This window comes from Nothobranchius furzeri, chromosome 1 (genome assembly GCF_043380555.1).
Source record: "Nothobranchius furzeri strain GRZ-AD chromosome 1, NfurGRZ-RIMD1, whole genome shotgun sequence".
In the NCBI taxonomy this organism is placed as follows: Eukaryota; Metazoa; Chordata; class Actinopteri; order Cyprinodontiformes; family Nothobranchiidae; genus Nothobranchius; species Nothobranchius furzeri.
The window spans coordinates 107,718,314-107,790,402 of NC_091741.1; the positions used below are offsets into that span (position 1 = coordinate 107,718,314).

Here is a 72,089-nt window from a genome sequence, read left to right on the forward strand (position 1 = left end):
GGTGAATGAATTTATATCTATTATATATATATATATATATATGAAGGTAAATTTCATTCGTCAATATGTTTGATCTCCTTAGGAATTAAAGCAGAAGCTGATAGCATCATCCTTTCATTCCTAGATGTGCAGTTCTTTAACACTACAGTACCATGAACGCACAAATCAGTCAGGCGAGAAAAAGAGTCACAAAAGGATTTTTGTACTTGCAAACTAATCTGTGTGTAATGTAGTTTTGTCCGTGTTTACCAGGTGATTTCTGTGTGTGAATTCAATGATTTGTATGTGTAGGAGCTGAAGTTACACATGAAAATGTAAACACAAGTTGCTAATCTTTAGTTACACACACACAAATCTTTAGTTACACACACACAAATCTGGATGCACACGCACAGATCTTTTGAAACTTTTTTCTCCCCATACTGGAATGATATCCCTGTCATAGAGGTGTCTTCACACGGATCCGTATGCATGTTGAAACTCCACTTCTGTGATCTTCCAGTTCTTGAAATCCCTCAGGCAGTTTCAAACCTCCCAGCTCAACCAGCCTAAGGTGACATTGGGGCAACAGTCCAGATAAGTTAAATGCTTGCCCCATAACTAGAGGGCTACAGGTTAGCACTGCACTCAGTTTACCGCAGAAACTGTGTCCTTGGGCAAGGCACTTCACTACCTTGACTGCTGGTGGTGGTTAGAGAGAACCGACTGTGCCTAGTGTGTATGCATCCTGTTGCACATAGCCATTTGAAGGCAAGCACTGGAGAATGTTCCCCGATTTGTGTCTTTGCTTGGTATGCCTTTGAGCAATGTTGATGGTTTTAGAGTCCTCACAGATCTAAACTGGGGAACAGAGTGGAAAACTCCTGTAAATATTAGGGTTGCACATCTCTCTGTGATAAACAATTCAATATGAATTCACAGGTTACCATTCGATTTAAAATGCTATCCTTTTATTACAGACCAATTCGATTAGCAATGATTTAATTCAAAACGATTCTATTCAAAAGCACTGCAAGAACAAAACAATTTCATTCTACACTTAATATTTTTTGAAGATATTTTATAAAATAATGAGGCTAATTCTGTTAAAGTCCTATATTTTCTTTTCAAATATGTAAAAGACCGCATATCCCAAAGCATTGTGGCTTTAACAAAATTCCATTTTAATGTGTTTGTTTTTAGACATGAACCCACAAAAGCAGCTGAATCTTTGGATGGGAACTCCATAGGTAAACAGCGCAGAATAAGCATAAAGAACAACATTTCAGCCTGAGCATAGTGTTTTAAACACTAGATGATGTAAACAAGTTACACACTTGTAAACACACCAAGTAACAATAACCTTATAATGGTGGTGGTCCTTCATTTCAAAACGTAGCCTCAGGCCTGGGGAGCCAGGAGAAGAACAAAGCAGCAACCACATTCTTATCTCAGTACTTAACACAAGTGCTTCATGTGAAATGATAGAAAATAAATAAATATGTATAAAATAAATCAAACTGCGTCTTTTTGACCTGTGAAAGGTACTCACCATACTCTTGTTTCCTCACATGCTGGTCTAGATTTGTAGTGCTGCCAGTGTAAGTCAATGATGCTCTACGTAGTTTACAAATAGCTTAATACTTAATACTTAAACAAGTTAAACACACGTGATAGACCTAATAATGGAGGCTCAGGTACTTTTATTCATCAGTTTCATGCTGAATGATGGAGCTGCAAATGACGTTCCAGCTGGATCACAGCGAGCTAACAAGAAACCTTTAATTTCAAGAGTCAACCTTATAAGCAGAGGAGGCTGTGTGCATGAGGCTCGCTGGAGCAAGAGCCAGAGCAGCGTGGGAACAACAGAGGCTCTGCAGAATAAAACAGCTGGCTCGGGGTTTCATCCGTCTCTTCTCCATTCCGATCCGTTTGTTTCATGTTGCGCTGTCTTTTAATAGTTGACAGAGTTTGCAACACTATTGGGGTAAATCACGTTAGAGCATAAACAGAATGAACGTGAGAAAAGTGCCTTGTGTGCCCTCATGATTTTGTTGTTGTTTTACCACCTGACCAGAAAACGGTTGAAGTGAGGCGAAAAAGGATGTTTTGCATGAAGACTCTTTTGACAGCAGCCAGTAGATCAAGCCAGAGCAGTTACTGTTGTTTTATCTATAACGAGTCTCATTGTGACTGAATCACCGTAAACCTTCTGCATAAATGCAGTTTTTGTCTTCTGTAGAGCCTGTGATGCTGTTTTTCAGCAGAAACCTGCAGGCGGACAGAGTTCCAGCTGAGTGTTCCCTCTCTGTGTGAACACCCTGATGGATGCAGAGGGCCGCGCTCCAAACCGCTGAGCATGTTTTAGGAGAACGTTTGCTTTCAAACCATCATTCTGTGTGGAGCTGACGTGTCCTTGGTTTTTTTCAGGCTTCTCATTCTTCCTGAGTAGTAAGGAGGCTGTCAGACTGAAAGCCCCTTTCCCGTCAGAGCCTCTACGTCTTCCCTCCTTCCTTGTGTCTCTGACACACTTATCTTCTCGAGTGTGTTTAACAGGAATCTAGGAGACAGTCAACCCACACAGCAAGTAGAATGGACAGAAAAGCTTTTCAGCTCCGTCCTCTGTCACCTCTCAGCCGCTTTTCAGTTCAGAGAAAAACTCTGAAGTTCACAAAACATCTACTACCAACATCAAAGAAAGTATATTCCACCGTTAGGTGTCAAGCGGAGCTATCTGGTCATTTCTGGCTGCTGAAGGTGCTCCCTCTGCTGCAGCCTGCTCTCAGCTCCTCTTCTCTAACTGAAATCACCGACGTGAAGCTGAAGTTTCCTGTGTGAATTCTTCATTTTTAAAGAAACACACTCAGCTGTCACTTAGCAGGAATCCTCAGCAGATTCATGCTTGTTGTTTGTTTTGTAGAAAGAAGCTTTTAATTAGAAACGCTGCAACATTAGACTGATAACGATGAGCAGAGGTGTCAGACACAACCTTATGCAACTATTGATCCACCCGCTAATGAGAACCTGGCATCTCCGCACAAGATTTCCTGTTACTAATTAAATTGGTTATAAAGTTTTACTGTTAGCTTTAAAAGTTTCTGTCTTCTCCTGACATAAGCAGCTGATCTTATCTGGGAGTCATCTGGTCCGTTTCTCCCAGAAAACCAAGCATGAAGCCGAGCCTACAGGTGATTCGGCTGCTGCAGTTAGACCTTCTCACCATCAATCCAGCGACCACCAGCAGCTAAGGTTCTAAATCTGCAGCTGTGGCGATCAACACAGGTCTATGAAGGTTAGCACTCATCAGATACCATATAAGACTAGTTTGGAAACAACGTGACCCAACTGGGATCACCGTAGAGCTTTCTGTCACACAGAACGGGTCTATTGCTTTCTCACGAAAATATCACGCTCCAGCGCTCCCTGCTAGCTGGGTTTACCCCTACTGGACACTGGAAGCAAGAGTGGCGCGGAACGACAGCGAAAAGGCTCAAGAACCACAGATGTCCTTATCGTACAACATATATAAAAACTGGATAGAGCGGGTGTTTTCCCCCCGTGTCCTGTCTGGCTGTGAAGCAAACAGAATTAATGTCTGAATGCTGGTAACAAGCCTTACAGATTTACTCTCAGGTGGAGCATCAAAGCGTCTGCTTTTAATGTCACGTCTGATACTTAAAACTTTATTGTTATTGTTTTTTGAATGCTTGTAATTCCGACCAGACATGGAGTCAGAGGTGAAAGAGAAAGGAGGTGACTAAGGGGGGTCCACAAAAATAAACAATCGATGATGAACAAGAGTCTGCTTCAAGACCTGCAGAAAGAGAGAGAAAAAAAAGAAGAAAAACAACACACAACAATACAACAGGAGCAAACAATCACTGCGTCAACCTGATGAGGAAAAATTAAATCAACATTGTTTAACTGAACTATCTAAAGATAATAAATCACAGTGCATTTAGTGTCAACCACAGCCTTGAGACATGTGTTGAAAATGCCCAAGTCCATACTTATGAGAGCACCATGTGAGCACCTGTGTGTGTACACACGCTTTTATATGTAAGGTTTATCTATAGGAGCGTCAGAGCCACAGATCTGAGGAGCCACAGATCTGCCCCCAAAGATGTGTAGGAGATGGAGGGAGCTCCAAGTCCCAGAGATCCAGGAGCTGCCCCAGAGTGCAGGGACCCCAGGGAGACTGCACACAGAAAAGCCCCTGCCCCCCTCAAGAGGCACAGAGAAATACCCCCGGGGGCCACAACCAGCAGCCGGCAGAGTCCCCGGAGATATCAGCGGCAAGGATAGAGCAGTTTAAACACGGTACAATCCTCAGCTCCAAGTACACAAGGAGAATGTAACCAAATATGGCAAAATTAGAGTCATCATAGATCAGGAAAATGTGATAGGTTAAAGACAAAAGAATAAGCTAACTAAAAGTTTAACATTCAGTTGAAGGCAGAAGGCAATGTTTAACAGGAAGGATTCTACAGAGGGCCAAACTTTTCTACAGTCTGGGAGCCGGGTGAAAGTGATGGAACCGGGAGACGAAGTCGATGTGTGAACCAGAACCTACAGCAGATTTTAAAGAAACTCCTCAGTTCAGTATGCTAGGTTTGGCTAATGATGAATAATGAGCTAAAGACACCTGTTTGTCTTTTACTGTGGCCACACTAAGGCACACCTGCACAAAATGCATTCTGTCAAACCAGCACCTTGATAATCCACACCTGGGAGGTGGGACGGAGTATTTTGGCAAAGGAAAGTGCTCCTTCACAGATTTAGACAGATTAGTGAACAATATTCGAGAGTAATGGGTCTTCTGTGTTTCTAGAAACATTTTCAGTTGCTAAAACTCCAGAGGGTTGAGGGATTTAATTAAATTCCTTTCCTTAACGAGGACATAACTCAATATTTCACAAACAATCTTATGCGAGGTCTGAGACCGGGCTGTCATGCAGGACGATGTATGTGAGAATATAGCATGTATGCACAGAGGGCCGGCCTTCTTTGGGATGTCACGTCTGAGTAACTTAAAACCGTTCAAATGGCTTTTTGTTTGTTTTTGAAAATTTCTTGATATGTTTGTCAACCCAAGACATTTAAATTCTGATTGAATGTCTGATTTTGCAGCTTTGTTTCACTTTTTGGTTTCTGATCAAAAGGAAACTGAGACCATCTTGGTGAAGTTCCGAGTCCAACAGTCGTTGTGCCCTTGGGCAGGACACTTACCACACCTTAACCGATGGTGGTGGTTGGAGGAACAGGTGGTGTCTGTGTCAGCGCACCCCAGGCCAGCTGTGAATGTGTGTGTGAATAAGTAAATGACTAGATGTGTCGTAAAGCGCCTTGGGGGTTGAAGGCGTTTTGCAGTTAGAACCCATTTATCATTTAGGTGAGAAAAGGCGTTGCAGCTTCTGCTGAAGTTAAAGGCTCAGTGTCACGCGTGCTGATGAGTGAAGCGGAGGCAAGGATCCAAACGTGGGTGAAAAGGCAGACAGACAGACAGACAGGCAGGCAGACAGACAGACAGGCAGGCAGGCAGGCAGGCAGACAGGCAGGCAGGAACGGTTTACAAATGTTTTAACATAAAAACACGCTGGACAACTGAAACCATGAACCGACAAAAGACACAGAACTGAGTGGGTTTAAATACATGAGGGCTGGGAGCTTGGGGGATTGGAAAACGAGAGGCAGGTGGGAGCAATTAACAGAGACACATGGCTGAACAGAATGGGGAGACAGGACAGGATGAGCAATTTGAAACCATAAATAAACACTTCCAAATCATAAATTGCTTTTGGTTGGATTTGGTGACCCCCAGCACCAACAACAATGTCACGAGCTGGCTCACTTGAAAAATCTATAAAGACTTACGACTTGACTCAGACTTGAACGCCAATGACTTGCGACTTGAATCGACTTGCATCTGTTGACTTGATGATGACTTGAGCATATTTGATATTTTAGCACAAAATTGGAACGACGTGGACAAAAATCATAAATCATCCTTCGTTCTGGGTTTGATCTTGTACCACTGAATGCAACAGTACTTTGCTTATAATCAGTTTCACTTTCTGCTGTTTGAGCAAATGAATAAAGCTTTAAGAAGCTTTGTTTCTGGAATTTATTTATTATCATTGTCATTAAATTGACTTGAAAATTAAAAGTTAAAGACTTGGACTTGACTTTGAATTCCACAAAATTGACTTTGGATTTGACTTTGTTGTCTCTGACTTAGACTTGACTGGACAGACTTGTGACTTACTTGTGACTTGCAAAGTAGTGACTTTTGTCACATCTCTGCTAGCTACACCGTTGCTGTACTTGTTAGTTTGAATACTAAACAATGACATCAAAAGACACATGAAGTTTGTCGGGTCGTCATCATGTCCGGAATCCATAAATGTTAAGATTCCCTCCCACTATTAGTTGGACACCAGCCTCCGAGTGGTGTCCCCCCAACTCCCTAATTCACCTCATTCATCTTTTCTTTGTACCAGAACTCCTGATCCAGTTCCAACGTGTCCGTTCCAAAGTCCTTCTACTCATTTTTCCTCTCTTTTGTGTGTAGTTCTGTTCCTTCCTGCAGCCTGCCACCTCCCAACACTCTCCAGTGCTCGTCCGCTAGCCAGTGGCTAAACCAGCATTGTTTACATCTCAGACACTTTACTAATGGCGATGTAGTTCTCCACGCGTTACAGAGATGACGTGCTTCTCCAAGGGCTTCTTCTCAAATGTGAACTTTGGACGTGGGTCTCCTTGGGCTGGTGATCCGTGTTTACTTACTTTAATTAGCTGGTGGCTAAAGGTCAGCATTGTTTACTTGTGAAATGAATTGTTTGTTACTTCTTACGTAATGAACCATAAAATGTGAGATTCCATAGAAATATGAAATATCAATCTGATGGATCTTGAAATATTACTTTAACCAGAAGATCTGAACTTTTTATTGCAGGGATTAGATAACACTTCGTATTAACCCAGAGACAAGAGAGAGAGAGAGACACGAGTTTTAAAGTTTAAGAGGATTTATTTCTAAACAATTTAAAACAAGGCTAACTAACTCTAAATACTCTGTGTGATGAATGGATCTAGGTGTGAATGAGGCAAGATGGAGGGTGTAATGTGGAATGTTGTCATCAGAACTCTCGTTTCCGGAAAAGCATTAGTTCTGTGTGGGAGCGAATGTTTTGCTCTAAACCAGAGGTGGAAAGTAATTAATTACATTTACTCACGTTACTGTAATTGAGTAGCTTTTTTGTATATTTATACTTTTTAAGTCGTTTTTAAAATCTGTACTTTTACTGTTACTTGAGTACATTTTTTAAAAAGAATTGTAATTCGCTACATTTAAATCATATTTGTTACTGAGTAAAAATAAATTGTAGGGTGAATAAATTAAAAAATATTACGTGTAGCAGCATCGGAACAGAAAGAGACACCTGCATGAGCACCGCGTCTAAACCGTGCGGGTGGGGGGGTGGGGGGGGGGGGGGTGTTACACTTGATGATGAGGACAAACAGCCATTTTTACCACAGTTTTGCTCAAAAACATCAGTTGAGTCCCTGTGATCCACTCGCTGTTTACCTCCTCTCTCCCTCCTCTCCTGTGGGTTGGAACCCGCACCTTCGCGCACCGGTGTGACGTCATCAGAATTCTGCTCGGTTCGGTAGCCAGACTCGGTTCCGTGTTTGAAATATGTTTCTCTACCGCTCCGAACAGCAGCGGCAAAATAACGTTTAGCGCTCATTACAAGCGGATTATCAGCGCTTTGCTCATAAAACAGAAGACCTGCAGGCCTCTGTGAGTTAAAACATCCTGATACTGTTCAGGTGTAAACATTGTGCTCCATTCCTGTGTTTGAACTCAGAAGTTGCTTCTTGATGCCACAGATATGTGATGATTTAGCGTGTTTCTTTATTTTACTCCAGAATAAGAGATTAAATTATTACACAAGCAGTTCAGTGTTGTTAAATTAGTCATGACATGTGTGTGTGTGTGTGTGTGTGTGTGTGTGTGTGTGTGTGTGTGTGTGTGTGTGTGTGTGTGTGTGTGTGTGTGTGTGTGTGCATGCCAGACTTTCATTTAGCTTGTTATTTGACAGGTTAGAGCACAGTCTCATGTTAGAGTTTTGTCATGAGAACATTGAGATACTTCGCATGCTGATGGCATCTAAAAATTAACTCTTTTTTTTCAAAACAAAGAATATTTTTAATCACAATTGAAACGTACAATCCTAGAAAAACCTCGTCCAATCAATGTGCACGTCCTGTTCTCACTGACTGGATAGAAACCCTTCCATCAAACTGTGCGTGTGTCTGTGTGTGCGTGCACACACGAGCGTGTTGTGAACTGGTGTTGTGGTTTAGCACTGATGTAACCATCTTTACGCTGACAAAAATGTAACTAAGTAACTTTTACTTTGAGTACATTTTATTTACGGTACTTTTTACTTTTACTTGAGTAAAAATCTAGGCAAGTACTTTTACTTGTACTTGAGTAAAAAATTATCAAAGTACTGGTACTCGTACTTAAGTAGGACATTTTAGTACTCTTTCCACCTCTGCTCTAAACTACAGTCGGAGTTTCAAAAGCCACATTCAGACGCCATATTGCCACTCTACATACCCTTTGTGGAGACCTCCGTTTTAGATCCAGAATGCCAGGTCCTTAGACCCCCCCTCTTGGTACCGGAGCCGATGAAACAGCGTCCATCTGACACTGTGAACCAATTTGGAGACAATCCAAAGATTAGTCTGTTGTACTGCTGACGCTGTTTCACCGGCTCCAGTACCGAAAGGGGGGTCCGAGGACCTGGAATTCTGGATCTGTACGGAGGTCTCATCTCAAGGTATGTGTAGAGTGACAAATATGGCGTCTCATGTGTTTATGAAACTCCGATTAAACTCCGATCATAGCTAAAAGCAAAACATCACAACATCATTCAGACTTGCTTCTCCGGATACGAGAGTTCTGATTACATCACTCACACATACACCATTCATCTCACGTCTCATTACACCAGATCCATTCATCATTTAGAGTTAGAGTTAGTCTTGTTTAAAATTGTTTAAATTGTTTAGAAATAAATCTTTGTAAATGTTTTAAAGGCGACTCTCTTCTCTTGTCTCTGACTTAATACAAGTGTTACATAATCCCTGCAATAAAAAGTTCCAATCTTCTGGTTAAAATAACCCAAGGAAAGGTTGATTTCAGATTTACTGTGGAATCTTACGGGTCCTTAATTAGATGTAAATTAACTCTTTTACACACCTGACAACTCATCAATGCCACACACACACAAGTGGCTCCGCCACGTAGAAAAGGTGTACCTGGACACAGGAAGTGTATGCCACGTGTGAGCGAACACACGCGCAGATCCAGAACTAACCGGACGTGCGGCGCGTCCTCATGGAATGCGACGACAGGAGGCGTATGTAACCTGACATGAGTGTCGTCAACCTAGTTACCTACATTTACCACATCTCTTAATCTATAGATGCCATCTGGAGACACAATAGTGTTGATGATGAAGGCTAGCTCTCTAGCATCTGGATTGACACTTAACGGGATAGCACTGCCCAATGAGAAAGCCAAGTGAGTCTGAAGGGCCATCGGGTCCTTCGAGGTCACACGAGCAATCGCACACTGGACCATGGCCAGGGACACGAGGTATGGAGGCATCCTCCCCATGAGGAGGGTATCGATCGAGGCGCTCACGTCCCGACCATAGTCAGACAGGCAAGTAGTCAGCATCTGTGTATGAGCACAATCAACATTCACTAAAGAACGTAACTCATTCACAGCAGAAGTTGTTTTACGCAAAATGGTGCTATGAGTGTTGAGTACCACTGTAGTCTGTTGTTCAGACGTGCCCAGCTTTCTCAAGGCGCGCCGCTGCTGCAGTACCTGCTTACGCAGAGCCGGATATTCTCTGTTAAGCTCATCAACGTGCCGACGCACTGTGTTAATCTCAATCGAGTTGACTGAAGAGAATCCGAAATTTAAAAGATTGCAAATTGTAATAGCTACTGAGAAAAGTCCGTCCAGGAAACGCTTTGGCCTAATGCTGGTACCGGAAAGGTCACTGTTCGAAACAGTGAATTTAAGTACCTGGACCAGTATGTGACGGATGTCAGCTTCTGCATGCTGTGTCAGGGTTCTAGTCCATCGGGCTCCCGTTTCCGAGAGGTTGCTGAAGGCATTCGTCATATTATCAGTACACGCCATAGCGGGGTCGAATTTGATGAAAATCTTTTGTGTGAAAAGACAATAGTTGGTCATCAATAGACCTGGGCGGTCTCGGAGCGTGATACCCGAAGATGGCCCAGGTTCGTACAGACGCGTTTGAGGAGACTGAGAATGAATCTCAGCCGCGGTCGATATCAGACCGATACACGCGACTAACAAAACGTAGTTTGTCAGACCTGAAAATGGAAACCAGGAACGTTTTAGACTATAGACTGGCGCGGCCTTGCGAGAGTTCGACGCAGGTGGGCGCTCTGGAGGGCCCTTGGTCAATGCGCAGGTGCAGTCAGAGAGATCGGAGTCAGCCAGCAGTGGTACAGGGTACCATTCAAACCCCCCCCCCCCCCCCCCCCCTTTGGTAGGTGAGTCACCAACCTCAGGGCAAGAGGTCATTAGCGCCAGCTGTAGTGCAGTAGGGTCAGTGTTAAAAACGCCACTTAAATCTGCTCCACCGGAGTGGAGTTTAATCCCGTAGGAAACAGCGGATTTTGGAATCGCTGTGTCAGTCGGTTGACAATCGTCAGAGGTCGCGAGTCCCTGTTGTCGAAACCGAGACTAGTTAGCAGCTGAAAGCTGTGCTAAGCTAGCGGGCCTGATAGCTAGTCAGGGATTCTGGTCTAATTCTCGTAGAACTGACCCGCCCGAATAACCGAACCTTCGTGAGGTGTTCGTGTTAATTTTTCAGACAAGTAGCGTGTACTGTTTGTGCTGCAGTGCGTTCTTCCGTTTAACTTATGAAGACCGTCAGCACCTCGATGCTAAGTCAGCTAACGGGTTGGTTCCGGTGATCAATTCCGGCGACCGGGTAGCAAGCCTCTACCGTGGAGAAATTCTTTTTACATAACTTTCAAAAACGATAAATACGCTTGTAAAGAGTGAACAGGGATGTTTTAACTGTATATTTTTTATTGTTTTTAGGAGGAAATACAGATACAAAATCACAAGCATAACATTATTACATTATATTACATCATTTTACCGTAAAAGTTCATCACAAATGTTGTGAAAATAGCCTGAAGTGTGACGTCCCGACACGGGGCGACAGAATATTTCAGGGGAACACAATTTCTCACGACACCTGACCTCCCAGCTGACGTCACCCCTCCTCCGTGTGTGAATCGTGACAGCTTCAAGATCTAACAGAACTAGCTTGCTTCCTTCAGGACTGGTAGGTTGATAAAACAGTAATAATTATAAATGCTTTTTTAACTGGTTCAGTCATTATATCTTATGCTTTGTGGGTTAGGCTAGAGAGATTGGAAACTGATTATACAAACAAGCCGATGGATCAAGCTTGTGAGTGGGCCACCATAGCTGCAATACTTTCTTTGAACTGCACGGCGCTAAAGAGTCTCATTTTTAAGCACGATTTCAATGGATTTCACACACGGGGCCTTTAAGCAACTACAGGTTAGGAGTATTTAGTGATTGAAAATGGGTTCATTAATAAATATAAAGGTGAAACCAGACAACAGAAATGCTGAAAAGAGAAGTGGTCAGATGAGGTGACTTTAACAATGAGATGGTCACTTTGCACCAAATCACTGCAAAAGTTCATCTGTGGGAGGCACAGTTGGTTTTAGAGAGGAGGCATGTCTCTGAAGAGGGAGGAGGGAAGGACTCCATAAGTACTAGAATGGGATGGGGGGCAAACAGAGAGCAGTACAACGGGGACAACAGGAGCAAAGACAGAAAGTGGAAAAACAGGTATCTGCTGACTAAAAGTGACAGATTTATGAGCTGTATGATGACAGCTGTATGATGACAGCTGTAACTGGTTGTTTCTCTTCACACAGGAACAGCCAGAGAGAATCATATCCTGTTGGAAACCTATCCTACTGAGTTTAAATGAAGAGGTCTCTGGGACACAAATCGTCCCATAATGGGACCGAGCCTGTTGGGAAGCTGGAGCACAAAAATGGAAGGAAGGTGGAACTGGGTAAGAAAGTGACCCTTCTCAGAGGAATCAGCATCATTATTGGGACCATCGTTGGAGCCGGGATCTTTATCTCTCCGAAAGGAATTCTGAAGAACTCTGGCAGCATCGGGATGTCCCTGATGGTGTGGATCGCCTGTGGTGTCCTCTCGCTTTTTGGTGAGTGGCTAGGCAGTGTGTTTTTCACGGGAATGTGGTTGTTCTGTTCAGACATCCCACAGAATTTGGGACTTTGTTTGAATTCAACACACATCTGCAACACCTGTCCTAGCAAGAGGACACAGCTCTTAGTTTGACCTAGATCAGTGTTGGTCCTGTGTTTGTGAAGCCTGAGTAATGCAGCTGTGAGGAGCAACACAGGAGGGATGATTAGAAGTGACTTTAGGTCATTTAGGCCCGTGGAAACTGCCAGAAGATTATTTCTGTTGTTGACCCCTTTGTACCCTTAACTTCTTGTTTTAACCACTCGATAAACTTTAATCTAGGTGTTGATAAAAGACAGTGCAGCATTCTCCTCGGGGTCGACTGGAGAGCAGCAGAGAGCATGCATGTCAGCACAACGTGTGTTTGTTGAGAATGAGATTAAAGCATGTGTAGCTCATGTGAATCAGCAACCTTTGATTATCACTCAGATTAGAACAGATTCCAAGATGGCAGCCAATCTAGACCATTGTTTGTTTGTTTGTCCCTGGTTGAAAATTTATTTTCTTGTTTTTAGTGTCTTTACAGAGAACATTTGAGCTATCTTACACCTTAAATGGATGCTACTTTTAAAACTGCCTCAAAGCATTTTGGGAATTCTAAATGTTGCTTTCCTGGTCGGATGACTTTGGATCATTGCATTACTTCTGAGGCCACCTGACCATATTCCCAAAGCAACAGAGTTCTTGGTGATCTTTGGGGATACTCAGCCTAATGCAGACCCATGGTGTATACCCTCCTCCCTCAACCGTCACATTACTTTGTGAAATGAAGAAGATGACCTTTGATTGATTTGCAGTTTAAAAAAGTTGAAGCCTCTTCCCCAAGTTAAATGTTTGATTGGTCGGGTAACCCTGATATCTTAGTCCTCTCAGAGACTTGGCTGAAGGACCCAGTGTCTAACAACTGTGTGCATTTTTTATTTATTTATTTTTGCTAGCAACACCATTTAGGGTGGGAGGCTTGCTCTTTGCTGTGAGGACAACTTTTGACACTCGGTCATATTGTCTAGATCTCTGCTGCCACTCACCTTTATCTCTAATCTATTAATCAATTTAAGCAAACTCTTTTGCTGTTGCTTCCTGTTCCAGACCTCCACCTACCCCCAGGTGTGCCTCGACTGTTTTCTGTGAATGTACTGCCTCGTATGATGAGTGTGTGTGTGTGTGTGTGTGTGTGTGGGGGGGGGGGGGGGGGGGGGGGGGGGGGGCACATTAGGCTTGCACGCTTTAACGGTTAGGCCTCCGGCTCGAACCCAAGCGCCATCCATGGGGGTACTAGTGGGGCCTGCAGCCTCGCTTGCCAGTGTGCCCCAGCGCAGCCATGGTCACATAGTAGCGTACTATTACCGCCAATTAGATTATGCCAATGGCGCCCTCAAGGGGTGGCCAGTGTTAATAAATCATATTAATGTTCCCTCAAACCATAAATTGATCTTATTTATACAAGACATAATTGTAAAACAAAATAAAAATAATACAATGAATGAGTGAAGCAATAATCAGAATTTTAAAAATGCATATGTTTCTGCTGCTCACATGTTAAAAAAGTTTTTACCTCCTAGTTTTTTGTGAACACAGCAACAGGTGAATTAAACTGAAAAAATACATTTTAAAATATACATTGAAATAACATTTTAAATAACTGAAATGTACTTTTCTGAAATGTTTGCGTATGTAAAATTTAAGTTAAATGTTTTGGATACATGCTGTTTTTAAATAAAAACGTATAAAGGAGCAATGCAACGCATCGCCACAGGCTAAACTCTCCCAGGGTTACCAGAAGGACCAATTTGGTGTGCCACCCCAAAAATGTCTTTGGCCCCGTCTGGCCACCCCTATTAAAATTTTCTGGAAGCACCCCTGGATTATGCTGGGATAATTTACCAGTGTTCCATAGTTGCCTGTTTTAAATCTCTTGATATTCTTTATATTATAGTTTATGTAGTTTAGTTTTGTGCCGTCTCTTCAGAACCTGCCACTGCTACACATATGAATGCCTTAGCTGGCTCTCTTTAAAAGGCAGAAGAAAATGTCATTGTTGTCATTTGTTTTCCAATCCATTTTTTTGTACTTCCATCTTTTTAGAAAATATTTTTAGCACCAATCAGTTTTTTGTATAAAACTTGGTTTTCTTTTAAACTCCTCAATTAAAAAAAATCATAATTTATGTCTTGGACTTTCCCTGACTCAGTTATCTTCCTGTTTTTGTTGGAAGGTAGGCGGACTCACTTGAAAACAAGATGGCTCATTGTAGGTTGCTTTGCTCTCACGAAACACAAGTCAATAAATAAATAGATGAATAAATAAAAGGAAACAAAAAAACAAACATGCTGGATCCCCACCCCTGATTTTGAGGTTCAGCAACCTATTTTTAGGTGTTTTGGACTCATTAGCTCATTAGAGTGTGACACTTAGATTATTGAATTTATTTACATTATTCCAACCGTCATTGTGTCTGAGCTTTTCATTAGTTGTAAGCTATAATCATCACAACTATAACATATACTAAAATATCTGGCTTTTCATAGAATTAGTCCATCTCATAGATTAGTGAGACCTTTAAATTTGAATTACTGACACAATTGAACTTTTGCACCATATTTTCCCAGTTCCACCTGTAACTTTTGTCTGCAGGAGCTCTGTGCTACGCTGAGTTGGGGACCTGTATCAAGAAGTCTGGAGGACATTACACTTATTTAATGGAAGCTTTTGGACCTATGTTGGCTTTTGTTAAACTTTGGATCGAGCTCGTTGCAGTAAGGTAATGTACAATTTTAGTTCAGTCTTTTAACTGAAACTGCACAATCTTCCACTAACAATGATGTATAATGTTGGTAACAGTGATGTAGAGAGGAATACTTGAGTTTATTTTAATAAGAATATTCAAAAATCCTGTAAGTGCTCTAAAGTCTGGACTGCAGTTCAGTTGACTTTTATGTTTGAAAGGTTTAAAACCTCTATGAAGGCCAAACAGAAAATCCTAAGGTTGAGAGCAGAGATGAGTTGCGTCACAGGAAAAAAGATCTAATGCTGATTGCAGAGACATTTGTATCGTTGAACCACATTTCCAGGTGAAACCAGGCAACACAGACTCCAGAACCAAATATACTGTCTAGGGAAGCATCCATACCACTTTTTCCAAACCGATGCCATATCGATACTTGGATCTGAGTACTTGCTGATACCGATAACGATGCTTCTACCACTCAAAAAATGCAATGAATGCTATGAAGGTTTTATTTTCTTATCTGCTTTCAACAGGAAAAGACTGTGAGGTAGATAAAAAATAAAATATATTAAATGAAATGATCTCAAAGCTAAAATATTAGATGAACAGAAATGACAAGTTACAGTGAAGCCACATTCAGGCAACTGCACTGGTATTGGTTCACTTTTACCGACACAGATACTTGTATCAGTATTTGTGCATCCCTAACTGAGACTACATCGTATCTTTGACCTTGTGCAAAATCACATCAATATTAAAAATTGTCATTTTCTCAAACCAGAATGAAAAAAATCATATAAAATTAAAACAAACCAAATTTTAACCATCTGCCAATAGATCACGACTCATGTGTATTTTCCCATCCAAGTATCACTGCAGTATTTACTATATTTGAAACCAAATGTTTGACTAATTATTGATTGTCTTATCTGTGTCATGTGACCCACAGGCCAGCAGCAATGTCAGTTATATCGCTGGCCTTTGGACAGTACATCCTGGAGCCGCTCTTCATGCCCTGCAGTCCGCCGCCCATGGCTGTCAAAATGGCCACAGTTGTTGGATTAAGTATGTATGAAAACTCCTGTTTATTGTGTTCCTGAGAAATCTCAACAGATGTGAATGACAGCTCATGGCTAGTTACAGAGAGGAATGTGGCAGCATGAAAACAACTTGTCAGTGTTGGGAAAGTTCGTGTTAAAAACGAACTAGTTCATTTTTTAGTTCATCATTAAAATTCCTTTTACCTAAGGTCACTGTTCCAAAAACAAACTAGTTCATAGTTTTTTTTTCATATGAAAAAAAAGAACTATGAACTAGTTCATTTACAGTTTTAAAACCAAACTAGTTTAAAGTTCAACTCATACATTTTAAAACAAACTAGTTAATTTTTTAGTTCATCATGAAACTTTTTTGAACTAAATTCATTATTCCAAAAACGAACTAGCTCATAATTCTTTTTTTTGGTCATATGTACTCAATAACATGAGGAAAAACTGGTTGCATGGTTTTCATAAAAGGAGAATTATTAATCAACCAGAGGGAAGAACCAGGCTGAGATAGGAAACAAGGAATTACCTCAAATTGCAAAATTCAGAGTGCAAAATATTTAATTGTCTTCAAAGTGAAAAATTTCCTGGTGATAGGGGGCAGTAGATACCTAAATCTTTGCAAGCAAGCAAGCAGATTTTTGTGTTGGAGTAAGACCCTCCCTTGCTCATTATGGTCAAAAATCCCTGGGGAGTGCAAACTTTAGCAAAATAACAAGTGTAACGTCCAGAAAGGGTCAATTTTCACCTACAAATTGTCCTACATGCCACCGGTCATCTGCGGACATAATTCCATTCTCTAAATAGATTTTAAATTCTATCTTCCAACAAGCCAGAAGGATACTGCAGTGCTTGTTGACATTACAGGAACACAAGGTTGTCAGCAAGCCCCCACAATGCGTGTGAAAAATTGAGGCCAATGCGGAAGTACCAAAAATTGCAGTTCCACCCTCATCCACTGGGGGCTGGTGTCAGAAGCGAGCAAATCCTCATTGACTCCCATGTTAAAAATACCAATTTCACAGCAGAAATAAACATGTTTACAGCCTGGTACCAAAACATGTTTTTGTTTAAATTATCTAGTTTACACTCATGACAACTCTGAGGGGGGTGAATTTTTTTTCTCACTCTTCTGTTTAAGTGTATTAAAAGCCTAAAATTCTGTATAATTAATGAGCATCCGACTCACGTGACCACAGAGCTAGCTCAGTGGGAAGGCCTCAGTAGAGCCTCGGTCTGGCCTGGAAACTGTTCTGGGATTTTGAGTCTCTGTGTGTGTGTATTCTTTTTTGGATATTATTTGTGCAATGTTGGACAAAATGACTTGCTGTGGCATTAATTGCACTAATAGAGCGTCCAAGGAGTCTCCACTTCATTTTTTTCGGTAAGTAAAATGATATTTATGTATTTTAGGTCACTGTTCTGTGACCTGTGCCATCATTTCTGGACGCGTCTACCGGCACACATTTTTTCTCAGCCGAGTCACGCTGTTTGCTAGTCTGCTTCTGTTGGCATGACAGACACACTGATGAACCAATCAGAGCAAGTTCAAGGCAGCATTTGTTTAGCAGGGGTGCTGAGGTAAATAATCTAATAATGTATGCATTAGTTGAGGCATTAAGATAGGGACATAAACCATTATGAATCTTTGAAGAAGCACACTTTACTTGATTATAGCAGCTAGCTGCTGGCTTGCTCCATCTCTAAGCGGTAGTTACACATATTCCCACGCGTCTGCTCGATCAGGGAACCTCTGGGTCAATGCTCTGCTCTGAACTAGTGGCTTTTATTATTTGGAGATGTCCGTGTGTGTTTTAGTGAGCCTTTTCACTGTGGCTACCCACCAGAGCCTTTTTTATGCCAAACCCCTCCCCCGCGTAGTGAGGAAACAGCAGCTACAGCAAGCAGTGAGGCAAAAATAGAGTGCAATAGGGAGTGTAATCCTGACTAGAGAGTGCATGAGATAAGGATGCATCATGAATTTAACTTAATATGATAGATTTTTTTTCTCTGGACAAGAAATAATTGCTGGTAATATTGTGGATGATAGGATATGAGCCCCCTCTAGATAGACATTAAGTTATTTTACACTAATTATAAATATATGACTAAATGAAAGTGCCCATGGGACATTTGAGACACGTATCTCTAGCACTCAACTGGGATTGGATGGATGGATGGATTGATGGATGGATGGATGGATGGATGGATGGATGGATGGATGGTGTTAGACGTGTCAAACAGATGGAGGTCATGTTCGATTAGAATGAGTACAACCAGACACAGAAAATAATCTGAACCTGTTTCTCAGTATTCAGTGATTGGTCTTGAAAGGGACTCTAGACTGAAAACAAACTGCCCATTTACTGGAATATTAAAGGAAGTTCGACCTCACATAAACCGTATGTCTTTGCAGATACAGTTTTGTTCCTGAACAGTATGAGTGTCACCTGGACTGCCAGGCTTCAGGTCCTACTCACCTCTTGCAAGCTGCTGGTCATCATAATCATCATAATTCCTGGGGTCTATAAACTGTTTAAAGGTAAGTCAGGAACAAAGTCCCCCCTTTTAGCTCTTTGCCTCAGCAGCAAACATCCTTGTTCCAATGATCGGGGCTCCATCGATGTTTTGGCCTTACATAGACTGCTCAGCTGCAACAAATATCACGCTTTTAGGTGTCTCATGAGGACACAGGGTCAGTATATGACCTCTGAACCACACAGGCTGAGCTACACAGCTGCTCACAGCAAGCTTCAGTGTCAACATTGTCCTCTCAGCAGGGGTCCTTTGGTGCACATCCCTCTGCTATTGAGCTTGTTTTATATCAGACTTCATGATAGTATCGATTATTGATTTGCATCAGAGGAATTACTTAGACTCTCTCTCTCTCTCTCTCTCTCTCTCTCTCTCTCTCTCTCTCTCTCTCTCTCTCTTTGGTGTGTGTGTGTCTGTGTGTGTGTGTGTGCAGGAGAGACCAGTAACTTTGACAATGCCTTTGATCTGAGCCACTTGCATCTGTCAGAAATACCACTGGCCTTCTACTATGGGATGTATGCCTACTCTGGGTGGTAGGTACAGTCCAGACTTCATTAAGAGAAATGAAACTTTTATGGAATGCACAAGAAACAAAACGCGAAAATTACACTGATTTGTGAAATGATCTTGTGATGAACTTCAGAGACTGTGTAAATGAAAAGCTTTGGTCTAAATAATGCCAGGGGAAATAGATTGGTGCCTATCTCCAGCGGTCAACGGGCAATCAGACGGGGTACACCCTGGACAGAGAGCCAGTCCGTCGCAGGGCAACACAGAGACACACAGGACAAACAATCAAGCACACACACACACACACACACACACACACACACACACACACACACACACACACACACACACACACACACACACACACACACACACACACACACACACACACACACACACACACACACCTAGGGACAATTTAGACAGACCTATTTACCTAACAGTCATGTTTTTGGACTGTGGGAGGAAGCCGGAGTACCCGGAGAAAACCCACGCATGCACAGGGAGAACATGCTAACTCCATGCAGAAAGATCCCAGGCCGGGAAGCGAACCCAGGACCTTCTTACTGCAAGGCAACAACTCTAACCACTGCATCATTGCGCAGCCCATTGTATCAGGCCCATTGTATCATTGTATTGTATCAATTGTATACTTATTTCATTTGTAAAAATGCTAACTGATTCCTAACTTTTTAAAAATATTTTTTGATGATGTTTCAGTTTCCCTATTGCAGCAGTCCATTATTTTCTTGGGAGTTATTGGTTTTGGTAGCATTGTTCTTTCATTCCTAGGTAAGAAATCAATCACTATCTTGTTAGTGACTGTCATTTTGTTTTAGAACTAGAGGTATGCTTGAATGATTGACTGCTACCTTCAACTCAGTGTGTTTACATGCACATCTCAGTCTATCTAGGTCAATCTAAGTGTCACGAACTCCTCCAGCTGACTGCATTCCATTCATTCCTGCCACCAACGTGGCGACTGACGTCATCACGCCGGCACTACTTAAGGAAGTACCGGCGTTTCATTCATTGCTCAGTCATCGTTTCTCACCAGACTTTGTATCGAGTCTCCAGGCTTACCAGCCCTCAAAACACTCAAACTACACCTTCAGGAGTTAACCACGCCGGCTATCTCCGTCTCTCCGCGTCTGGGCAACAGAACTCTCAGTCACGCTTCAGATCTGCCAACGAACCTGACAGGATGACTGAGCCACAAGTTGACCCAGCGGAGTTCGCGCGTCTGCGTGCCGAAGTGGCTCAACAGCGCGCAATCTTGGATCAGCAGACGGCAGAAATGAACCAGCTCCGTGCCATAGCTGATCGCCAAGCCACCAAGATAGAGTCACTCACCGATCTAGTACTCCAGCTGACCACCGCTCTGCAACGTCAGACCGCAGCTGTTCCTGACAGAATGGAACCACGCCTCAGCCTTCCAGATAAGTGGGACGGAACCAGGGGGTCCCCGGAGGGCATGTTGGCGACCCTGGCCATGACTTTTGAGTGCCAGCCAGCACGCTACCCCACATCCTGCTCTCGCGTCGCCCTGCTGACCTCACTGCTGACAGGTCGAGCCGGTGAATGGGCGGCGGCTCTTTACAATCAAAAATCTCCTGCCTGCAATGACTATGAGACTTTTGTAAAGGAGATGAAAAAGACTTTTGTGCACCCCAGCAGCGAGGTCTCGGACGAGACGCGGCTGCTTCAGCTTCGCCAGGGCTCCCAGACGGCGGCTCAGTACACCTCTCGCTTCCGGACGACAGCAGCTCGGTTGAGGTGGGATGACGCCGCCCTAAAGGCCGTTTACCTGGAGGGACTGTCACAGAGAATCCGGGAGGGCATGATCGGGCATGAGGTCCCAACCTCCCTGGACCTGGCAGTGGATCTGGCTCTCCAACTGGACCGCTGCATCCTGAACCAGCCGAGCACCATGTCAGCCCCCGTACACACCAGGACGTCACCCCGCCGGCCGGCTCACCAACCGACGGAGGAGCCTATGCAGCTGGGACATCTTCCCCCTGAGGAACGGGCACGGCGCTACCAGGAGGGAAGATGCGCTTACTGTGGGGATTTGGGTCACCACCGTGGCACGTGCCCAAAACGACCGGGAAAAGGTCCCTCCGGGTCGGAGTAGGAGCTGTCCCGCCCGGAGTCTCCACTTTTCCGGCTCCACACCGAACTACTCTCCCGGTCTCCCTCCACCTGGACCAAGGCCCGACCAGACTGGAGGCACTTTTAGACACTGGGGCTGCGGAGTGTTTTATCGACCACGGACTGGTTACTCGGCTCAAGATACCCCTCACCGCCCTCGACCGACCCATTCCCGTGACCTCTGTGGACGGCCGGCCCATCATGCCGTACCCTCTCACCCACCGAACTCAGGGTCTCCACATGACTATTGACCAACACCGGGAGACCCTCCACTTCCTGGTCATCCAGGCTCCGGCTACGCCTCTCATCCTAGGTCATTCCTGGTTCTGCCGCCATGAGCCTCACATCTCCTGGTCCACCAGTAAAGTCCTGGCCTGGGGCACGGGTTGCCATAACCACCGGGACTCCCCTGCACCTCGGGCAGCAGCAGCTCCTCCCAAAGACGTAGACCTGACGCTCGTCCCTCCTCAATACCACGACCTCGCTCAGGTCTTCGCTAAAGAACCCACTACCAGGTTACCTCCTCACCGACCCTACGACCTGGAGATCAGGCTCCAGCCCGGCACCACCCCCCCTCGGGGTCGCCTGTTCTCCCTCTCTCCGGCGGAAACCCGGGCTATGGACAATTATATAACTGATGCCCTGCAGAAGGGATTCATCCGTCCCTCAACGTCCCCCGGGGCCGCGGGGTTTTTCTTTGTTAAAAAGAAGGAGGGGGATCTCCGGCCCTGCATAGACTATCGAGGGTTAAATTAAATAACGATCCGGGACCGCCACCCTCTCCCTCTCATGGGCACCGCTCTGGACGCCATCACACAAGCCGCAGTGTTCACTAAACTGGATCTGCGCAGCGCCTATAACCTCATCCGTATTAAGGAAGGTGAGGAGTGGAAGACCGCTTTTATCACGCCCACTGGCCACTATGAATATTTGGTGATGCCTTTTGGACTCTGCAACAGCCCCGCCGTCTTCCAGCGGTTCATTACAGATGTACTGAGAGACATGTTGGGTCGCTGGGTCTTTGTTTATCTAGATGACATCCTCATCTACTCCCGCACGGCCGAAGAGCACATCCGTCATGTTCGAGCTGTTCTGTCCCGCCTCCTGGACCATGGACTTTACTGCAAACTGGAGAAGTGTGCGTTTCACCAGGAGTCCACCTCCTTCCTGGGTTTTACCATCTCCTCCCGGGGCCTGAAGATGGACCCCCAGAAGGTTCAGGCCGTAGCTCAGTGGCCTCTACCCACGACCCTGAAGCAGCTGCAAAGCTTCCTGGGTTTCTCGAACTTTTACCGGAGGTTTATACGCAACTTCAGTTCCCTCGCAGCACCTCTGACCTCACTCACCAAAACCACCAATCAGCCTCGCCCTTTTCGCCTTACTCCAGAGGCTGTCAGTGCTTTCCATGAGCTGGTCGGACGTTTCACTAAGGAACCCATCCTCCTCCACCCGGACCAGACCCGACCCTTCGTCGTGGAGGTGGACGCCTCGGATGTGGGAGCGGGGGCCGTTCTCTCGCAACGGGGTCCAGACTCTAAGCTCCACCCATGTGCCTACTTCTCCCGGAAGTTTTCCCCCACACAGCAGAACTACGGGGTCGGCGACAGAGAGCTGCTGGCAATAAAGTGGGCGCTGGAGGAATGGAGGCAGTGGCTCCTGGGGACCACCGATCCCTTTCTGATCTGGACCGACCACCAGAATCTCATTCATCTACAGACTGCCCGCCAGCTCAACCCTCGTCAGGCTCGGTGGGCCCTCTTTTTCGAGCCGTACCACTTCCATATCGCCTACCGGCCCGGCTCCAAGAACCTCAAGGCGGACGCTCTCTCTCGGCGTTTCGCACCAGATGCCGGCCCCCCGGAGCCTCGGACCATTCTACCGGCTCAACGCTTCCTGGCCTCCCTCCAATGGCCGTTGGAGCAGTCCATACAGGCGGCACTTCCTGGCGATCCAGCGCCGCCGGAGACCCCACCGAACCGCCTCTACGTTCCCGCCTCCTGCCGGCAAGAGGCGCTCACGTGGGGGCACTGTTCACGGCTCGCGGGACATCAAGGGCAAGCCCGTACCCTCCAGTTCCTCCGTTGGGCTCTCTGGTCCATGAGGAGGGACGTCCGCGAGTTCACAGCTGCATGTGATGTGTGTGCTCGATCCAAGTCCTCCAACCGACCCGGCGCTGGAGAGTTGCAGCCTCTCCCTGTGCCCAAGCGGCCGTGGTCACACATCGGGCTGGACTTTGTCACGGGACTGCCGGCGGTCGACCACCTGGACACTATATTGACTATCACGGACCGTTTCTCCAAGGCCGTGCACTTAGTGGCCCTGGCCGGCCTCCCCACAGCCAAGAGGACGGCCGAACTGCTCCTGGAACAGGTGGTGCGGCTCCATGGGTTCCCTCAGGACGTGGTTTCCGACCGAGGACCCCAGTTCGTCTCACGCTTCTGGAAAGCGTTCTGTCGCCTGGTCGGTGCTTCCACCAGTCTGTCCTCTGGATACCATCCGCAGACAAACGGTCAAACAGAGAGAGCTAACCAGCAGCTTGGACGCTACCTGCGCTGCTTCGCTTCGTCCCAGCCGACCACCTGGCCCCGCTTCCTCCTGTGGGCGGAGCTGTCACACAACCTCCAGACCTCCTCAGCCACGAGTCTGTCTCCCTTCGAGACCTGTTACGGTTATCAGCCACCTCTGTTTGATCATCAGGTGCCCAAGGTGGAGGTCCCTGCTGCCCAGACGCTGGTCCGCCGCTGTCGGCTCGCCTGGATCCGGGCCCGTGCGGCCATCACCCGGGCCAACACGGAGTATGCCCGTCAGCATCGCCGCCGCCACCGGCCTGGCCCCGTCTTCCGGTCTGGCGACCAGGTGTGGCTCTCCTCCGCTAACCTGAGGATGCCGGCTGGCTCCCGGAAGCTCACTCCTCGCTTCCTGGGTCCGTTCCCCGTCCTTAAGGTCATCAATCCTGTCACCTGCCGTCTGCGCCTCCCGGCTACTCTCCGGATCCACCCGGTCTTTCACGTCTCCCAGCTTAAGCCGGTGATCTCCTCTCCTCTCCACCCTCCACCGGTCCGGGTGCCTCCGCCCCGCGGTGTTGAGGCGGATCGTACCTACACGGTCCGCAGGATTCTGGACGCTCGCCGCCGGGGACGAGGTTGGCAGTACCTCGTGGATTGGGAGGGGTACGGGCCTGAGGAACGCTCTTGGGAGCCCACGAGCTCGTTTGTCGACCCTACCCTGCTGACTGACTTCTGGGCCCGCCGTCCTGGGACTTCGGGAGCCGTCCCTCGAGGGGGGGGTCCTGTCACGAACTCCTCCAGCTGACTGCATTCCATTCATTCCTGCCACCAACGTGGCGACTGACGTCATCACGCCGGCACTACTTAAGGAAGTACCGGCCTTTCATTCATTGCTCAGTCATCGTTTCTCACCAGACTTTGTATCGAGTCTCCAGGCTTACCAGCCCTCAAAACACTCAAACTACACCTTCAGGAGTTAACCACGCCGGCTATCTCCGTCTCTCCGCGTCTGGGCAACAGAACTCTCAGTCACGCTTCAGATCTGCCAACGAACCTGACACTAAGGCCATAAACGGGGGCCTTTACTCTAGTTTACATGTACGTTAGCAAACCGAACCCTCAAATGAAGTTTGTTCCGCTCTGCCATGGTAGGTGGTGACATAAACCATTTTGTGTTGGTAATCTCCTGGTTAGCATAAAGTAACACAAATACTAAACTAATTCTGGCAGGAGTAAAGCAGACAAAGTTAAAACAGGATACGTACAATGGCCGAAGGAAAGGACAACAACAATGGCACAGCACAGCTTTTTGGTACATATTTTAGTGTTTGATGGTGTTACATTGTGGCAGTGTTATTATTAGAAGACCACTTCTGCGGTCTCGTCATTGTTTGTGGGAAATCCGTCCAGCCACCATCAGCTCAACTGAGCCGTTTACATGCAAATGAAATTGAGTTCCAGCCACATTGTCTGGGTGCTTCAGCTTAACTAGATAAGACTTTATTGATCCCACAGTGAGGAAATGTGTGTGTTCAACACATTCTCAATCCCAAAGCGGCTAAAACTGACGAAGGGTGACCAAGCGTTTGGGAGGCAACGCACTGTGCCAGAGCGTCGCTTTCTGATGCCCGTGGTAAAACGGACATTTCACCAACATTTACCTTTTGCAATTTAACCTTCCCCTCACCCCCATCCTAACCTTAACTCAATTTCTTGTTCTAAATTTTCAGTTAACCGTGTTTGAGAGGAACGATACAAGAAACAAAGTTTCTCATGCTCAAGTGGGTTGAGGTCAGGATGGGGCGAGAGGAAGGTTAAATTGCAAGAGGGTAAAGGTCACAGTTGGCTAAAATCTGTTTTACCATGGGCGTCGGAAAGAGATGCTCTGGCACTACGCATCGCCTCCCGATGGAAACAAATGCTTGGTCACCCTTCGTCAGTTTTTAGCCGCTTTGGGTGTGAGAATGTGTTGGTGCATTACCACAGCTCAGGACAGATAGCAAGAGCCCAAAGGTGACCAAGAACACAAAATAAATATATAACTAAATACATAAATAAGACAAGACACTATATACAACAGTAGTTCCTATGTAGACACATACACAGTAAGCATTATGGATGGGGGGGGGGGGGGGGGGGTGTGAAACAATGTGGAAGTAATATTAGATTAGATTAGATTAGAACCAGTTTGACTTCAGCCAGAATAATGTGCGTACATGTGTAACGTCACAAAATGGCCTGATTTTGAGATCCCACAGGTCAAGATCTACAGCCAGGTCAACTTAACCTGGCTTTGACACAACCTACAACATTTTCCCCTCACAGGAGACTGGAAGTCTGCACGTAGTCCGTTTAATCAGAGCCTGCCTTCCTCACACCAGCTGGACTGCAGCTCTGAGAGATAATAAAAGATAAACAATAACATTCTCTCCTACTAAAGTCCCCTTCACAGAGAAACTCTTTCAAATGAACTCCTTTATTCCCAGAAGAAAGAAGATTATATAATTATAAAACAATGAAATGTCCATTTATCTGTGCTTAAAGATGTATGCTTAGCATGTTTACTGGATGAGGTCATCACCATTTGCAGTCATACAAAGACAGAGTAAATTTAAGTAAATGCATGACACATAGTTAACCTTTTGCCCAGATTCTTAGTCTCCAGATCAAAGAGGGTGTGTCTCTGAGATGCTTGGTAATATCCTAAGACTTGTCAACTTTTGGTTGGCTAACCAATTCATAACATCAATCCATTAAAACTAGTAACTAGAGTATCGGCAGTGTAATGATATGTGTTTCACTGAGACGAGGCTGCAGGACCATATCCCCGATTCCAGCGTCTCTCTGCCAGGATTCCTGACTGTACGAGCAGACAGACATCTAAAGAGGAGCGGGAAAAGAAAAAGAGGTGGAGTGGCAGTGCTTGTCAACAACAGATGGTGCCATCCAGGTAATGTTTCAGTGAAATGTCGTCTCTGCAGCCCAGATGTTGAACTCTTGGCAGTAAGTTGTCGCCCATATTATTTGCCAAGAGAGTTCACCAGTGTTGTCTTGGCAACCGTTTATATTCCACCTTCAGCCATTGCTGAAAGTGCATGTGATGCCATCAGTTCTGTTGTCACTGAGCTACAAACCCAGCACCCCAATGCATTTGTGGCTATATCTGGTGATTTTAATCATGCCTCACTCTCTGCTACACTTCCAACATCTCAACTGTCTGTCAGCTGCTCCACCAGAGAAAACAAGACATTGGATTTGTGTTATGCAAATGTAAAGAATGCATACATGTCCAAAACAAGACCTCCTCTGGGACAATCAGATCACAATCTTGTTTTTCTCTGCTCACAATACAAACCACTTGTTCAGAGGCAACCTGTGACAAGAAGAACTGTGAGAAAATGGTCACAGGACGCTGAAGAAGCCCTGCAGGGTTGTTTTGAGACCACAGATTAGATGACTCTCTGCCAAGGATATGAAGAGGACATCAGTGCCATGACTGGATGTTTCACTGACTATATAAAATTCTGTGTGGACAACATCATACCCACCAGAACAGTGAGATGCTTTGCTAATAACAAACCCTGGATCACCAGTGAACTGAAGAATCTGCTAAATGAGAAAAAAAAACCTTCAAGGAGGGAGACAGGGAATTATTGAGGAGTATACAGAAGCAACTGAAGATCACGATCAGAGACAGCAAGGAGGCATACAGGAAGAAGCTGGAGAACAAACTACAGAGGAACAATATCAGAGATGTTTGGTTGGGGATGAAGAAGATCACAGGCTTCAAGCAGAGGGAGGATTGCACAGATGGCAGCCTGGACACAGCCAATGAACTGAACAAGTTCTTCAATAGGTTCAGTTCAGGAACAGACCCAGCATCCTTCTTGCCTGTCCCCAGCCAATCAGACATCCCACCCTCCTCTGATCCAACATTTTTCTGTCACACACCAGCTCTTTTGTCCTCTAACACAGTCATGGACTCTTCTGGTTCTATAAATCTGTCTTCAACCAAGTCAGGAGATGCTGCTGCCCCACCTCCCCCTCCCACCTATCTGTCTCCAGAAGTCAGGTGAAGAGGCAGCTGGAGAGACTGAACAGGAACAAGGCTGCAGGTCCAGATGGTGTCAGCCCCAGGGTACTGAAGGCCTGTGCAGAGCAGCTCTGTGGGATTCTGCAGCACCTCTTCAACCTCAGCCTGGCCCAGGAGAAGGTTCCAGTCCTTTGGAAGACATCCTGCCTTGTTTCAGCTCCAAAGAAAACTCGCCCATCAGTCAGTAATGACTACAGACCGGTTGCCCTGACATCCCACATCATGAAGGTCCTGGAGAGACTCCTGTTGGTCCACCTGAATAAGCAAACTAGAACATATCAGGACCCGCTGCAGTTTGCTTATCGCCATGGAGTTGAAGATGCCATCATCCTGCTGCTTCAACTAATCCACTGTCATCTGGACAAAGCGGGCAGCACTGTCAGGGTCATGTTCTTTGATTTCTCCAGTGCATTTAACACAATCCAGCCTGATGTACTTTGCCAGAAACTCCAGAAGACACAGGTGGGGGCCTCAACTATCGCCTGGATTAAAGACTACCTGACAAACAGACCACAGTTTGTGAGGCTGAAGAACTGCACATCAAACCTGGCGATCAGTAACATTGGAGCACCACAGGGGACTGTACTCTCACCATTCCTTTTCACCCTGTACACCTCAGACTTCCAGTACAAATCAGAGACCTGTCATCTACAGAAATACTCAGATGACTCTGCAGTTGTCGGGTGTATCAGAGATGGACAGGAAGCTGAGTACAAAGAGCTGGTGGAGCGCTTTGTGGCATGGTGTGGAAACAATCATCTGATCTTGAACGTGAACAAAACAAAGGAGATGATTTTAGACTTCAGAAGAAACAGGGTGGAGTCAAACACTGTTTCCATCATGGAAGAAGAAGGGGAGGTGGTTGAGGAATACAAATACCTTGGAGTTCACCTGGATAACAGACTGGACTGGAGAAAGAATAGCAAAGCCGTTTACAAGAAGGGACACAGCAGACTGCACTTCTTGGGGACGCTTAGGTCCTTCAATGTCTGTAGCAAGATGCTGCAGATCTTCTACAAGTCTGCTGTTGAGAGTGTAATCTCTTCAGCCATCGTCTGTTGGGGTAGCAGCATTAGAAGCAGGGACCTGAAAAGGCTCAACAGCCTAATAAAAAAGGCTGGTTCTGTTCTGGGGACGACTGTGGAACCACTGGAGGAGATCATGCAAAGAAGGATTCTCCAGAGAATCAAGAAAATGATGGACAACCCTGAGCATTCTCTTCACAAGACTGTCCGACAACGTAAGGGTGTCTTCAGTCAGAGGCTTCTTCAGTTTCGCTGCAACACTGACCGCTACTGGAGATCCTTCCTGCCAACAGCCATTGTAATATACAATAACTCTTTGATGACTTGATTGCTATTATTATTCTGAGCTAGTACAGCAACCAACTTCCCTCTGGGATTAATAAAGTATTTTTGAATTGAATTGAACTCTGGTTTTTCCCTCAGTTCAAGAGTGAGAGTTCAAACAGTTCAACAGTTTGAGGGTTCTAGAGCAAAGCTTCAGACCGGCCAGCTGAGCAAAAAGCCTCTTTAACCAGCAAAGATTTTGACACGTCAAAACCTTTAACCCTTTTCACACCTGCGAAGCTAAGAACAACAAGGTAGTACATGCAGTACAGAGCTAACACAAACTCCTTCAGAGTTATTTTTAAGACGCTCGGTTTCATCTATCATTGTGACCCGGAGACATCTCAGGACTGATTTGGTCGCATCGAGGTTTCTCTAAGAACCACGTGCAGTGGGGTCGTCGGCTCCTTGACATCTCGGATACAAACAGGGGTCTCCAGAACGGGTGAGGTAGAACACAGCGAGATAGCGTCTGTATGTGTTTTTGATAATAACAGCTTCATAGCTTATTTGCAAACCAAATTCTTTTATGTCCATAACTCAGCTCTCTGAGAAACGGAGATTCTGACTCCATTACATTATATTCACACATAAGTTCAGACACCATCTTTTAGTTCGCATCCACTCAGTAAATAATAGTTTAAACATTTTGTCAAGTGTTAATTGTTTGCAAAATAAATTCTTAATTTTTAGAAACCTGACTGTTTCTTGAATCAAAACGAAGTGTGTACAATCCCTTAATGAAATAAAATAATCCTAGAATCTTCTGACTAAAACAAATACAGACCAAGCAAGGTGATATTCTATATTTAAACAGAGTATTACAGCTTATTGGACTCAAGTAGTGTTTGTAATAAAAAATAGCTCTTAAAGCAATTTACTTGACCCAACATACTATTTTTCTAACATTACACATACATTTAAAAAATCTGATGTCAGTCTATTTAAGGCAATATTTCAGTTTTCTGCAGCACATGTATACACACTAATGGCTCTCTGTCTGCTGGTGCTCTAGGGTTCTTTGAAGGCATTCGATAAAAAAGTGACCTTGCAGAATGGAAGACTGGGTTTTAATATCATGCTTCCCTGCATTGAGGCAGGTCACCTGTTATAACAAAACTTCCCCTCTCTTCCACAAGTGATGGAAGTACAGAGTGGTAGGTTGACTGTAGCAGCGTTTGCAGTTGTGCAGGTGTGAAATCGGTCTGTTGTGGTGAATAGGAAGCAAAGGTTTCAATGCGGTTGACCTTCATCCCAATCCTCACTCAAACTTTCCCATGTTGGAAATATCCCAACACCATTACAAAGATTTTAGACAGACATTAAATGAAATTATTGTCATGGAAACATAAAGTCCATCTATTTTTATTAAAACAAATACCCAAAGAAAAGTCGAACATGTGAAAAGAGACATCCACACATTTTGCTATTATCTTTTCTTTTGGGGGTAACGTTGTTTCCTGTTTGCTCTTCCAGGTTTTATCTGAACTTTGTGGCAGAGGAGGTACACAGCCCAGAGAAGTAAGCTGATTTTGCTCGATGTTCTGTAATGAAAGATTTGAGCCTGAACTTTCCCTGAATGTTGTTAATAATTACAAAATAATTACAAAAATCAGAGCTAGCGAGTCAACCAGAGGTTGAGGTTAGAGGTACTGCTGTTGTTTTTTGGACATTTGTACAGGACAGATACAAAATGAGGACAGGGCCTAGGTCACGTCTCCAACAGTATACAAGTAACAAAGGAGTGTAGGGCTGTTCGACAATAAAAGTTTTCATTCCTTGTTTTAAGGACGTTACCATTGGCGATCTGTGTCTCCATGGCGATTGTGACCTTCTGCTATGTGCTGATCAATGTTGCGTACTACACTGTGATGACAGCTGGGGAGCTACTGGCCTCAGAAGCTGTTGCTGTGGTGAGATCAACAAATAATCCAAATATGGTGACCACAAACACCAAATCTCAATTCTGTGATGAACCAGGTACAAGTCCTTTGCAAAAGTATTAATATCCCTTGAAAATGTTACACATTTTGTAGCACGTAATTTTTGACGTAGAATGAAAATTATTCAGAGATTAGATTTGGAGTTTGTCTGTGTTCGTTTTTTCATTCTTGGGCAAGATACTTCCCCCTCCTTTCCTACTGGTGGTGGTCAGAGGGACTGGGGCACCCGTGTATGGCAGCCTTGCCTCTGATAGTGCGCCTCAGGGCAGCTGTAGCAACAGAGTAGCTTATCAACAGCAACGTGTGACTGTGTTTGATTGGGCGAATGACTGATGTGTTGTATGGTGCTTTGGAGTCCTCTGAGTTGTAACAGCACTACCCAAATGTAGACGATGCAGCTGGTTTAATACATCATAAATAAGGACACACCCCTTTAATGTGCATGTCCCAACCCACTTCAGCATCTGCAATATAAAAATGTTGGGGGTGTCAATGCTAACCGTAGATCTACGCTAGCCTGCGCTGCAAAAGGCATCAGAGTCAATCAGCTGATTTAATATTCATGTTCTGGTCAAGTGGTTGGGCTCAACCCAGTCTTTCCAGTGTAGCGCTGTCTTATGGGATTGCATCTGGTTATTTCTCAGAGCTCATGCGATATTCCCATATTTAGGCTTTTCAAAGAACAATTTCTGGTTGTAATTTTTTTTCCTTTCCATTTAAACCAGTGGTAATCACTCCTGGTCCTGGAGGGCCAGTGTCCAGCATGTTTTAGCTTCAACTCTAACCCTGCTTCAACACACCTGATTTCAGTCAGCAGGTGATTTACAGGCTTCTGCAGAGCCCGATGGGCTGCTGCACAGGTAATCCAACCACTAAAATGTATTACTGTAGAAGACATGTCAGACTGTCCCAGGGCAGCTGTAGCTACATAGTAGCTTACCATCACTGGCAGTGTGTGAATGTGTGAGTGCGTGAATAATGGAAAGTGCTTTGAGTTCCTGGAAAAGCCTTATCATTATAGCCACTAATGTTACTCAGTCTCTTCTGTCTCGACGATGGGTCACATGGCTTCATCCACATAGCATCTAATACCCTCTCTTGCAATGCACCAAGGGAAAAATTTTGCGTGCTGTTTTCTATTTTTACACCTCTCTGCACCTGTCTCTTGGGCAGTAGCAGTCATTGCATCCAGCATGGGCATATAGGGATGGTGATCCTAAACCTTCCACCTCCACGCACCGAAGAACTCATCAATGGGATTCAAACATGGAGAATATGCTGGGAGGAACGACATCATCATACCGGGGTGTACTGCAAACCCCTCATGGACAAGGCGAGGCTGGTGAAATGCCACATTGTCCCATGTAAACTCCAGTTGACTCTGACTGCCTGATACAATGAGGCATCACAGTATAGTGATGCTTCCTTACCTCCACGTACTGGCATCTGGTCCCCCTCACAATGTCAGAGATCCTTTGAAATGGAACTGCTTAATGGCTTTACGGTTTCTCTTTAGGATGCGTCGATGGCGGTCAGTCCCACTTTGTTAATGTTCCTGGAGATGCCCTGATCTGTGAGCACTGCTGTGCTGATATCACACAGCCTCCTGCTCAGCACTAACAGGTTCCCTCTTCCACCAGAGAATGGCAGCCAATGGTGGAATCTGCATCGGTGCATCTCTACAGTCAAACGTCTGGCAGACATTGTTTGTGTTGTTTACCTGTTCAGGTACTCGATTAAACAAACAAATAAATAATGACGTTGCAACCAAAAAGAAAAATTATCACTTAGATTTGCAGAGTAACATGTCACCCAAAAATCTAAAAATTTTAAAAGCCCCATAAAAATGGACAGATGCAGACTCAGGAGCTGGCTGTGCTTCTACAGCAGTAGACCCTGGATTCTCATGTCAGTTCTCTTGTTCACTCTTCCTTCTTCCATCTCAGGAACATTGCTAAGCTGAGTCCCATTCTGTCCTGCTCTGAACTTGAGACAGTTATCCACACCTTCATCTCCTCACGCTTAAGGTTGGTTTATGCTTGACGCGTCTGCGAGGTCCGCACGGCTCCGCGTGGAAAAGTTGCGTCATTTTGCGTCATTTTTACAACCACGCCCCTCCACCGCGCCTCCGCACGGCCCAGAATTTCCGCAACGCGCACCTCGGAAAATTTCAAACCACGCGGACGGTCGGACGCGGAAAAACATGGCGGACTGGCAAGAACTAGTTATGGCAGAGGTTCGTAAATACAGACATTTGTATGATTCAGCTCTCAGAGATCACCGTGATCAACATGTTGTTAATAATTCTTGGAGAGAAATAGCTCGCACTGTCGGAAAAGACGAGAACGCTGTTAAAAATGCTGAAATGCCGTGTTGTAAACAGTAATTTCTACTTCTACTATGATGTAGTGTTGGATGCATGCCGTAGAGCTCCATGCTGCCCCCTACAGTTTGGGAGAATATTGGCTCACCGCAGAGACAAGCCGCATGAACCATAAACACTGCGAGTTGTGAAGCGCGTTCCATCCGCGAGCCGCATCACCGCGCGGAAAGTGAATGCGTCAAGCATAAACCAAGCTTCAGACTACTGTAACTCTCTTTTCCCATGTCTGAGCAGAACCTCCCTGAACCGTCTACAGGTGGTTCAGAACGCCTGTGCTCGGCTTCTGACCAAGTCCTCCAAACACACCCACATCACCCCACTTCTTCTCCAGCTTCACTGGCTGCCAGTCAACTTCAGGGTTCATCTCAAGATCCTGGTTCTGGTCTATAGGGCCTTACATGGACAAGCACCATCTTACATTGGTGATCTTCTCAGTCCCTACACCCCCAGCAGGTCCCTGAAGTCCAGTGATCAAAGCCTACTGGTTGTGCAGCACCAGGCTAAAGACCAAAGGTGACAGATCATCTGCTGCTGTGGCTCCCAGACTCTGGAACTCTCTCCCCCTGAGCCTGAGATCAGTGGACTCAGTGGTCTCCTTTAAAAAGCAGCTGAAGACTCACCTGCTCAAGCTTTGGTGTGACCTTCATCACCATCTCTTTATTCTGCTCTCCCCACCTATTCCACCTTCCTCAGGATCCACTGATTTCCCTCTTTCCTTTTCTCTCTCTCTCTTTCTTTACATTTATTAATCACAATAGTCAATTTTTGCTCATTTGAAACATAGTTTAATCATTTTCTAAATTATTTCTATATTTTACATTTTTTGGTTTTTGTGAAGTGCCTCGTGATTTTTATCTTGAGAGGTGCTATATAAAAGATCTTCTTCTTCTTCTTCTTCTTCTTCTTCTTCTTCTTCTTCTTCTTCTTCTTCTTCTTCTTCTTCTTCTTCTTCTTCTTCTTCTTCTTCTTCTTCCGGAAAGGTCAGTTGTGTTGTCTGCATCAAGTGTTTGCTTTGGTTTGACCTCTGTGAACATGTTCAGTGCTAAGCACCACACCGGCCTTCCTGCACTTAACGTGTCGTCTTTAGTCTAGCATTTCTGATGGTTTCACTTCTCATTTAATGCAATTGCTTCATTCTGGTACTGGTAATGCTAATCTCATCACACACATTCCTCAACAGCAGGCTGCATCTCTTAATAGACTGCAGTGCATCTGTAGGCCTTTAGCTGAGGAAGACTCAATCACGGAAACATCCCAGATCTTTCGTAATGGAGTTAGTTTTACTATCCTGTGCACGATGAGTGTTTCAGAGTGCCTTAAGAAAGGTGTTAAGAGCGTTGGTGTTCTTTGAAGGTTGTGATATCGTTAGCGGATTATACTCTGTTCTTCCGTTATCACAGACAGTGGGTAGACGTTTACATGGAAAACTTAATTTAAGAGTTTGTCTCACGTCTTCAACATTTTACCCTGACCATAAGGCACAACTAGTATGAGATATGGGTGTGTTCATCTATTAGGAGTGTGAACGGCAATGACGATAAAGAGGTGAGGACATCTGTTCTGTTCATGCCAAAAATATCCTAAGAGGTTCAAAGTTTGTTTACAACTAAACACGAGAGAATGTAGAGAGGTCTGATACGTTTGGTGACTTCCTGTTTGGTGGGGAAGTGAAGCCAGGTTGCTGCATGTGAAGAAGACTTGTTTAACAACATTTGATCATAAACAGGGTGTCTGTGGGGGAGTAAAAGGTTGTGTGAGCGTCCTGTCACTGTATCCTGATTGATCATGCACCCTGACTGGTTAGGGCGTGGGACTCTCAGCCGGGAGTCTGCGGATCGAATCCCTACCGGGCCCTTCTTTCTCCACCGTGCCTCAGTTGTAAAAGGAAGTAATCTACACTCAGCTGTCTTGCACTCTTATGCTGTCGTCTGTAAGAGAGGACCCCTTGTAAACGAGATGGGCCATCTCAAGAGGCTTTTTCAGCTAAAATATTTGTGAATAAATAAATAATTTTAGCTGTAAAACTGATTACTCACCATCTGTAAACTGCTGATTTGGAGAAGGGAAATGTGGAATTATCGTCATTTTCCAACGGTTTCGGTTTTCCAGGCCTCAGGTCACTGCCCAGGTGACTCAGGAGACATAATCAGCTGATTAGAAAGTGTGCAATATGTAACATTTTCACAATTTTTACAGGTTTAATACATTATTTGCAGCCATAATCATCAAATTATGAGAAATACAGGCATCAGGAAAAAACAGTGGAGGAGGCAGAGCCACTTTGAAGTGTGGCCACTGTTGTTCTACTCAGTCACTGAGGTCTTGATTTTTCTTTAGACTTTTGCAGAGAAGGTTATGGGGAACTTTTCACTTGCAGTCCCAGTCTTTGTGGCTTTGTCCTGCTTTGGCTCCATGAACGGCGTCACCTTTGTTGTATCGAGGTAAGCATTCATTTACTCAAGTGGCTCCATTTTACATTTACAGTTTGTCAGAGGCATGGACGTAGTTTTGACTTGGGGGGCGGGGAGAACTTTACAGGAAGTACACAAAAACATGTATATAAAACTACAGCCTAGAGGCTCTTTTAATGCAGTGTCAGGAATGGAGAACTGTCAAGTGCACAGGTGGCAGGAACAGCCAATCACACATTAACCAATTAAAATTAATCAATTTCCCTCTGAAATTAATAAAGTATTTTTGAATTGAATTGAATTAGCAAGTAGCAGAGCCATTAGATCAGCTCATGATGGCTATAATGGGAAACAGGCTTCAACACAAGCGGTTGTTTTCCACTTGGTTCTAGTGCTCAACCTGTGTCTATTTAATATATTGTAATGTTGTTTTTGGACGGTAAAAAGTGCAGGGGACAAAAATTGGCTTTGGAAAAAATGGGGGGACATGTCCCCCCTGTCTCCCCCAAAACTGCGTCCATGGTCAGAGAAGACACAACCCTGTATGTGTCCACTAAAAGCCCATGGTTGAAACCAAGCGATAACTTGTGTGTGTGTGTGTGTGTGTGTGTGTGTGTGTGTGTGTGTGTGTGTGTGTGTGTGCGCGCTGTAATTCACCAGATTGTTCTATGTGGCCTCACGTGAAAAGCAGCTTCCTGAGATCCTCTCTATGATCCACATCCGCAGACACACTCCACTTCCTGCTGTCCTCATTCTGGTGGGTTCACTGCTACGGAACAATGATCGGTGGCAAGAAAATACAATAACTGCAGCCGGAACTAACTCCAGCAAAATGCTATTTCAACTGTCTGCGCACTTGTGCGTGCGTGTGTGTGTGTGTGTGTGTGTGTGTGTGTGTGTGTGTGTGTGTACTTGTGTAGTACCCCCTGACCATGGTGCAGCTGTTTGTGGGGAACATCTACAGCCTGCTAAATTTCATCGGCTTCCTGCGGATGCTCTACCTTGCTTTTGTTGTCCTGGGATTACTCTACCTGCGGTACACCAAGCCTGATCTGCCCCGCCCCTTCAAGGTCTGGTTTTTCATCTGTAGTGTTCCTGGATTCATGACAACTATGTTACATGTCAATCAATCAATCAATCCATCAATCAATCAATCAATCAATCAATCAATCAATCAATCAAGTTTATTTGTATAACACTTTCCACAACCATGGAAGGTGACCATAGTGCTTTACAGGACATAACAATAAAATATATTATATAAAACCAGCACAAGTAAAAACTCATAAAACAATAACATACAAGTAATTTCAACATATAGAGTGACATAAAAGCTAAAGAGAAAGCTAAAAAAGAGATTAACCCTTCCACTGTCTTTATGGGTGACCCCACGAGGAAAGTTGACCATTGAGCAGGATTGATGGTTTATGCCTTGGGTCCACGTGGCAGGGGTGAGGTCCACGTGGCAGGGGTGAGGTGTGAGCACCACCTCACCCCTGCCACGTGGACCCAAGGCATAAACCATCAACCCTGCTCAATGGTCAACTTTCCTCGCCGGATCACACCCATTAGGACAGTGGAAGGGTTAGGAGAGCCAACAGAGGATAGCTACTGATAAAAAGCCTGTTGGAAAAGGTAGGTTTTAAGCTTGTGCTTGAACAAAGACAACTCAGAGGTTAAACACAGGTCACTCAAACATTCACCTTGATCTTAAATCATACACTTGATACTTAAAGGAAAGGTTCACTTGTTTAATCAACACATCTACAATGGTCTCTAGTAGGAATGAATGCCTTGTAAGTCGTTCTCAGGGGGAAACCATATACTGGTGTACCACTTCTGGGAACTAACCCCAGCTTCACACTGGAAGCATTGATGGCAGCGGTACGGCATCCTCTCTGTGCTCTTCACTGGACTCGCAAGATCACAAGATCCCTCGAGACTACAGGTCACAGTTTGTTTATGCAATCCACCATTAAACCAAAAAGAAGGAAATCCCGTTTGATGTCATATATGATGTTGTTCCTCTCCACTGCCAAGATTAAAGCCATGAAAACACACCACTGTTGGCGAGATGTCCAAATATCAGGAAATAAGACTCCGAAACCTGCCGTCTCAAGCTCAGCTGGGAAGTGGGTATTTTTTACCAGGTTTCACACTGAACGCAACAGCGGGGCGAAGCCGCAGCGGAACGTCACCGCTTCAATTGAGTCCATTATTATTAATGGAGTGATTGAAACCAGCAGCGACGCAGCAATTCCCAAGTGCGTCCCAGAAGCGGCATGCCACATTGCTAAAGATGAGATTGGGTTCTATTTTTCCACGAGCCTCTTCTGGGACACGTATGTCCCTCTGTCCTTCAGTGTAATTTCCCCAGTAATTTTCAAAATAAAACTATTGCAGCAATGCAATTTCATATATCTGAAGCTTACGTGTGACTCAGCGGCTTATTTACTCCCAGCATCGTTCCAGGAGTGCAGCGGTGTGTTTTCATGGCTTTAATCCTGTCAGTGAAGAGGAACAACGTCATATATGACATCAGCGATAACGTGATTTCCTTCTTTTTGGTCATTAATTTGATGACTTTAGTTTTTACTTGAAAAAACGTTCAAAACACTTGGCTTGAATTGGACTTGTACACCAATGACTTGGACTTTGACTTGACTTGAACCTGTTAACTTGAAAAGACTTGATTTCCCCCATGATGCCTTGTTTCAAACCCATATTTTTTGAAAATTGCCCCCTCTTAAGCCATTTGTTCATCCAGTTTAATATATGTGTGTGAGCGCTGCAGCACAGCCAATCAGATTAGCCAGATTTAAAGAAAAGACACCCTAACCCTCAGTCTCTCTAAGCAGTGCTGCAACTGACGACTCCGAACTTCTTTAGGGTAAATAAGCAACGTTTAGTTGACAAAAACATAGTTTCAGGACATCTGGAAATAAACTCGTTGCTGTTTCTTTGTTGAGAAAGTGGAGCGTTAAAGTTTATTCAGGGATGTCCAGTATGTGCTTGTCAGTGGTGAGATATAAGGCTTTTGCTTACAACATGCATATTTTTGCTTGTGTGTTGTCGTCAGCACACACACTATGTGACATTCATTTTGTCCAACCCGTAGGTGCCGCTCTTCATCCCAGTGGTGTTCGTTGCCACGTGTTTCTTCATGGTGTTTCTGTCTTTTTACTCTGATCCCACCGGCTCTGGAATTGGACTTGGAATTGCCCTCACTGGCATCCCCGCCTATTACATCTTTATTTGCTTTAACAACAGGCCAAAATGGATCCAGAAGACTTTAGGTATGCTATCTTTTAAATATAATAATGCAGAGTTTCTTATGAAAAGAATATTTGATTTATTATTTGGTTAAAGAGACAGACAATCACTGGTTGGTTTTTCTAACTGCAGCTGCGCACCACCTGGCTTCTGAGATAACAAACGCCAAAAGATACTGATGATGCGTTAAATATGCCTAAAACAAGGAAATGGCAGATAAACTTTGAAATAAATGATCTAACCGTGGTTTTTACTGATGATTGTGCATTTAGCTGTCAGTTCTAGCCGATGTACACTGGAGCTATTGGGGCAGTTGCATCCCTAATGGTTCAGATTGGTAAATCTCTCAATTCCTACTGTGGAGCTACACTCCCTTGTGGACACAAAACATGAAAAGATCATCAAAGGAGATGGAAAGGTGGAGGCAAAGACAAATATATCAATAATCCTTGATGCTATCCTAAACGGCTGCCTTATGGTGGTCAGGGATCACTCAGATAAAAGAAATACACAAACAAAGTGAATAAACAGGACTGATTCAATAATCTCCTTGATGTTAACTTTGCCTTCAGCTTCCAGATCAGTTTATGGGTTTTCTGAGTGAAACCGTCTCCATCAGGTCTAGCTTATCTGGCTGGACCTATCCGTGCTCGTCGTGGTGTCCCAGAGAAAAACGATCTGACTGACTAGCAGAGGTTTCAGAAGCTACATCTGACTCTGATGAAACATCTTTGTCCGCCATTATGCTAAAGCAGAAAAACCAGATACGGGGATACTTTATGATAGCTTTCTGAGGGGAGGCCCAGGTATGTTGAAGTCATGGGGTGGTGCTGAGACCCGGAGCTATCTCATCTTTTTTGACGCGGTATTCAAAAACGTTGGATTTTCTTAAAATTCCAGCCGTGGAAATCCAAAAATTCTTTTAGCTGAGGCTTTAATACCTTTTCTATATTCCATTCAGGAAGCGTGCCTCTGGCCAGCAACTTTAAAATTATATTTCTATTTAGTTCTGTTAAACATTAAAAATGACTGCAGAATTAGAGCGGAATAATGTAAGGACACAGGACTTAGTAGCCCCACCCAGGTGTGGATTAGCCATCTGTGAGATCTGGAGAATCCCAGAACAACTGGAGGGCCCTGGATCAAACCCCCCACCCACCCCCACCCGCATCCCCACCCCCACGTAAAATGTTAAGAAAGAGAGAGAGAAAAGAGGGAAATCAGTGGATCCTGAGGAAGGTGGAATAGGTGGGGAGAGCCGAATGAAGAGAGAGTGGTGAAGAAGGTCATACTAAAGCCACTTTGAGCAAGTGAGTCTTCAGCTGCTTTTTAAAGGAGTTCACCGAGTTCACTGATCTCAGGCTAAGGGTGAGAGAGTTCCAGAGTCTGGGGACCACAGCAGCAAATGATCTGTCACCTTTGCTTTTAAGCCTGGTGCTGCACAACCAGTAGGCTTTGATCACTGGACCTCAGGGACCTGCTGGAGGTGTAGGGACTAAGAAGATCACCAATGTATGATGGTTCTTATCGATGTAAGGCCCTATAGACCAGAACCAGGATCTTGAAATGAACCCTGAAGTTCACTGGCAGCCAATGAAGCTGGAGGAGAAGCGGGGTGATGTGGGTGTGTTTGGAGGACTTGGTCAGAAGCTGATCACAGACATTCTGAACCACCTGCAGACAGTTCAGGGAGGTTTTGCTCAGACACGCGAAAAGAGAGTTACAGTAGTCTAAGCGTGAGGAGATGAAGGTGTGGAGAACTGTCTCAAGTTCAGAGCGAGACAGAATGGGACTCAGCTTAGCAATGTTCCTGAGATAGAAAAAGGAAGAGCCAACAAGAGAACTGACTTGAGTATCCAGGGTGAGAGCTGGGTCAAAGGTCACGCCAAGATTCCTGACGGAAGGTTTGGTGTGAGAAGCAAGCTGAACAAGAGAGTCTCTGACTTTGGGAATCAGCTTGTCTGGGGCACAGATGAGGATCTCAGTCTTATCTTCATTCAGCTGAAGAAAGTTCCCACCATCCAGGTTTTGATAGAGTCTAAGCAGGTGTGTAACAGCTGCAGCTTAGACATCTCATGGGGCTTAAAGGAGATGTACAGTTGGATGTCATCTGCGTCAAGATGGTAGGAGATTCCTTTGAAGGAGTTCAGGATGTGCTGAAGAGCAAGCAGATAGAGGAGGAAGAGCAGAGGCCCCAGCACAGAACCTTGTGGGACACCATGGGTAAGGGAGGTGGTGGAGGATCTAAACTTAAAGACGGCCACAGAAAAGGAGCGCTCAGAGAGATAAGAGGAGAACCACTCCAGAGCAGATCCTGATAGGCCTACCCAGTCTCTCAGCCTCTCCAGTAGCAGGTGATGGTCAACAGTGTCAAAGGCTGCAGTCAGGTCCAGCAGGACCAGAACAGAACAGTCCCCTGCATCACTGTGAGTCAGAAGGTCATTAGAGACCCTAAGAAGAGCTCCTTCAGTAGAATGAGCTCTACGAAAACCTGACTGGAAGCTATCATAGATGTTATGTTCATCAAGAGCAGCTGTGAGTTGTTTAGCCACAAGCTTTTCCAATATCTTGGAGATGAATGGAAGTTTAGAGATGGGTCTGAAGCTGCTATGGAGAGAGGGGTCGAGACTCGTTTTTTTAAGAAGCGGGTGGATTACGGCATTCTTAAAGTAAGCAGGGACCTGACCAGAAACCAGAGAAGCATTAATTATAGAGAGCACGCTGGGACCGATGGACTGAAAAGCACTTTTAAACAAAGATGAGGGTAAGATGTGGAGGGGGCATGCAGAGGTCTTCATAGAGTTAACTAGTTTGGTTAACTCAGGCAAAGAAACAGGAGCAAAGCTATCTAGGATGACGGGCCTGGTTGAAGTCGGGAGAGGCAGCGATAAGGCTGAAGGAGAGATGCTAGATCTAACCTTATTGACTTTGTCCACAAAGAAAGATGGAAAGTTCTCAGTCTGTAACAGAGTGGATGGAGGCTGTAGGAGAGGCAGGAGAGACAATGCTGCTGATGGTGTTAAACAGCACCTTGGGGTTCCCTTTGCTCTGGGACACCAGGTTGGAGAAATAGGAAACCCTTGCTTCTCTGACTGCAGAGTTAAAGGATGTCAGAAGATCCTTTAGGTGCAGCAGATGGATGTGGAGATGGGGTTTCTTCCACAAACGCTCAATTTTTCTGCATTGGCGCTTCAGGCTGTCATTAAACCAGGCAGTAGGGTTCACTGCAGGAACTGATCTGGTTCTGACAGGACAGATGTTGTCCAGAATGGAAAGGCAGTGCTCGTTAAACTGAGAAGTTAAGGAATCTGGGTCGTTATCAGAAGAACAGGGTGGATCAAAAGCAGCTGAAAAATTGCTAGCTGTGCTCTCATTAAGAAAACGAGAACTAACCATACGGCAAGCAGGAGGTGGGGAAGCAGAAACTGACAAGTTAAAGAAAATGCAATGGTGGTCTGAAATATAAACATCCTCAGGACAAACACTGTCAGCATTTAGACTCAGGGTAAAAACAAGGTCTAGAGTGTGCCCCCTGGTGTGTGTGGGGCCAGAAACATGCTTGGTAAAGCTGAAGGAGTCCAGAAGAATGGAGAAATTCATGGTAAAATGATCAGAGGGATCATCAACGTGGATGTTAAAGTCACCAACAATCACCAGTCTGGACAGCTTCACAGTGGAGGATAGAAAGTCACTAAACTCCTGAAGGAAAGAACTGTTTGGACCAGGTGGACGATAGACCACAGCACAATAGAACGGGTCCTTATGCCCGACTTTAATCAGCTGCAGTTCAAAGGAAGCAAAGTGACCAGAGGTTGTAGAGCTTCATGGAAGATGGTCTCTGAAAACAACAGCTAGGCCTCCACCACAACCAGAACCCCGGGGCTGGCTAAGAAAAGAATAACCACTCGGGCAGAGTTCAATCAGAGCAGAATAATCAGATGTTTGCTGCCAAACTTCAGTCAGAAACAGAAAATCCAGGTTTTTAGAGAGAATTAGATCATTGAGCAGGAAGGACTTATTGTTAACAGAGCGGGAATTTAATAGAGCCATGCTGAGAGAGGTGGAGGAATCAGAAACTACAGAAACAGCTGGAGTTAGTGGACGTAAATTCACTTGTAAGTCGCTTTGGACAAAAGTGTCTGCTAAATACATAAACTTAAATTAGCAGGGTTAGATCCACAATGTTTATAAAAACCACTAATGAGGGAACAGGAGGAGAAACCACTGAGGAATGAGGATAAACCGACCTTAAAAAACTTTGACGGAGAAACCACCCCGCAACGCGGCCTGGCGGGAATACGGAAGTGGTGCTCAAGTCACCAAACAAAGGAAAAGAAGCTAGAAGATCACGCCGATGTTTACTAGATAAACCACGCTTTAAGAGATGTCTTATTCTCACCTGGATTCCTGCTTGTTTACCTCTTTTCCTCCGACGTTTTCCCGGGACCGGATAAACATCGCTGGGGGCGATCTGGTTGGAATCGTCTATTGGCTCCAGGCCAGTGCGCCACTCAGATAAACAAACAGGGAGGTACGTCCTCGATGCATCTTAGGCGATCGTGAACGAACGGAAGGAGAGAAGAGTCTGGCGATCATAGGAGATGGAAGCAGGGACACTACTGAAGAGGATCGCAGACAGGAGCAAAGTGGAAAAGAGGAGGTTAGTGGAGAAAAGTTTGAAAAAGTGGCCGGTGACTGCGGTTAAGCCAAGCACAGGCGCCATCTTGTTACCGACCGGAAGCGGTCCCAGCGGAAGCGGAGATGGCAAACCCCACCCCTGTACAGACCGTGGAGCTTGTTGTTTTGTCACTAGGCATAGACGGAAAACTTCTGAATGCTAACAGACAGAGAAAAACAGCTTAAAGTACAGCCAAGGTGAAGCAGCTCCAAGTAAACTCAGTCCTAACATTTGATGACCTAACCATTGATCCCTGATCTAAAGCTTGACCTCTAATTCAGGACCTTCTCCTCTGACACCAAACCATGGAGCTGAATCCCAAACCTGCTTTGGATGATGTGCAGCGACCCATGAAAAACCATTGCAGTCACTGCGTCCTTGGGCAAGACACTTGACCCGCCTTGCCATCTGGAGTTGGTGGTCCAGTGTGTATGACAGCCCCACCAGTTTTATATTGCTCCCTTGTTGATTGGTTGACTACAGTAGCTGTGCCGATAAACTCAATGAAGTGAAATGTGACTGAATAAAAATGATCAAATGTGTAACTGTAACCAAAGTGCATGGAGTTTTTTGTCGAAGCGTCAGGAGATGATGTTTATTTTTTATGTTGTTTATTTTAATCTCCGTGAAGTGCTTCGTTGCTATGAATAAAGATGACTTTGCGTTAGTTTTCCTAAAACATGACTTTCTTTGCACCAACAGGCTCCTTCAACAGAACTATGCAGATCATCATGGAAGTGGTTCCTGCTGACCAATAATGAACAAACATGGGATTCATGGATGCAAGCAGGAAAACACAGAGTGTTCGCTCAGGGGGAGAGTTCAGCTCATCTGAAGTGGAAATTTAACGATCCAAACATACAAATGTACCTGTTGTAGACTGACTCTGATCTAGGGTTCGCCTAACGGGGCCAGCTCCAATTTCAAACTACCGTCTGGACCCAAATATAGGACCCCCCTGATTATAAGACAACCCCCCTTTCCAGGACTAATCTTCAGGAAAAGACCAAAAAAAATTCACTTTTAGAAAAAACTATTTTTATTGACATTTTGAGAACAAATACTGAGCAAAAATGCTATTTTAATGCAAACTATCAGAATTTTGCTGACATGTGAAACCAGGGCCGCTGCTAGGCTTTTGGAGGCCCTAAGCTTGATTGGCCAGGGAGCCCTTGATTTTGACTGACATGCTACAAAATGTAGTAAAACACTCAACGGCTCAAATGGTGGGCAACAAATTTGTATGTTTTCTGAGCAATATGCTACTGTAATAATAACTCAACTCTGTAACCATTTTTTGGGGCCCCCAAGTACCGAGGCCCTACGCATTCTGCATACCTTGCGTATGGACAGTGGCGGCCCTGTGTGAAATCAAAAGTCAAACGAGGCTTTTATTCAGACGCCCTCTGCCTTGCTGTAATCACTCATGCTGCTACGGTCCTGTGGACCATCAGATCGCTACACCTGCAGACTCCTCCCAGAATGTCATCCTCACTGCCAACCAAGACATCCATGCATGCAATGTTGGAAGCCTGCTGATTTGACCACCGTCATCTTAAAGTTTGCATAACTGCCTTAGGAATGTTCACTGCCAATGACGACTGAAGTCAGCATTTGCATTTTTTTTACTGTGTGGGCGTCAGAACAAGCTCCCGCACCGTGAGAACAAACATCTCAGCTCTAAAGTCGATCTTCATCCATGTGCATCACACGTCACGTGATCAGGAAGCAGAACATCCATGTGTTAGGAGATCGTTTTGGGCCGCTGCTATAAAAAAGTGAGGCACGAACCAGGAAAGCTTCTGCCGATCACAATTCGACAACGGATTATGAAAGAACGGATAACGCTCAAAACGCACGGATTCTTCCTGATGTAAGAGGTGAGTCTCCTCTTTGTTTTGGTAGTTTTGGCGTCAACATCATCCTGGCGCACAACGTTCTGTGACTTAAAAAAACTGTGCAAACGCTGACAAACACTGTCAGTGAAGGACTTTTCTGATGGCAGTGAATGAGTTACTCGCCCCACTTTTGGCCCACTCTGCTCCGGACCTCTCGTCTTCGTCTCCTATTGAGAACACACAGCCTGGCGCCCTCTGCTGTTACAGGCGTGTAATGGTTAGACCGCATTATAAAACGACTCCACATTTTAAAATTATTTTCAATGAAAAAAAAACCTTGTCTTATATTTGGGTCAATACGGTACATATCATAGCAGTTCTTGCTCTTTTGTAAATGGTACATGACCTGCCTTCTTGAGTCCTGGATCCCCAAGGCGCTTTACAACACAATCAGTCATTCACACATCCACACACACATTTACATGAGCTACAATGTAGCCACATCTGCTCTGGGGTGCACTGACAGAGGCAAGTCTGCCGTACACAGGTGTGTTAAGTGTCCTGCCCAAGGACAAAAGGACAGCAACAGACTCAGCAGGCTCAAACCTGCAACCTTCTGATTACGGGGTGATCACTTAACTCCTGTGCCACCGTCGCCCCTACTATACATTTTATATTACCCATTCCAGTTGCTAACCTTGTCCTTTCTGTGAATTACTAAAAATATTTTTGTAAATAATAAAAAAACACAACAAATCACTACTGATAAACGGAGAAGGAAGTGACGCCATCATCAGCATCAGCATCAGCCTGAGGAAGTTTGCAGCTGCAAACGAAGCGTGGCGGGAAAAAAGGTAAACAGAACTGCTCTGTGTTTTAAAAAAGGACTACAGCATGAAATCACTACTGAGTTAAAGAAATGAGCCAAACAGGTACTTGTACTTCTGCCTTTAATTTTTATTTTTTATTTTTATTTTTTATGATCTGTTTTTATCGGTTTGAGGTATTTGCCCTGATTTTACTCATGCTGTTCATCGCTTTGTGATTCATATCTGCGAGAGGCGCTTTATAAATAAACTTTTACTTACTTACTTTTTACCAGTGACGTGCAGTCAGAGGAGGCAGGGGAGGCACTGCCTCCATTGTCATTGTGACAAGAAAAATACTAATGATGATTTAATCTAAACTGACTGGTCTATACATTAGTTTTCTGTATGATTTCATCATGTTTTTGGTCAAAATCGCTGAATTACCTGTTCCCTGATCAAATGTACACGCCGAAGTGAGAGGAGAGACAGAGATGAGCCTGCCTCCGCGCTCTCTGAGCTGCCACACACACAAATTACCTGATTCAGGCTGAGCACACGCACCAGCTTCCTGTATCAGGTGTGTGTGGCGCTGCGCCCTCTGGAGTGGAGGCAGAGAAGAGTGCTGCCTCTGTTGTCACAGAGCAGCGCTGCACACACCTGATACAGGAAGTTGGTGCACGCTCACTGTTGTCTGTCTTTAAATTGCCAACATATGTTTTATTTCCAATGTGCTGCACATGGTGACGTTCTAGAGTCGATCTAATATATTTAATGAGAGTGTGTGACAAGTTTAGTCTCTCTGAGCGGTCATAAACACGCAGTAAAAATGCACTGGGGAGGCAAGCAGTACCCTGCCTCACTGATAGGGGCAGTGCTGAGCTCTATAGACACCAGTGCAAAGTGGCTGCTTAGACCCGCACAGGGCGGGGCTGTGGAGTGGACAGGTCTGTAGCGGTGAACTCGCCAACATTTGCTCAGACTAAATAGAAGATTTATAGCTAAAAACTGAAGGATTTATTTCAACAGGATTTTCAGTCAACAGGAGAAATTAGAGGACAATTTTTACAACTAAGTGATAATGAAGCTGTCAGGTTAATAGACTTTATTAAAGGCAAGACCAAATGTGATTTTCAAGTGTGATAAAAGAGAAATTTGTACATTTTTAAGTCAAATTTGCCCAGATATTAAATATTTCTTGTTGGTGTGCTGTTGAATTGTTGGAATTGAATAAATTATAACCAAGAAGTTTTAAAACAAATTGTTTATTCAAGGTCAAAAATAAAACACAAATTTCTATTTCGGGATCATACATTTGTAACCCCCCCCCCCCACACACACACACATTGTAAACTGGCTTGAACAAGTTTTATCTCAGTCTACGGGAGCTGTCTCCTTCAGCTTTTAGCATTCAGATGGTCCACCAGGACCTTTGCCATTTGACTCCATCATTATCACGACTTCCCCTCACCACACTGACCTTCTGGTCACTCTTTCCACTCACATTTCACGTTTGCCAGTCAGATTACATCTCCACTATCTTCCTCATCCAGAATAGGGAATGAAGTGACTTGGCCCCATGTGGGCTGCTGTGGTTAAATTTCTATTCTCTCTGTGTGTGTGTGTGTGTGTGTGTGTGTGTGTGTGTGTGTGTGTGTGTGTGTGTGTGTGTGTGTGTGTGTGTGTGTGTGTGTGTGTGTGTGTGTGTGTGTGCGTGCATGCGTGTGCGTGTGTGTGTGTGTCCTCTGTTCACCCCCTGGGAGAGATTTGTAGGTAATCTGTGTAACTGCTGCCCAGTGGCACAATGAATTCCCCATCAGCTCTGTGTCCCGTAAATGGAAGTGTGTCTGCTTTCTGCCACTTTCTCGTGAACTATAAAAGACAAAGTGCATGCTAGCTTTAACTTTAGGTCTGATTAGTTTAAAAAAAGTGGGCTAAGACCAGAACATCTAGCTATGGCGACACTGCTGGAATAAACAAAGTTAATGAGAAAAAACATTCACTGGTCTGCACAAGTTCACTTTTGTTATATTGTTTTTTTAGCCATCTTTAAAGAGCAAGTCACCCCCTACCAGAGTATTGCTCCACTCCCACTTCCTGTTTGAAAAATGCAACAAATGCTGTTGCCTAGCAGACCGAGAGCCGCTAGCAAATACACACGCACACAGGCTCACAACAACATTGTGACATCATATGGTATCAGCTAACGTTCTAGGGTACCTCTTAGTCAATAGCGATGGCAGATTTAAATTCAAATGCAGTGTGGAGTTTTTACCTGACAACGGCACAACACTGCCAGTTTTAGGCAGAAAATTTAAATTTTAACTAAAATGCACTAAAGTGCTAAACTATGAACTACACGTGTCTGCAGCACGTGATTTGCTCTTTAAATTAGGGAGTGCTTTAACAAAGCTGCAAAAACATAAATGGAAAGCTAAATAGCCCAAAATATTTTTTTCATGCTTCTTAACAATGTTCTAACACAGTATAGCTGTACACATATTATGGAGATAAAATATATTTATAACGCGGTTCTTTTGCATTTGTCTAATAACCTCCACCAATACCACGTTTTGAACCAAAAGCAACCATTGGACCATCTGATTGTTGGTCTCGCCAAACCACCGCACTCCCCAGGGCCCTCCACTCGTCACACTCTCATGTATTTTGCAACAGAACACTGCTGGTGTAATATCAGAGGAGAAACAGCCGGCTGCTACCGCTTCAAGTTTAGGACAAACTACCAGAATCCCAAAAAGAAAAACATCATTTGATGCCACGGACAACAAAAGACGTTTAGACCTAGAAAACAGTGACTGGTGTTAAGTGCTATCTCATTTCGTCCAGCATCGTGGAGTTCTGGGTAACCTTAACCTGACTGCTGACCCTAATCCTCCCCTAGGAGAGGGGACAATGTTCCGTGTTTGCATTCAACTCCTCGCTTGTTTGCAGTTTCACCATTAACAGCTTTAAAGTACCTAACCATCTACAGGTATGTCCCTGTTAATTACTCCACCTCATCTGTTGGCTAACTTAAAAATCAATCTCAAGGTCAAACTGAACTCGTTTAGTTGAGGGGAAGTAAAGATCTAGTAATCCATCGAGATCCATGTTAGAAATATTCCACACAACGGAGATACATGGGAGTGTTTGGGTAAAACACTCAGGAACTGAACCAAAAAGATGCAGTGAATATTTTCTCTGACCCCCCCCCCCCCCCCCAACACACACACACATTCTTGTCTTGCATTTGTAGTGAGAACCGTCATTGACTTCAGTCCGACAATGGAAGAGTGTCTTTAGTCAGAGGCTTCTTCAGGTTCGCTGCAACACTGACCGCTACTGGAAATCCTTCCAGCCAACAGCCATTGTAATATGCAATAACTCTTTGATGACTTGATTATTATTATTATTCTGAGCTACTACAGCAATCAATTTCCCTCTGGGATTAATAAAGTATTTTTGAATTGAATAGAATTGAATTGACTTCCATGGTGGTGGTCAGAGGGACTGGTGGCACCAGTGTTTGGCAGGCCTCGCCTCTGTCAGGGTGCCCCAAGGCAGCTTTGGCTAAATTGTAGCTCATCACCACCAGGGTGTGAATGGGTGAATCACTGATTGTGTTGTGAAGCACCTTGGGGGGTTGTAGAGCCCAGAAAGCATTATACAAATACAAGCCACTTACCATTTACCATTCATTTTAGGGACTGGATTGTGCCTAACCCTAACCCTAACCAGTCAATCCCTAACCCTAACTAAAATTCAGTTTACACCATAGGCTACCTCTTAAACTAACGAGTAGAGCTCTGTAACATTGCACAAAAGTTAGGACCAGGAAAAATGTCCTCAGATTGCAGGGGAAAATTTCATCATTGGTCCTGACACACACACACACGCACGCGCGCACGCACACACACACACACACACACACGCACGCGCGCACGCACACACACACACACACGCACGCATGAACGCACGCACACACACACACACACACACACACACACACACACACACACACACACACACACACACACACAGGGATTTTACAAGCACCCATGGCACTGGCCTTAAGCAGGCACCACCTGTGTTTTGCCCCAAGGACACGACTGATACAGACTGGGTTTAAACCGGCAACCCAATAATTACAAGAGAAACTCTTTACCCCTGAGCCACTGTTGCCCCAATTATGATGTCATCTGTTTATTAATGTCACTACACACTCAGTTCAGGCATCTACCCCTAGGAAGGGGATTTGGTGACGGGGCAAGATCAAAGCAGAACTTCAGGTTTTTATTCCTTTGGCTGATGAGATTTTAAATGATGCCTGGAATTCTGATGGGAAGGATTAGATTGTTTTCTTTGCCTCCCCATAAGAGTATTTTAGTGTGTGTGTGTGTGTGTGTGTGTGTGTGTGTGTGTGTGTGTGTGTGTGTGTGTGTGTGTGTGTGTGTGTGTGTGTGTACAAACAGGGGGGCTGCCAGAGATTTTGGGCCCCATGAAAAAATATCAAATTGGGCCCCCTGGGGGCTCGTCCATAGCTGGAGCTGTGGTTCCACCCTCCCAGATTCGAAAGGAGAAAAAAATATAATATATATACTTTATATTAGTGTTTCAGTTATGCTTAATTATGTAGGTCTACATGCATTCTTACTTATTTACATATCAATTTCACCAGCTGTCTCTCATTAAACAGTGAATTTCCTTCAACAGAATTAGCAACATCACTGCTGGAAAAAGCAGGAAATGCACAATGAATATGATGCGTGTGACCAAGCCTCAATATATGACGATTTGGGATGCCCCAGTGCGTCAGGAGACGACGATCAGGAACACGTTGGGTCACGTGGCTCCGCTGGCATCACTGTTTGACGCGCGCGGTCACACGGACATTATTCGACTATTTAACCTTCCCCTCACCCCATTCCTAACCTTAAGGTCCATAAACTGTGACCTTAAGGTTAGGATTGGGGTGAAGGGAAGGTTAAGTAGTTCGCTAGTAGTTCTAATGTCCGTCTCACCACCGGCGTCGGATAATGACGCTCTGGGACGCTGCGTCAGCTGGTTGTCCCTGATCGTCATCTCCTGACACGCTGGGGCGTCCCGAATCATCATATATTGAGGCTTGGTCACACGCGTCATATTTTGACGCCTTGGGTGTGAGAATGTGTTGGCCAGATAACTTTCTTCAGCTAAACTCTGAAAGACTGAACGTCTGATCATTGGCCTGAGAGCATGGGTCCCCTGATTAGTCTAAAACTTGGTCATTTATCCTCTGCCGTCAAGAGAAACTTAAGGAATTTGGGTGTTTTTGGCCAATTAATGCCTCTTGAAGGCAACTCAAAAACATTGGTCCAAAACTGTTTTTATCAGTTAAGAAATATCTCCAAACTGTGAAGGATGGTGTCAACATGAACTTGAAAGGGCCATCCATGCGTTTATCTCCTCCCGTCTAGATTACTGTAACACACGTTTCACCAAGGGCGTCAGTTTGTTTTCAGAATTGCTGGGGACAATAACCATACACTTGAGTGGGGTTTAAAAATTGCTGGGGACAATAAAGTAGGCTAGCACAGGGGTCGGCAATCCGCGGCTCTGGAGCCGCTTGCGGCTCTTCCATCCATCTGATGCGGCTCTCTGTGCTTATAAAATAATGAATGGATATTTAAATAAAATGCTTTATATTTTACTGCATTAATTTTACATCTGTATGCCAATTCTAAATGTAAAGATTATCTGCGTAAACCTGAACAGGTCCAACCCGGTCTGCGGTGGTTGACCGGTCACGCTTGTGCGTAATCATATCGGCACTTTCTGAGCTGAAGAGGATGTGAGATTCTGGGATTCTCCTCAGACGGCTCCTGGATGTGTCGCCACATTGGAGCCAGGAACAAGCACTATTCAGCCAAAGTTTCATAATCAGGGAACATTTTCTAAGTGACAAGTCTCTCTGAGAGACAGGGTTTGGAAAACACTCGCTTCAGTGGGAGGAATCTTCCCGCATGCGCTCTGCATGGTTCTCTGCTTGGCTCTGGGGTTAATCAAGTTTAATTGTTTCTCTTTGCAACAATCTTCACAGGAAGGCAAAACAGTTAAATGGCAGGTTACATATATTTCCATTTGACTGTTTATTTTGACAGATGAACTCAAGGATGTTGCTTGGTTTGAAAGAATTACCCCGACGCACACTGATGCGCATGGATGAGCTGACATTTTAATCGTTAACGCACATCGCGGAGGTAAAATATTCCCATCACAACATCAGAGCTTTATACTGGACACTGTGTTCAGCGCGGCTCGGAGCGCCCACGGTGGACAGTGAGCTGAAGATCTGTAGAAGGGGTTTGCAGCGCAGAACCACGGTGCATGCGATAAGATTTCCTCCCACTGAAGCGTTCTGGAAACCCGGTCTCTCTGAGGGATGTGTCACTTGGAAAAATGTTCTTTTTATGAAATTATGAAACTTTGGCTGAACAGCGCTTGTTCCCGTCTCTAATATGGAGACGCATGACGCGTAGAGACATTTGATCACGCACAAAGTTTATGTGGAGCAGAAGCGGTCGGGCCACTGCAGGTGAAATGTTCCTAGCCTACATGAAGTGAAACTGTTTAATTGTAACATTAATATGTTACTGGACACGCTGGTCTGGTTGGTTAGACCAGTGTTGGAAGCGGAAAACACACACACACACACACACACACGCACGCACGCACGCACGCACGCACACACACACACACACACACACACCAATTAAAATAATGCTGATAGCATGGACTAGCAGGTGGTGGTTTACGTATTTAAATGATGATCAGGCTGCTGTAAAATGTAATCCCCATCCACATCCAGACACAATAATCCTCTATTCTTTCTCTATTTGCTCTGCTCTTGTCTGGGCTGATCAGCTGATGGTGCGCGCGACGCGCCTAACTAGCGGCTGATGCACATTTTACGCATTTGGAGAGGTGGGCTGGACGCTTTGCGTTTACTGGAAGATGGTCCACTTAACGCACGGGTGTAGACTAAATATTAATGACAAATGAATGAAAATTAAATTGGGAGTTTTTACTTCATATTTTATAAATAAAAAGGACGGGGGAACACATTTATGACGTCTTTTTAAACAAAATTTTCTAGCGCGACCTGCCTGCTTCACTTAAGTCACTGCTTATTAAGGTCCGTCCAGAATTACCGTGGGAAACGGGTAATGATGGCTCTTTGATGGGAATAGGTTGCCGACCCCTGGTATAAGATCTGAGCTGGTAAAACAAAAATCCTCATCAGCAGGCGTTTTTGAAAGTGGGGGGGACACAGTTGCCAATCACAAATTTTGCCGGGGACATGTTCCCGGCGTCCCCGGTTAAAATGACGCCTATGCGTTTCACATGTTTTAACACAAAAGCCCTTGACCTCCTTCAGTTGGTCCAGAACTCTGCAGCGAGGCTCCTAACTGGAGCAAACAGAAGAGCACACATCACTCCTATTCTGATGTCTCTGCCCTTGTTACCCGTTAACTTTAGAGTTCATTTTAGAATCCTGACTAGAACTTTCAATGCTCTACGTGGTCAAGCTCCTCCCTATATTACTGAACTGTTAAAGCCTTATGCTCCAACCCGGAACCTCAGGTCCACACTCCAGAACCTTCTAGAAGTTCCAAAGGTCAGACATAAAAGTCGAGGTGATTGCTCCTTCCAGACTGTTGCACCCCAACTTTGGAAAGATCTTCCTTTATCCTTACGTAGCATTGACTGTCAGGACACTTAAAAAAAAGCTAAAGATCCTTTTATTTAAAGCTGATTTAACCTAAACCTTTTATATTCTTATTTTTTACTCAAAATTGTATCATCTTTCATCTGTTTACGAAATTTTATAATTGAATGACTTAATTTTTTCTGATGGCAATATATTTCTGTTTTGAGATTGTTATGGTTTTATGACTTTGTAGGGTTAAATATTGTTGCTTTTAAGCCTAATATATTACCTTTACTTATGACCAATAAGATGTGATATTCTATATAAATATAGAATATCAACCTGCTTGGTCTTTGGATGTTTAATCAGAAGATTCTAGGATTCTTTGCTTTTTCAGTGATCAAACACAGTTCCGCTGACGTCGTGAGATCCGTTTTAGGGGGGCTTCATCCCGCCTAAAATAATCATAAGCCTCATTTTATTTTATTTTATTTTATTTTTTTTCAGTTAACTTTTTTTATGTGTTCACATCTACATGCTCAACACAATCATGACACGTGTAGGTGGTACAGGAGTTTTTTTTAGTCTGAAACAGAAATAATTAATGAATATAGAACTACACCCTCGCACAGAGGAACTATCAAGAAAGGACTTCCTCCCCTTCCTTAACCCCGACAGCTTTGTTGACAAGTCAGGGGGCAGGGGCCATACAGCATAACCTATATATCGATGAGTAAACCCTGCTCAGCGCTCATGTAAGTCACTCAACATCACATTAGGGTAAGACAGCAACAGCGGCACACCGTTAATATATATATATATATATATTTTTTATTATTATTTTATTTCATTCAAAAAAATATATAACACAACAGATACTAACAGATACTAAACAATATTCATGAAAACACAATATATAGGTTATAGTTCAGACTTCAGAGAGAGGAAAATGCTACCGCACCGACATGCTAATGCTAACTCCGCTAGCATGTTTACATGCCGCAAACCATAATGAAAAGCTTTGATGTCAAGTAAAATGGTCGGAAAACTCCCCTGAAGTGACATGATTAATGGGTCAGCCAGTTCATTGAGTGACTTAGTGCCACCAACTTGAGCGTACCGTAATGAGTCTGCACAAACAGAACCTGCTCTGCGCTTGTGTGCAGCAGCTACAGCCCTCTGTGGGCTCAACTCTGTCTCTGCGCATGCAAATCTCTCCCTTCTTTCAACAAGTAGACTCTCCAACAGTCAATCACAGACAGCTCTGTTTTATCCAATCAAAGCATGTCCAGGAAATACTGCTTTACAGAAAAACACCCATTTAACAGCTTATTGAACTGCTTTCTGCTGCTGGTTAGCTACCAGTCACCATCCACTGCCTGCAAAATACTTTGTTGTAATTCATGTGTCATGATTAGGGTGACCATATTTGACTTCCAGAAAAGACACATGGCCCATTCCTAAAACTGTTAAATTGCACTCTTTTCAGTTCAGCTTTCTCTAGAACTGACTCATGGCGAAGTGATCCTGTTTTAATGATCGCCATATTTTGATTACCTGGCCAATTGGGACGTGCCTTGTTAAGAGGTGTTAACAAACAAACCTCAGAACATCAGGCCTTCTTTCAGATACAGGATGTTCTGATCTGTGGGAAAGAAAATGTATATGTGCAGTGACGTTACTTTAACTTTAATTTATCTCTAATGAACATTGTTTCTGAGTGTAGATAATGATTCACATGTTAAACCAAACATATTTCATTGTAATAATAAAATTCATTTCAAACGTATTAAATTAGGCACAGATTAATCAAAACATTTCATTTAACCATATTGTTCATTTCACTTCATGATTAAGTAGCTCATATGAGTTGTAAAAGTGTTCACTTTATTCAGAGGCATGAGGAATCCTGTAGAAGTGACAAGGGAGGCTTAGGCCTTGAAACGGAAACAGTTGGTTGGCAATATGCTATCATGTGTTCCGAGCTGCAGAATCTTCTGGGCTTGTTGGGAGATAGAATGTAAAATCCACCTTAGAGAATGGAATTTATGTCTGCAGATGACCGGTGGCATGCAGGTCAATCTGTAGGTGAAAACGGACCATTCCTAGACGTTACAACTATATTTTGTTTTGTTTTATATCTATGTGAAGCAGTTTGTGATTCTTTGTCTGTGATAAATGCTATAGAGCCCTGGGTGTTGACATCACTTCTCCCAGCATGCAACAGTTCAAATCAAAACGGCGCCATATTGGCAGGTAGAAGCCGGCAGCTGGACTATTTGTTATTGTCAGAAAACTCAATCAGACAGGAAATATGGTAGATTCCTGTTGTGCCCCAGGATGCAGAACAGACACGGACGACATAAGGAATGAGCCATCTACAGGATTTCCCAAGATCCGGAGCGCCGCAAACGTTGGATCATTGTAATAAAACGAAACTGTGGGATCCCGAGAGTAAAGGTTTTCACTTATGCAGCGACCACTTCATATCAGGTACTTAAACCAACGTTTCCTCAACTGTGTATGGTATTTATTTTAAATGCTTTTATTACGATTCTTAGTGGGCTTCCTAAACTTATTTTGGCGTGGCTTTTTCTGTCTTATTACTCATAGCAACAAGTAAACATCACGTAAAACGTTGCCTCGTGAGTTCTGCGTGCTGCCGTTTACGTGTTTTATGATCACAGCAGTTAACCGGCTAAGCTGTATTTAATTTTTAAGCAATGGTTGATCAGTTGTCAGATCACACATGAAAAGCACTTTGGATTGCTATTATCTGTCTCACCGAGACAGATCTCAGACAGATCCTGAGACGCTCCTGCCTGACATTTTTATTTTATTCATGGAAAAAAAAATCAGACTAGTGATTTCTCTTGGCGTTCAGTTTACACATTCAAACAGCACAGCACTCTATTTAAACTACTTACATGTAAATCTATTATTTGTCCATCCATTTTCATCCGCGTATCCGGAGTCGGGTTACGGGGGCAGTAGCGTCGAGAGGCCCAGACTTCCCTCTCCCCAGCCACCTGAGCCAGCTCCTCCGGGTAAATCCCAAGGGGTTACATGGCCAGGTCCTGTAAGAAGTCCGCTCCGACAGCTTCTGGCATTTTTAAAAAGTATCCCAGGGGCACGGTAAGGGTCGGAGATGTTTAGTCTATTTAATTTCTGACTATATAAAACGATTTCTTCAGTTTTAAAGTGTGAAGTAAACTCCGACGAAGTAAAATCCAAGCCGATCCCGTTCATGTTCATGGTTACGATCCGTGTTTGTTTAGCTTCTTTTACCTGCCAATATGGCATCTACTAACTGAGAGTCACGTGGGGTCCGGAGCTCTATAGAAATAAAATATACTTAATTACTTTACTTACTAACATGCGTAACCACATCACTCCTGTCCTGGCACGTGTATAGTGGTTACCTATAAGCTTTGGAGTCAAGTTCAAGATCCTGACTTTTGTATTTAAGACTATGAATGACCTTGCCCCGGCATGCCTGTACGATCTAACGAACCCCTAAATGCTGAACCAAGCATTGAGGTTTGCTGATCGTCTGCTGCTCTGTGTTCGCTCTATGAAATATAAAACGTGGGGGTGAGCATGCTTTCATGTTTGTCACCCCACTCTTTAGAATGAACTCCCGCTCTCGATTGGTCAGGCCTCGTCCCTCCCTCGTTTTAAGTCAGCACTAACACTTTACTTCTATGACCTGGTGTTTTACCATTGTTGATATTTTGTTATTTAGTGTTTTATTGTTGCCTGTGCTAACTTTTTCATTTACAGTGTTTTATCTTTGTACTTGTACAGCACTTTGGTCAGCTGTGTTTTTAAATGTGCTTTAGAAATGAATTGATATGGTAAATAAATTGGTAAGGTATGAAATAGTCTTTGTTTACAGTCTGTGAGCCCATGGGGGTTGCCGTGTCTGAGCTGAGCTAACACAGCTACACCAGCATTTGTTATTCAACACCGGCCAGCAAAAACATCCAGAGTTGTGGACAGTATGTTACCCAGTAAAAGAGGCAGCCCAGAAGTTATAACGTGTACCCCTAAGGAGCCCCAGCATCTTTTTGTTTTACTCTAATATCAGGTGAAGCATGCTAGAGGCTAATGTTGAGCTAACAATGCTAATGGTGAATGGGGTACAAATAATCAGCTCTAAAACTATCTCAAGCTTTTTCAATACTTTTTCAATTACCAACGACTGGATATTACAGTGAAATGTATTTATCTATTCATCAATTTACTTATTATGACTTGTCTTTGATGGTAATCTAGAACCTTCTGATCTGTAAAGGGCAGCAGCCATAAAACTCAAGTCAGGGGAGTGAGAGAGCCACCTGTGTATTTAGAAACATGGACTGCAGTGCCTACATTTGACCACAGGTGTCATTTTTACTTCGTGCACCTTTAAAGAACTCTGGGCAAATCTCACCCACCTCCAGGGTCCAGCCGTGGAGGGGCTTTTTGACAACCTTTGTGACCTCAGCACCAGAATCTGGAGAACCCAACCCAAAGTCCCCACACTCAGCTTCCTTAATGGAAGACCTACAGGTAGGATTGATTGAGGAGCTCTTCAAAGTCCTCTGCTCACTGACACACACCACACAGCAACACACCAACCCACTCTCATAAACAGTGTTTGTACCTCGCCCCCCTCCAGAGATACTGGTTGGTGGACCAGAATTAAGGCCTCACCAAAATCATCCTACACCCAGGTTTTTGCCTTAGCCACCGTTGTAATTATTACTCAATAAACAAATGAACATTTTACTTTTGGTCCGCAATCATAAAATACCATTCTGCTAGCTGCCCTGTTGGATAATTCTGCTACAATAGTATTAAATCAAATGTATCTGCCATGCACAGCGTCCACCAATGACAATCTTTTGTATTTTGCTGTTATAAATGCATTTAATCCAAATGTTTATTCTGCAGTGTGCCCATCCTACAGTTAGCCTGTTGGGGTAGGAACAGCTCAGCCCAATCATCTGGTGTCCAAACATTTAGGTGTTTCCTCAGTAAACCATTGCTGAAGTGACACTGAGCTATTGCTTGTGCGTAAAAGTAATTTTGCTACCCTTTCTTGTTGTGTTCTCAATATATAATAATGGGTTGTTGCTAAAGTATTAGAGTTTAAAATGTACAACACCAAGCTATTATAGTATTATCAGCAGACGTGTGCTTCTCTTGTTTTTAGAGCAGGGTGTCTCAAATGCGTGATATGGATGCACTTTACCGGCACCCTAACACTTGAACACCCACATACATCTCAAATGCTCCTGTAGCAATCATAAGTCTGAAGAAAGAGCGGTGGCGAGTGGGACGTTTGGCCTCCTGTGTGGCTTTACCGTCGTAATTCACTACAATGATGTTCCATTACAAGCCACCAGAATTACAGAAAACAGAGGTCCTGTTCAGACCACACGCATCCAGATCTGCTGTTTTTATCATTTTGTAGCAACAGAATGTTTACGGAGCGCATCGGCGTGGGGGGTCTGGGTGCTGCCAGTGCGTCAATCAGAGGTTTATTTGGTTTACTAGAGAACTATGCATGAATTAATACATATTTATAAGGAGCCTTTTGCACATTGAGAGTACATATCATTAATAATATGGTAATTGGCCTGTATTTGATTTAGGGCCTTCTAGGGTTTAACAACCCCCCAAGGCACTTTACAGTCATTCAGCCCTGCACACACACACATCCACAAACAAGAAACCCATTTAAAACAACTTCAGACTTCTTCACTACAGCCACAACTGCACCACTGAATATTTACATTGTTTCCATTCATAACTTACTATTTATAAATGTAAATGAAATACATAATAATCTCTAGATTATCTGATAATTATTCATCCTTCCTCTCTAAATGCAGGATTTTTTTTAGTTTTTTTTTAACTCCACGTTGAAAATGGAATATTCTCTGAGACCAAATCCATTTCTCCTTCTCCATCAGCCAGTGTGAGCATAACATCGTTTCTTAAAAAATGCTAATGGTTGCACACCAGCTCATTCACGGATGACACGACCGTCGTTAGACTCATCTTAGAAGTCTGCATGCCAACATGAGGTTCAGAAATGGTCAAAAGTTGCTCCTCAAACAACCTGCCAGCAAACACCTCAAAAACAAAAGAAATACTTTTATTTTTATTTATTTAACCAGATGAGTCGACTTCAGGAAACGAAACGCAACGCCTGCAGCTGCTGACTTGTTTAATCTGACATAATCCCACAGGCGGGCCGATTTTTGCTTGATCTGATGATGAACAATATGTGACATGTCCTGCCTGAAGCCCGTTCGAGTTACATTAAAGGTCATCTTCTCTGAAGAAACATTTTTAATGATCTTTTCTGATTATAATTGGCTTTTCATGCAGACTGAACATTAAAATAATCCCCTATTGTTGTAGGTTTAGTATCCAGGAAGCAGCAGAGAACATCTGCGCTAGCAGAAGCTAACTGTTAGCATTAGCAACTCCACCACTCATCAGAACTCCTCCAGGCTTCTGTTATTTGTGGAGATAAAACATCAACGTTGCAGAGCAAATATAGTCAGTGGTAGTTGTACTTGCTGTTAGCCAATCAGAGGAGAGATGTTTAAATATCAGGAAATAAGGTCCTGTCATCTGAAGCTACTTTCTCCTCCAGCTGACTTCTATGTCCTCAATCTGGCACAGCGGCGATTCTTTCCCCAGAGTACGACTTACAAGGCATTCATTCCTACTAGAAACCACTGCTAGTGTATGAACAACGAGACAAGTCAACCAAGTTTTTGTTGAACTTTAGGTCTGAGATATCTCAGTCAACCCTGATCTAGGACGTGATCCAAAACCACCTGAACACATGAAGGGTGTGATTTCTAAACCGGGATACTGATGTGTGGCTGCGCCTTCTTTAAGCAAGTGCAAGTATGTTTTTATTTATCTCATGTCGAGGTAAGTCCAGCTTTAGTAAGGTTTCGTAAATGAGGCCATTGAACATTCAATTAAAATGAAAACCAGTATCTGGGAGTAGTTTTTCCACGAGACGCTCTACTCTTGATAAATGGATGACGGCATTAAGAGTGAAGTTGCTTCTGAGCGGACTCGGCCCACCTGCTGGTCTGGCCTTGCAGCACTTTCACCTACCTTCTATGTGTTTGAGTGTCCAGAGGGGGCGACACCCACACTGTGGTCCAAGCATAGGCAAAAACCAGAGAATAGAACATTTATTCTTCGAGTTGATTTATCTTTGATGCCTTTTTTGTAATAAAAAAAAATTTTTTTTTGTTAAACATCAACAGATTCCTGAATAAAAATGTGATTTTGTTCTATGCTGAAATGATGAAAGTTGTATTTACTGGATATTCCCGCTGGATGACTTTCATCAGAATTTTAGATCATTGATGATTTATTAACTGATGACTTGGAGGTCTGATTTCCAAGCCCATCTGTTCTGCTGATCCTTATCCATCCTGTTACTGTTTGTTCAGGTGAGTTGAGACGTCCGCAGGCGTACCGGACCGTTAATTTCCCTGTCAGACAAACAACAAGCAGATGAACACCCAGCCCTGAACAGAACCTCATGTTTTTAGGTGAGGGGTTGTTCCTGCAGTTCCCTTAGCGTACACATGGTGGAGCTGTAGTGCTTCTTAAATACTAACAACCCGGTCTCTCCTTGGAGGACAGTTTGAAGCAGTTTAGCTATGAACAATAAAGAAAGCTGCCATAAACAGTCAGAAAATGCATGGATGAGCTCTCAGAGAGGTTTTATCCAGTTATGGTTTGAGGAGGAGGACAGTCTTGATGAAAATTTCGTCCAATAATAGGAGGTTACCTGTGTGAAAGTAAGTGGCTTCATGCCCTCAGACAACACCTTCATGCTTTATAGATGAAATAAGGCAGGCTTTTAACCTGTCAGATGTTGGCAGCATCTCCGTTCTGCCCGGCAACACGATTAAATGTTTGGCTCACGGATCTAGCATTTAGAAATAAAACCTGGCTTTTCCTGTTGACCTGACCACCTACCCTAACGTCTAATGAAACCAACACACCTGTGATTATTGAGGTTTTCTGTTATTCTTAGCAAAAACAGCCTCCAAGTTTACAGAATATCTTCTGAGCAGTCACAAATATCTGATTACAGCTGGTTTTATGGTTAACAAACACTTTAGCTCTAAATAAGACCAGACTGGTTCAGCACTGTACCCCTAAACCCTGTGAGGTTGGACCTATGTGAACATGTGTGGAGGAAAGTTATTTTAATGTGAATGAACTCAGCCACGGCTGTTGTTGAGGTACTGTAGATGGTTTCTAATCCTGACAGAAATGTGAGGATCTACTAGCCTGGCAAACGTCATATCTATGTAAATGCATCATCTGGCCACAAGCTGCTGAAACAACCCAGTCCTGGGGCAGAATCTGTGTTTAAACTGCTCAGAGTTAAGCTTTCCTCTGAGTGTTCAGAGGCAGGATGTGTTTAGATTACAGAAAACATCGCGTAGCTTCTATGTTAGCGCATCCAGAAATGTCCTGTGATGCGTTTGAGGTAAGTCTACGATGACGTCCGTGTAATAAATGCAGTGAGTGACTGTGGATGAATGGATGAAATTTGTCGAACGGCTCTATCCCGGGTCCAGCAGGCCACGTTCTGAAGCATCCTAAAGCAAAACACAGAAATTTGTCCACTGGGCGTTGCACAAACGACAGCCCACTGCTCCTCAGGGCTAGAATAAATCAATAAAGTAAAAATTATAATTATTATTAATGTTTTACACATGTTTGGTTGAACCGCAGGACTTTACATCAACACCCTAATGGAGGTGTTGAATATTAAGTGAGACTTTGGTGGTTTTATCCGATCTAAGTCGATTAGCAGCGCTTCGACAGCGACCCTGTCTGGTATTTCTGTAATTGGCACATGCTTTTATGCAAAGCAACTCATAAATGAGAATGGAACAATGCAGTTACCCTTGAGGATGATGACAAAGTAAGGGGAAGAACACACCAGCCGTAGAATAAGGTGCACAAAGAGAGTGCTTTAGAGAGGAAGGAGCTTGTCTAGCCCTAACCCTGATGAGATTCTGGAAGCTGCATCCTTGTTCTAGTAGCGGCTAGGTCAGTCACCAACAAGGAAAGATGGAGTAAAGTATTTAGTTGATACCCGAGGAGGTGGGGAGTGCCGATAACCTACCTGTATGCAGCAGGTCTTAGTGCTCGTAAACTGGGATGCACTCCAAAACCCTTTACACTACAGTCATTCACTCACTCAGGTGTCTGACTGACATGATCAAAGCCTGGAGTCAAACCAGCAACCCACCGGTTATCGGTCAGCTGTTTTTCCCTTCAGCCATGTAGACATGAATTTGTGGTGGTATTAGGATTCTACATCATCCATGCTCGTCCAAGGGTTGGCGTCTCCTGTGTCTCAGTGTTGGACATGGGACAAACCAGTGACCAGAACTCCAGACGGTGGAAGAACAGATGATGTTAAAAAGTTGGAAAACCCTGAAAATGGATGGAATGAAATATTCAAAAAGCAGACAGCTTTGTTCCTCAAAAACTGCCTTCAGAAGTTGTTGGTATGAATCCTACATATTTATTGGTTACCCAGTGCTCACTGGTGCAGATCCGCAGAACTCCTGGAGTCGTTCCGTCTCCCTGTCACGATTCAAAGATGGTAGGACCCAAAATGCAGTAACCCAGGATGACACGAAGCAGAAGTTGAATAAATAAAAATCCTTTATTTTAAGGTGAACCAAAAACAAAAGTAAATCAAAAGGTGGGAAGACAAAATCCAAAATCCAGGTAATGATCTGGAAATCCAAAAACTCTTAATAATCCAAAGCGAGACGAGACTGACAGAATTACAAACAATGGGCCGACACCAAACAGAGACGAGACAGGGCTTAAATACACAGGGAGAACAATTAAGAAAACAGGGAGCAGGTGTGTGGAGTGAGGGCTGGAGGGAAGGCAGGTGACACAAATTATCTAAATGGGGAAACAGAACCAGTGAAGGGCATAAGACTAAACCTAAGACTGAGAGAAGGACTAACACACACACATACACATACTGACACACACAAACTCACACACACATACACTGAACTGGGGAATGGACACGCACGCACGCACGCGCGCGCGCGCACACACACACACACACACACAAACACTGAGCAGGGGAATGGCACACACACACACACACACACACCGAGCTGGGGACAAAGAGGCTGGAGCTACAGAAGACCTGTAGGGCTGGGGAAGAATAAATGACACAGGACCTGGGAGGAATAGACTTTAAAGGGCTACAAACATAAGACACATAATTGAGACACAGACAAAGGACACATGAGGGTGCCATGAGACACAGCAACACATTCTCACACCCTAAGTGTCAAAAACAAACGCTTGGTCAGCCACCCTCCACGTCAGACCCCAGACGCCAAGAGTGCCCTTTTTCGTTACTTATGTGCGAAAAGGGGTTTTTCCCTTTTGTAACTGCAGATCCCAATGCAGCGTAAAACTGACGTGATTAGATATCCGCTGATGCGGCACCGAACCAGCTCGTTTAACCACACCTAAACCTTAACGTTTCACTATTTATAACCTTCCCCTCTCCCTCATCTTAACCTTAACCCTCTTGCTACCTAAAACGTTACTCTCACTGTGATCAAGCGTTTGTTTCCCATGCATTCTGACTGACAGTCAGAGTCTGACTGTCAATTTTCGTATTTGCCGCCCAAACTCCAAACTCGACCAATGACGAGGCGCCTCCCGCCGTTCACTTCATAGAGCCTTCATAGAGCGATCGACACAACACTAACGTGTTGGATAGCAAGATGGTTAAGGTTAGGATAGGGGCGAGGGGAAGGTTAAATAAGAAGACAAGGTTAAATAAGAGGATAAGGTTAAAGAGCAAGTAACGTCTAAATTAAATTTTTTTTGCTGATGAACTGTATAAATGAGTGTCTAATAGTGTTTTAAATGTGTGCATTCTTTATTTTAGCATTTTGGTGCATTTTCTTTAAAAATTAAAAATTCTGTCTAAAAACCACAGTAATGCGCCACCTTCAGCTGAAAACATAGAATCTGAGTCATTTTGAATAAATTTTGGCCAATGGCTAAAGAGTAAAGTACTACGTAAACCAGTAGAGTACTACGTAGCAGCTCCGTGCTAAAGTTATAAAAGCAACGAGCGTCTCAGCCACGCCCTGTGGCGAGTGGGAGTTGGATTTGCAAGCGAGCGTAGGAGGTCAGCGGTAGTTCAGCATTAGCATATAGCATTAGCATATCCTAGTCTTTAGCATATCTTTTAGTGTTATAAATACTTATTTAGTGTTAGATTTGGCTGTTGGATATTGTAGTTTAGTTAGTGTTTGGCTGTTAGTGTAATTGGGAAAGTATTTCGGGTTTAGTGTTCCATATCGTCTTAGTATTGGTGAGTAGGTGTAGTGTAGTATGCTTGCGGTGACTCTGTGGGCATTTTACCCGCGATTCTGCACGCCTCCGTTTGAAGAGGGAGGCTGCCCACCGTGGCTCTTCCGCGATTTAGATGCAGCCCACCGACTCTGCTCCCCCACCACGGCGGGCTCCAGTCTGAGGTGAGTCAGCTAAATAAACGTTTTAACATCTTCTAAAGACAATTCCCTACCTAAATGCAAAGTCTGAGAGACGTGGTTCACTTCCTTTAGCTAGTCAGTCGGCAATTCTGCAACAGTGGCTCTAACTGACGCAGCACTTGACAGACAGCATTACAGCATGAAATCCAGCTTGTGAACAGGTTCTGTGAGGAATTCTGTTCAGGAGGTCGCATTTCAGGCTCTCCACATCATATGTGACTGACTTTTACGTTATAATGATCACACACTAGGAATGTTATAAAGCGCCTATATGGGACAGTTTCTTTTGTATATTATCTGACTTTATAAACTCCCAACAACAATGTGCTTCTATTTTTTTCAGGCTAAATCTACCCAAGACACTGGCTGTCAGACTGATTTAGCTGCATGAATGTACTTGTCCAGGCTGATGTGAAACCTTCCCTGTAGCAAAGGTGAATTATTTTTAATAATCTTCAATGTAAACATTTTATTATCACCTTCTAGTTTTAATTTGTTTTACAGATTATTTTTACACGTGATTTTATGCTCTTTTAAACATTTATAAATGTGCTGCTTCTTTGTTTTTACATAGCCAGCCAGAATGGAGTTAACAGCCGCAGTGTGTCTGGTGACCCACGGGGACCATGATGAAAATTCATCTTCCAGAAGGTCCCAGAGCGTCCAGACCCCCTGAAAAGACCAAGGTGTGAGGTGTCTGCTGTTGATTCCAGCTTCCACCTCTGTGACAGTGCAAGCTCAGTGAACTGTTCAAGGTTAAAAAAAAAATTAAAACATTTCAGAATTTTTAAGATATTAACAATTAAATAAGTATGTGATTACATCATGACGGAGGCTACTGATTCTGGCCCTGTGACACTTGGTGGTGACGTGTGAGCTGATTCTCCTGGAAAATAACTTTTACATTAAATATTTTGTTTTTGCTATCAAAAGTAAATTAACTAATAACCTGCATTATTGCAAGACACTCAGCAAAATATGGACTCTACACCATGAGGCAGGTACACGTTAATAACTCTATAAGAGCACATAAGGTGAGCAACACCACATATTGTACACTGTCCTGAATTTGTTTTCTTTCTGCATCTCATTAGCCTGGCTGATCACCTGATAACTCCTGTCATCTGGTTATGACAGCATGAGGATGTCCTCACACACCTGTAACCTATCAGCTCATCCTGCAGAATAGAGAGAGAAGAGACAACACCACATCTCCTGTTCCTGGAAAGCCTTCAGCCATCCTTCGATGACTGAGAACCTCCATCAGCTCTGTCTCCTGTCTGCCTACAATTATTATAATAAATATTGTGTTTGACAAGTTTTTTGTGCTGCCAAATATCTCATTTAGATTCGTTTTGATATTTTAATGGATATTTATAAATTACATTGAATATCACATTTTTGTTGCATGTTTAACTAGCTATTGTGATTAATTAAACTAGCACCTCACTGTTAAAAGCTCGTTCTAATTTCAAGCATGTTTAAGTATTTATGGACATGAACAAAAACAGGAAATATATAAATTGAGATTTATTTAACTAATATAACAAATAAGGGGGAAAGAGTCATTGAAAGGCACGTTCTTCTGAAAGTTCCTGATCCTGATGACACCAGCAGAGGAGACCAGCTGCAGACACCAGAGGACCTAGAACCAAGAGAGCAGCTGTTATCAGGAAATAAATAAAGAAATCAGGGCAGTTTTAGTGAGCTGAACACATTACAGAATAATTTTCTCATGGGGTATTTTCATAACTTTATATGCAGCAGACTGTAACTTGAGCCCAGAGCTACCGGAGAGCTGCTATCCAGCATGTTTCAGTGGATTTTCCTGCTTTAACAGGTTAGATTAGCTGTTAAGCAGCTCAGCTATTTGTTGCTGATTAAAACCAGGTGTGTTGAAGCAGATAAACCTCTAAAACATGCTGAATACTAGCTTTTTAGGGCCGTGGAGACAAACCCTGCAGCTAATCCAATGCTATGGCTAACGGCTACTTACCTTTCAGAGGTGATTCTGTTGGGTCGGTTCTGGGAGTTTCAGGCAACTCACAAGCTCAAAACGACTCAGGTCCGCTTGTCTCCTCCAAATAGACTTGGTCCCTTTCTTCTCGAGTGTCTGTGTAAGGAGGGGGAGAAACGTCCTCCACTTCTAATAACTGCTCAGAGTGAAGGGAGCTAGCTTCGTCTAGTTAGCCATCGTCTTCGTCACTGCCGCGGCTCCGCCCTCTCGGTCCTCCAGGCAACGCCTACTAATGTTGCATTTTTTAAAATTGATACGTGGGTGGAGAAGGACTCCGAGGCTCAATTGACCCGCTCTTTAAGGTGAGGTACAATGAGCTTGTTTGGTGCCCTGGCTGCGGACATCCCATCGCGTCAGTGTAACGCTGCATTGGGATCTGCAGTGAAATAAGGGAAAAACCCCTTTTCGCACATAAGTAACTAAAAAGGGCACTTTTGGCGTCAGGGGTCTGACGTGGAGGGTGGCTGACCAAGCGTTTGTTTTAGACGCGCTGGGAGTGAGAATGTGTTGGACACAGAAGGGAATCTAGAGAGGATGGAGAAACATCAGGAGACACATGAAGGAAGGGGCAGACGCAGACCATGACAGGAAAACGCAGACCATGGCACTCCCTAACAGCAGCACTCTGGTTTTATCCGGCGTGGACACCCCCCAACATGTGTAAACACAGTATGGTAGTTATCTAAGAACCACAACTGTAGAAGTGGGAGTTGATCAGTGAGATGAAGCCTGTAGAAGTACTATGGATCTAATGCTAAAGGGACATTAATGAGTATTACCGTTGGCCTTTATTCCAACTGAGCTGTTCTAAATGATGGACGTCAGGACCCTTTTCTCTTCTGCCTTTAGCTTTACTTCCTATCACCTCAAAGATGGAATGTACCTCACTGAATCTCAAACTACAACCTAAAGACATTTTCTCGTTCCTAATCAAAAACATTCTGTTCAGTTACCCATCACTGGGCATCTATGGTGTGTAGCTACTGCATGTGACCCCATTTAAAATGATAAAACATAACAAAAAGATTAAAAAAAAACTTTAATTGATGTTGAGGAAGTGAAGTGTCACCACAGAGGTCCAAACAATACACGCGTTCAAGAGCCTGCTTTGTGCTGGTTTAGTATGGTGGACATGTGACAACTAAGTAGGGAAGTGTATGTGGGGGTGGGGGTCGATCCTGCAGCTAACGGTGACTAATAGAGCGTGTGAGTGTATGTGTGTGTGTTTTGGTGGAACTTGTAGTAGAAGGTTTGTAACCATCAAGAAGCGGACCTCACTTCCCTCAGGTAGGAGGGGTCTCTCCACAGGGTTAGTCATGGCCCAAATGGAAGTGACAAGACTGTGTGTGTGTATGTTTCTTATTTAAAGCAGAGTGTACACAAATGCTTCGGATGCTGTTTATTCCTGTATGTAAATGTGTTGCAGAGGAGGCAGAGTGGCCTGAGGCTGCTGCCATCAGAGAAGCTGACTGATGCGTGCACAACAGATGGCAACTCTGCTCTTCTAACTTGTATGAGTCAACTGCATCTTCTAACTTTGTTGTGTTTTGTAAAATTGATAATGACACTAAATGTTTGATTTGATTTTGATTTAAATGTCCTACATGATGCAAAATCTCCTTTTTTGAAGCTTGTGACAATGTTATATTGTTATTTCCTCATGAAAAACTCCTCAAAGCGGTTTTTGGTTTCATGCATGGATTTTCCTGTCTCAGCTGCAAATGGTGTGCCCAGCAGGCTGGATTCGGCCAGATGAGTTGTTGCTGCATCATCACATTCTGCTCCCCCCATCTAGGTAGTCTCTAGGTAATCAGCAGGAATGGTTGTATTCTACATCCAAAAACCAAGCCAGAATGTGACCATGATGTCACCAACTGCTTGTTAAACCACCAGAGTGGGTTTTTAGTATTACTTCTTCAAACTGGTGTAAGTCCAACAATACAACCACCCTATCAACCTTATCTTGGCTCGATTCATGGAGAAACAATTGTATAAGCAACATCCAGTAGTTACTGCAGGCAGTGCATACCCATTGGTATGCATGGTGAGATTTTTTCTGCTAGTAGCGTTCTTTTTGAAAAATTGAAAATCAATCAATCAAACTTTATTTGTATAGCACTTTTCAGATTCAAAAATATAGCTCAGTGCTTTACAGGTTAAAATCTCCCCATATAACCCATAATCCCATCATTTCCCTAAAAATATAAAAATATTTACGACAGTTGCACCCTCCCCCCATCCCACAACCCAACATTTCCCAAGGAACACACACACACACGCACACGCACACGCACACACACACACACACACACACACACACACACACACACACACACACACACACACACACATTACTTAAACAAACAAACAAACAAAAAATCATAAGTAAACACTAGGCCGAGTTCAGATGGGTTAGGTAACGAATGACACGCCATCGGGTGAGCCATCTGCCTCGTGTTAGTCAAACGACAGCAGCAGCAAAAGCACCAGCCCAGGGAGGTAGCCGCGAAAACCCACACCACCGCCTAAGCACTCCCCGTGGTGCGCCCAGGCCGCCACAGTCGACCACCACCCCCGAGGCAGAGGGCCCCACAGAGGAAAACACTGGCATGAACAAATAAGGAACATAAAAAATAAGAGCAAATATGGATAGTTAAATAACAAAAAAGTGATTAAAAGATAGTAAAACACTGAGACATAAATGTCTAATAAAACTATAATATAAAAAATAAAATTAAAATAAAATAAGCAATGCAGCTAAAAACAATATCAATTAAAAGCTATGGTAAAAAGGTGAGTCTTAAGCCTGCTCTTAAAAACATGAATGTTCTCTGCGGCCCTGAGGTCCTCTGGCAGCCCGTTCCAGAGACGAGGGCCATAAAATTGAAAGGAGGCCTCGCCATGGGTATGTGTCCTGACTTTTGGAATCACAAGGAGATGGCTGCCAGAGGAGCGCAGAGGTCGCGAGGGTTCGTATGGTAAAAGCAGTTCTGAGAGATAAGAAGGCCCAAGACCATTAAGACACTTAAAACCCATTAGAAGAACCTTAAAACCGATCCTGAAACATACGGGGAGCCAATGCAATGACTCTAAGACTGGTATAATGTGCTCCTGCCTCCTGGTCTTCGTCAGGACACGTGCTGCTGAGTTTTGTAAAAGTTGTAAACCTGAAATGCTCTTTTTGGGAAGACCAGAAAGCAGGGCATTGCAGTAGTCTATTCTACTGGTGATAAAAGCATGCATCATCGTCTCAGTATTGGCCTGAGAGAGAATGGGGCGGACTCTGGCAATGTTCTTTAGATGGTAAAAACCTATTTTAGTGATGTTTTTTATGTGTGGGATAAAAGTCAGCTCAGAGTCGAAAGTCACACCCAGGTTCTTCATTTGTTCAGGAGGATTAAAAGACATTGATTTTATTTTTGGTAAAAGTTTCTCTCTCTGGGCCTCAGGACCGATAATTAAAACTTCAGTTTTGTCCTGGTTGAGCTGGAGAAAGTTCTCTGCCGTCCAGGATTTTATGTCTAAAATGCAGTTAAAAAGTGCATCCATTGGCTGTCATGTTCGAGGGTAATTTCTTTATCCACGACATGAAGAATCACCACAGAGAGTTGGAAGGTAAGTAACAAGTAATTTATTTTGTATGGTGCGGTTGAAGTTTCTTCCGATGGACAAGAAAGGATCCGTAGGGGTCTGAGAGAGGAAGAGAGGTCAGAGTCTGGAACAACGTGAGATGATGATGAGGAATGTTAAAGGCTTACGGTTTCCTGGATGATCCGGGTCTTTCTGGGAGGGGTTTCCAGACCTGGCTGAACAGGGAGACCGAGGAGCTGCAGGTGTACTGGTGAGTGGCGGAGAGCTGGTGGTCAGGGGCAAACGGCAGAACTGGGATGTTGGTGATGGTTCCGGTGAGTTTGCAGAAACGAATATGAGAAGTTGACTGGAACCTGGAGGAATCAGGAGGGCAGAGCAAGTTACTGCCTGAAGGGCAGGAACGGGCAGACAAACAAATTCTAGATTATTTTATAAAGATCAGGAGGAAGGCTAGAAACTACCCAAGACTGAGTATCATCTGGCACTGGTGAGTTGTCCTGCTGCTCCTTAAATCCCCTAACCGCTGATGAGCTGATTTGGTACAGCTGAGCTCTCCAGACACACCCA

The 72,089-nt window shown here is 44.1% G+C and overlaps 1 protein-coding gene across 3 annotated transcripts; it reads left to right on the plus strand.

Annotated features, from left to right (window-relative positions):
• Positions 1 to 11,845: 11,845 nt before the first annotated feature.
• Positions 11,846 to 46,903, plus strand: slc7a11 (solute carrier family 7 member 11). 3 transcript variants are annotated; one of them, XM_054738893.2, is made up of 14 exons: positions 11,846 to 11,935; positions 12,025 to 12,167; positions 12,249 to 12,323; positions 15,002 to 15,128; positions 16,045 to 16,160; positions 18,558 to 18,683; positions 19,110 to 19,209; positions 30,763 to 30,807; positions 31,076 to 31,199; positions 35,950 to 36,053; positions 36,684 to 36,780; positions 36,944 to 37,093; positions 39,142 to 39,319; positions 44,677 to 46,903. In XM_054738893.2, the coding sequence occupies exons 2-14, from the start codon at positions 12,077 to 12,079 to the stop codon at positions 44,730 to 44,732; spliced, it is 1,389 nt and encodes a 462-aa protein (XP_054594868.2). In that variant the 5' UTR covers positions 11,846 to 11,935; positions 12,025 to 12,076; the 3' UTR covers positions 44,733 to 46,903. The 3 variants fall into 3 exon arrangements, with proteins under 3 accessions (XP_054594868.2, XP_015822415.3, XP_054594867.2); XM_015966929.3 differs by having other exon boundaries at positions 12,025 to 12,323; XM_054738892.2 differs by lacking the exon at positions 44,677 to 46,903 and adding an exon at positions 44,256 to 44,526 and having other exon boundaries at positions 12,025 to 12,323.
• The last annotated feature ends 25,186 nt before the right edge of the window (positions 46,904 to 72,089 follow it).

What these genes read in the sequence shown, in the direction of transcription:
- slc7a11 (XM_015966929.3), top strand. Translation starts at nt 12,077, where the DNA reads ATGAAGAGGTCTCTGGGACACAAATCGTCCCATAATGGGACCGAGCCT. An exon ending in TGGTGTCCTCTCGCTTTTTG is followed by an intron (nt 12,324 to 15,001) that starts GTGAGTGGCTAG and finishes TTTTGTCTGCAG; the next exon opens with GAGCTCTGTGCTACGCTGAG. An exon ending in ATGGATCCAGAAGACTTTAG is followed by an intron (nt 39,320 to 44,676) that starts GTATGCTATCTT and finishes TTGCACCAACAG; the next exon opens with GCTCCTTCAACAGAACTATG.